This window comes from Lissotriton helveticus, chromosome 9 (assembly GCF_964261635.1).
Source record: "Lissotriton helveticus chromosome 9, aLisHel1.1, whole genome shotgun sequence".
In the NCBI taxonomy this organism is placed as follows: domain Eukaryota; kingdom Metazoa; phylum Chordata; class Amphibia; order Caudata; family Salamandridae; genus Lissotriton; species Lissotriton helveticus.
In genome coordinates this window covers 1,122,242,706-1,122,314,794 of record NC_136070.1, presented here as the reverse complement: position 1 = coordinate 1,122,314,794, position 72,089 = coordinate 1,122,242,706, and positions in this window count along the sequence as shown.

The window sequence follows — 72,089 nt, the reverse complement described above, 5'->3', positions numbered from 1 at the left end:
TCCATTTTTTGGGATCTGTTTGAGAGACCTTGATGGGTATTTGGTCCGGGCCTGGAGCTCCCGTGCTCCTAGCTTTTCGAATATGCGTGGCAATGGAGATTGCAGAGATGTTACTGATGTTAGTGGAGTTCTTGACCAAATTGGTTTCGGGATCCTTTTTTTCAGGTACGATGGAATTTGTTTTGTATAAGTCACTCAAATAAGTTTCCCAGTCCTGGGGTGAAACTGGGATAGCTTGGAGTTTCTTTTTTGATCCAGTCATTTTGGCAATTAAGGACCAATATTTGCGTTGATTATGTTGGTTAGCTGCTATTTGAATATCTACCCAGTTACGATCCTGTACCGTTTTTTTTGGTTATTTTTCTCTCTTCGTACTTGATTTTTTAGTCTATTAATTTCAACTTTAGTTGATATTGAGAAATCCAAGTGTTGGGCTCTGATGAGTTTATTCAGTTTTTTTGCGATATGCGAATTCCGGTTTTTGTTGGTTTTATTGTTTTTACTTTCTCCTGTTGTAGTCAGTTGTGAATGGTTAGAGAACACGTTCTTGATGTTTTTGACTGTATTTTCAAAATCCTTTATTGGGTCATCAGAATATTTGATAGTGAGGAGTTGTGTATATTCAACCAGTGCTGTTATTTTGTCCAATGTGGATGAGTTCCAATAGATCCGCCTCTGGTTGATATTAACTTCAGTTGTAGTGTTTTGGAATATTATCTTACTTGTAAGAGAAGGAATGGCCCTCCAGAGGGTTGAAAAGTGTAAAAGAGCGTGATCGCTCTCATCTGTAAAATTTATTTGTAGATTCGTGACTGTCTCCGTGAGGTCCATTCTACAAATTATATAATCAATAGTTGAGGAAGTACCGTTTCCCCGTCTGGTATAAGATGCCGGTATATCTCCTTGCATGCTACCGTTCAAAATTGTCCCATTTAAACTTGGCAGAAAAGATAGTAAAGACCTGCCTCTCTTATCTGATTTATTTCCCTTACGAAATATTGGGATGGACATTTCCACTGCTTCTTCTTGGTATAATTTTACCCATTTTCCAATTTCGGTGTTAGAGATTTTTCCGTTCAGATCTCCCATAATTACAAATGGCGTGTTATATCGATAATCTAATATTCGAATAATAGATTCCATTATATCCTCGAACAGGGCGTCTTGGGTATTACCTGGAGGGGCATATATGTTGAATAACAGCATTGCCTTTTGGGAAGCTGTATTATGTGTTTTCACTGCCACCATGATGCATTGAAGGTTTTTTAATTTGGTTTCAACGATTTCTTGGGACCATAAATATTCCTCTCTTAATAAGATTGCCAAGCCGCCCTTTGCGTGGCCCCGGTTGGATTCTTTTGCAGGGATGTCATAAACATAATATCCTTGCTGAATGAAAGATTTTGTTGCCCAAGTTTCCTGTAGGGCCAGGATGTCGGGTTGATTTTTGGTTGCTTCGATCATTTAATTATGAGTTATCCCAGCCATATTCCATGAGGTGATCTCCAAGCCATTACTAAACAGTGTATTGGTAAAAGTTAGTAGATTTTTTGCTGTTTAGCGTTTCCGCTATCCAGGCCCAAGATTTAGTTGTTTTTTTGGATTCGCTTTCTCCTGAGTCATGGCTCCATACTACTCGTTCACCATTGTTCACTTCGATTTTTTTTGTGTCATTTCCTATACCGTTAAATCCCGACTCTTCCAGATTGGTGGTGTTTTTGTGCTGATGTTTACTAAATGTATCTGTGAGTAAACTGAAAAGACCATTGTATCCTTTATTAGATTTATTTTTCCTTGGTTCTGGCTTTTCAATTACGTCATACCCGCTTTTGTGTAGTATTTCCTTGTCTCTGAGAATTATCCCGGGTAGTACTGTTGACCAGAAAGATATCACCGCTAGTTTGTTATTATCTTTTATGGGGAAGAGCACCAAGTCTATTTCATAACTTGTGATAGATTTTAGAGATGGTATTTGTTGGAGTATGTTAATTATTCTACCTCGATTTAGTGGCGTGTTGTCAGTGGGAAATAGTTCTTCAATCATTAAATGCTTTGACATTGGTCCCTCCTTGGAGCTACGTATCCTGTCATCATCTTCACTTGTTTCATTAACTTTCGACCCTGTTTTAATGTTTAATGTATGGGGATAATATTCCTCAGCTTTTGGGTTCAGAGATTTCTCATTCAATATAGTTTTAGTAACTCTGGTTCCCCCTAATGTGGGGGTATTGAGAATTGTTAAGGACTCTTCGCGCATTTCGCTTTTTAGAGGAGTAGTTGATTTTTGAAATGTAAGTTGGCGCACTTGTTTTTTGTGAATTCTTCTTTGAGGCTTTCTCCTCCTTTTTTTCGTCCCTACTTCATTAGTATCTTTAATTTTGGAGATCTTTACCACGTGATCTACTACTGCGGGTGCGTTTTTGAAGGTGATATCCGTGGAGTCTTTCTCGCACCCGGTTTTATGTGGAACTGTTTCTTTGATAGAATTCGAAAATATAGAATATAGTTTCGGAGTTTTCGGTGTTACTTCTTTGAAGAGTTTCTTCAGTGAATATATAGTAGAGGATTTATGTTTTTTTCTAGGAACCTTTATTTTTCTTTCTATTATTATTACTTCAGAGGTTTGAGTACTTGTATCACATTTACTCTGAATTTGTTTATTTTGATTGAAGTTAGTTAAGTGACCTTCCTGATATTGCACCATGTCTGATTCTTGTTGTTTTATTGGTACTTCCACTGATTCTTTTTTCCTTTTTTCTTCTAATAAAAATTTTAGAATACCAATTTGTACATCAAGGGTATCATCTGAGTTAGCTAGAATTTGACCTAAAAAGGTATGGACTGATTCTAAAATTTCCTGCAAAGTAAAAAGAGCTTTTGACAAAGGTGTAACCGTATTTGCAGAAATTGTATTGGGAAAAAAAGTGTCAGGGAAGGAATCAAGTAATGGATCGTGCTCTGATGATTTTTCCGGAGAACTAGTGGGTAATTTGTCGATACATAGGAGTAGATCTGATTTATTGTTTGGTGATTTCATGTCAATACCAACGGGATCCTCAGTACAAACTTGACTTCCTGAAGTATTAATCGGGGTTAAGGTTGTTAGATGCAATTCCTTTTGTTCTGGAATTAGTGCATCCTCTGATGATGGTATAGTTTTTATAATGTCTTCAAGATGTGCGTCACTTAAGTTTTGAGTGGAATGGTGGATTGGAGAGGAGAGATGTTTTTCCTCCTTAGTTTCGATATGGTCGAGGATATTACCTTCTTCCAAGGCGAGAGTAGATGATAGTTTTTTTGGTGATAGGGCAGAGAAGTACTTGCTTATTGCGGGAGTCTGGATTATCTGACCGTGTTTTATTAATTTCTCTGTGGATTTCCTAACTGCTTCCTCAGTACCCATACGTTTCATAAATATTGTACGTGATCGTAACTTTTTTAGTGCCATATACGTAACTAGAGTCCTCCTATTGAATATGAATTTGACTCCTTCTCAGATAAATTGATTGTGAGGTGTTCGTTTGGGAGCTATATTGAAGTTTTTTAGGAAACGAAGGTTTTAGATTTCACGGAGAAGAATAACAACTCCGAGCTCCTATTCCCGTTCCTTTACTTAGTGGTCCAATAGAATACCTCCACTACATACCTTATAGGATCAGTACCTGATACCCGGTTGCCGGAGGTCTGGAAGGAAGATGTAAGTGGGGTGGCCCGTCCCGTCCTTGTACGTCCCCGGACGGGCCACAGACGGCCCGCCCTTAGCCCAGGCTTCGCCCCGTGCTCCGACCCGCGCGCGTCCCGCGATGCGCGTTGCAGGTTTTAATTAAATAATGTGTCGGGTTGTAGGGGCGTGGCACTGGGAGGGGGCGCGGCTCACGCGGGAAGAGGACCAGCTGAAGGTGTTGTATGCTGGTCCTCGCAGTCCCGGGGCCGGCACCTCTCCCTCCTCTGCAGCCACAGGGGTGTTACAGCCAAGTCAGACAACAGCTTTCAATAATGAAGGGCTACTCCAGTAGCAGACGATAAACAAAGCAGGCAACAGCAGCGTCTATTCACGAGCGGCTCCCGCGAAGCGGGGGCCGCGAGAAGTTATCGGCTCTTGATTGGGGGCGTGGCACTGGGAGGGGGCGCGGCTCACGCGGGAAGAGGACCAGCTGAAGGTGTTGTATGCTGGTCCTCGCAGTCCCGGGGCCGGCGCCTCTCCCTCCTCTGCGGCCACAGGGGTGTTACAGCCAAGTCAGACAACAGCTTTCAATAATGAAGGGCTACTCCAGTAGCAGAAGATAAACAAAGCAGGCAACAGCAGCGTCTATTCACGAGCGGCTCCCGCGAAGCGGGGGCCGCGAGAAGTTATCGGCCCTTGATTGGGGGCGTGGCACTGGGAGGGGGCGCGGCTCACGCGGGAAGAGGACCAGCTGAAGGTGTTGTATGCTGGTCCTCGCAGTCCCGGGGCCGGCGCCTCTCCCTCCTCTGCGGCCACAGGGGTGTTACAGCCAAGTCAGACAACAGCTTTCAATAATGAAGGGCTACTCCAGTAGCAGACGATAAACAAAGCAGGCAACAGCAGCGTCTATTCACGAGCGGCTCCCGCGAAGGGGGGGCCGCGAGAAGTTATCGGCTCTTGATTGGGGGCGTGGCACTGGGAGGGGGCGCGGCTCACGCGGGAAGAGGACCAGCTGAAGGTGTTGTATGCTGGTCTTCGCAGTCCCGGGGCCGGCGCCTCTCCCTCCTCTGCGGCCACAGGGGTGTTACAGCCAAGTCAGACAACAGCTTTCAATAATGAAGGGCTACTCCAGTAGCAGACGATAAACAAAGCAGGCAACAGCAGCGTCTATTCACGAGCGGCTCCCGCGAAGCGGGGGCCGCGAGAAGTTATCGGCTCTTGATTGGGGGCGTGGCACTGGGAGGGGGCGCGGCTCACGAGGGAAGAGGACCAGCTGAAGGTGTTGTATGCTGGTCCTCGCAGTCCCGGGGCCGGCGCCTCTCCCTCCTCTGCGGCCACAGGGGTGTTACAGCCAAGTCAGACAACAGCTTTCAATAATGAAGGGCTACTCCAGTAGCAGACGATAAACAAAGCAGACAACAGCAGCGTCTATTCACGAGCGGCTCCCGCGAAGCGGGGGCCGCGAGAAGTTATCGGCTCTTGATTGGGGGCGTGGCACTGGGAGGGGGCACGGCTCACGCGGGAAGAGGACCAGCTGAAGGTGTTGTATGCTGGTCCTCGCAGTCCCGGGTCCGGCGCCTCTCCCTCCTCTGCGGCCACAGGGGTGTTACAGCCAAGTCAGACAACAGCTTTCAATAATGAAGGGCTACTCCAGTAGCAGACGATAAACAAAGCAGGCAACAGCAGCGTCTATTCACGAGCGGCACCCTCATACTCCTCGACCTCTCTGCTGTATTCAACACCGTCTCCCAACACCTATTCATTGCCAGACTACACAGATTGGGGATGGAAGGACCAGCTCTCAAACGGATAGCCTCCTTCCTCTGCTGAAGAACTCAATGGGTCAGGTTCACATTATTCACACCAGAACCCAAGGACTTCATCCGCGGAGTCCTGCAGGGATCACCACACAGCCCACACTTTTCAACATGTACATGACTCCTCTGGCTAACATCATCAGATCCCATGGAACCAATATCATCTCCCATGCTGATGATACCCAGCTCATATTTTTCCTGTCAGATGACACTGTCACCACCAAAACAAACTTTTAGCAATTCATGATCAGTGTGGCCAATTGGATGAAAGAAAACCGTCTCAGCTCAACACTGAGAATATTCTTCTGATCGCTGAGTGTAAGAGCTCACCTTAGGACTCCATCTGGTGCCATGCCAAACCTGGAACCACACCCACCCACCCCAACCAAATAAGCAAAGAGCCGAGGTCTCATCCTCTACACCTACCTCACCATAAATCCCCTTGTCAATGCCGTCACCTCCTCATGCTTCCACATTCTCCACATATTATGTAAAATCTTCAAGTGGCTCCCACTAGACACCAGACGTACCATCACACAGGCCTTATACAAGCAGATTGTACTACAGCAGCGCATTCTACACTGGCACCCCGACCAATCTTCTTCACAGACTTCAAATTTCCATCCAGAAGTGCTGCCAGTTCAAACTTCTCCCCCAAACATTCAAGAAACTACACAAAACGGATCTGCCAACCTTTAATCGCTGATATCACTTCAACATGACAATTTCGCTCAGCATCATTCTCACTTGGACAAACACCCCACATTCACATAAACAGAATAGGAGGTCGATCAATGTTGGAAGGTGGTTTATTAATAGATGCAGGTAGGAACCTGCAGCTAATAATAACACCACAAATAAGCTCCAGTCAAGTTCTCAATAATTGAATCCTTGCTCAACCCTTGGCAGTGTGGCTGTGTGCAGACAGGCTTAACTTAGGGGACAGGTATGTAAAGCATCTGGAAACACCAATACATTTAAGAAGTAAGACACAATACACAATAAACATTCCACACCAATTTCTAAAAATAAGTCATATATAGTTTTTTTGCAAAAAAGAACACCAAAACGAACGAAATCAAATGTAGGGAAGCAGAGATATTAATTTTAGAGATTAAAACTAAAACTAGGGCTTAAAAGTAATTAGCACTCAAAGGGTTAAAAAAGGTTGCATTGGACTGTGACAAAGTCAAGGGTCCAGGGTGACCAGGATGTAACACTTTTACAGTTACTTCCAGAAGTGTATCTTGATGCAGGAAAGTGGTCCACAATACCAGACAAGGGTTCAAAAGCTCTGGTTTGCCCCTTGGTGTCTGGGACTACAACTCCCAGAAGGCACCTGGTCAATCCAAGTAATATCCAGGTGAAACTTGTCAGCTGGAGTTGTCCTCGATGGTTTTGCAGGTAGCCATTCTAGCATTTTCTACCTATTGCTGATCAGGGAGTCCACTCTTTATCCTTTAAGACAGGCAAAGTCCTTTTGTTGTGAAGCCTTGTGAAAGCAGCAAGTGCAGTCCTTATGAGTGCAGTCCTCTCTTGTGAAGTCTGAGTGTTCAGCAGGGTAGTTTCTTTTGGGTCTTTGAGGGTCCACAACACCAATCCAAGGTTCCCGAATCTCTGAGTTGCTCCTTGGGAAGTTGGAACTACAAGATCCTAATTGCACCTGGCCAAATCCTTAAAAGTCCTTTGAATGCTGTTCAGCTTGGTTTTTCTTGGTGGAGATGCTGCAGGTGGTGCTCTTTTAACTTGTTGCTTTCAGGGAGTTGGCTCCCTCAACTATCAGCACAAATCAAAGTCGTTTTAGGGTTGAAGACCAAAGTTTGCATAAGGTGTAGTCCTTATGAGTGCAGTCCTCTCTTGTGTGGTTCAAGGTCCAGCAGGGCAGTCTTTCCTGTAGTTTCAAGGCAGGGATCTGGGATGCTTGGCAGCTGTCATGTGTTTATTAGGCCTTCTGTGGTGAAACGCAGGGGAGTACCCCTGACCAATGTGTAGCAGGCTGCCACCCTCATGTTTGACAATTTCCACCAAAGTATGGCATATTCCTGACCCAGAAAGCACTATTCCTTAAAGTCCAAACTGGAGAAACTCACTCCTGGAGGTTAGGATCTGAGTAAGCTTTCTCACGGGTGTTGCTAACTTTCCCTAACAATCCCCTTCCAGCACCTCTGCTAATTCAATTATTGGGGCTCCTGTCTGGCTGGGGGTGCAGGAAGTAGGGGTGAGCCTGTGTCATGTCCTGTCATTTCCTCTTTGAACACCAGTTTGGCTACTACACCCCAATTCCTGCCTTTTGTTCTGCATCTGCAGGTCTCCTCTCACCAGATGTCCGTGGTCTCTAAGCCTGCCAGTTCACACCTCATCAGAGCAGTTTGGCTCAGTCTGTCAAAGGCTTTCCAATCAGGAGTGGCTGCTGGAAGGCTGGATTTTGGTTAATTGGGAAAGCAAGTTCTATAACTTATTTTCTGTGGTAGTTATAATAGATCTAACCTTGGCGAGTTGTTGGTTTATTCTAACAATCATTGTAAGACTTTGTAGTGTTTTTTTAGCTCACTCCTATCAATAGTTATGTTTTATTAAAGCATTCCCATGTTAGCCTATGGAGCCAATGTGCTACAAAGGGAAATCTAAATTGGCAGTTCTTCCCTCTCCAGGACATATAAAACATCTCTTATAATGTCCCTACTTATAGTTACAAGGCATCATACCCCTGGTGCACCTAGGTGAACCCTTAGGGGTGACTCATATGAAGAAATTAGATACTTTAAGACTTTGGAAGGACCTTTAATTCCAAAGTCGAACTTGCATATAATTTACTTTTAAAAGCCTTTCTAATGATAGCAGGCAACACAGCAGCGCACACTTAAGTGCATTAAATCTGCTGGGCCTCTAAACCGACCTGCCCTACCATATACTAGGGGCTAACATGAAGGTTGTCATACCAAGTGTAATTACTCCTAATCACCATATACCTTTTTAACACAGAGCACTGATCCTGGGTCTCTGTTAGCAGAGACCAGGGCACAAAATCAAAGTCAGTTGCCACCAGTATCAGTCAAAATATTGGGGTGATCAGAGCAAAAAGCCTGACAATCTCACACAGCCCCCTCTCCAGACTAAAGGTGATGGGTAACTAACATACAACACCCTGGTAGTCTGCATCACCTAAGTGAAAAAACCTGGAAAGTCCATCTGCATTGGCATGGGCAGTCCCTCTTGTATAGTGCACTGTCTCGGTATACCGCTATGACTGGGAACAAGTATTCATTTTGAAGTCGCCGTATACCACAGGGTGACTATGAACAAGTGTCCATCGTATACAGTGTGATATTCCTGTGTAACAAGAGAGCCCTGATCTATTAAACATGTGGTACAGTATGGCAGGGTCAGTTCCTCCTAAAGGGCAGAGGAGTGTTTCCCCAACTGCTGTGACCGCAGCAAGTAAACACAAATAAATAAAATGGCATGACAATCCCATTTTTTGTGCCACCAGCTCATGCTGTGTACAGTGCGAGTGTGAGAGCAGGGGGCGAGACCTGAATCCTGCGATTGCAGGATGACTGCTGCCCATTCCAATGCGCATGTCGGATTGGCCGGCTGTCTGATGATGGCCAGCCGAAATGCTCACAGTCCCTGAATACTCTGCAGTGTCAGTAACGTGGCCAACGAGCTCAGGAAATAGCTGAAATTGGATCCTAAATTCAGAGCTGTCCTCATCAGGAGCCCCCACAATATGTTTGGTCCCACGGCCCCCAAAATCCTTAAGATGGCCCAGCGCTGCCATATTTTCATATTGCTAGTTCCCACTGTAGTATGGTGCCTCTGTATAGCACAGGGGCTGTATACAAGCACATTTTTTTTAAATATCCAGTAACTACTGAGGGGAGTTATTCATATTCTCCATTTAACTGAGGTTTTATATTATATTTTGTAAATGGACAGAAGCTTCAGTACCATTGTCATTCAGTTGAAAGATGGTGCTTGCTAATGCCGTTTTCTTTCTTTAGTTTATCACAGGAATCATGAGGATATCTGCATCCAATATTTCTGAAATGATTACTCGTACAACGTGGGCTTTGCATCTCCGTCAGTCTCTGTAGAACATAGGGCCTGTTAGAGAGTTCTACACACGTGTATGCCCCTACAACGCTTGCAAAGTGTTGGAGGCCGGTGCCCTGCGTCAAATCTCCTTAGCCACTTTAACAAAGCACAGCAGGCAAGTTTGGACATAAATCATACAATTATTAATTAACAGCAGCTGCAGCCAGGTGACGACGAGCTACGCACAGGTGCTGCCATTCATAAAGTAGGCGAGGTGAAGATCAAAAGAGCTACCGATAGAATAAAATGAATGGAAACAAAGACAATCGGGTTATACGATGACAGGCGACAACAAAGGCACCGCAGGATTCCTCGGGTAAAGAAAAACATATTTGAGATGGCACAGACCAGTTTACGTCATAAAGACAGATGCTCCTGTCCTCCCTTCCCTCGGTGCTGGTCAAATCACAAACTGAAAGGCGTGATCATTGGAAGAGGAGGAAAGATGCTTTATATCTCACAGGTAACGAACCACCCATTTAACACATTTGTAGACAGATTGAGTGCTTTTATATTGTGATGTGGCTAAACCCGATATGCCCCGCAGACCTAATGCAGGTCTCATCGGGGTAAACTGTCTTTCTTTATGTTGTAGAGCAGTGTTACAGCGTATTATACGGGGACATCGGTACGTTCCCTAAAAACCCACTGGGGGTAATAAAGTGACAAGGCTCATCAAATCCAGGCCAGCTACCATGCGAATAACCAACATGGGGGATTTACTGACACAAGCACAGCATCATAAGCATGAAATTACCAAAAAAGCACGTATCCACGTGCAAACAAATTCATCATCCACCTTAGGTGTGCACATTGAGCACAACAACGAGCTGCATAGATGGTATATGTTACATTTTTTGTGTAATTTAATTTAAACAGACGCTAGTTTCCTTTTTTCTTAGAGGGAAAATACATTGGAAAATCTCTCAACCTTGTGACATGAGACCACCCAGTTCCCTGCAAGCACACAACGCTGACTTCATGATTCATGTATTACATGCTCTGAGTGACGCACACACTTACATAACCAAGCACACATGCAACTCTTTTCATTGAGTTTAAAACCTATAGTAGCATCCTGGTGCACCTAAAAATGTAACAATCACAAAAATAGCCACTAAACCCTTTTGTGCAAATCAAAATGAAGTATTTTTATCATTTACACCTAATAATCCATGCCCATAAATAGCGCAGAAATCCACCTCCAATAATTGAAGTAAAGTTGTACTCTATTTGCTTCCACCAAAACCCCAGCTGTGCACTCATCATCCCCCTAACATACAGTAGTTTGGGTTGAAAAACAAGGGGTCGGGAGTGAAGGAAGCAGTCCAAGATAACAGGGTCAAATAGTTTTTTATTATAGTCTTTGGCTGACAGTAATAATAGAGCCTTGGCAGGTTTGTGACAATGCAGAGGGGGGATTCACAGGGACATAACAGGCTTCCAACCACCTGAACCAGGACACAGATCCAGCTGGAGCAAGCCTCCGACCCCCAAGTGATGCCCCGTCAGGTCCTGGGCCCTTGGTGTGGCCTCAAAGAGGCTGAGTGGAAGCTTTTTGCATCTTTGCGACTTTGATCGGGCTAGTTGATGCCGATGTCTTGTCACTCGCACAGTTTGCTAACACAAAGTTCCATCAGCCCATCCTTTCACGCTACAGCATCAACTGCTCACGGAGTGTGCAATCGTGCAGCACCAGCCCAATTGTTCGCAACAACCACAGAATCGTCACGCTACAGGGATGCCCATTGGAGATATAAAGATTGTTCTTCCCGTTGCAATGATGACTTTCTGTGTCGCTTTCTTGCTCCTAGCGGTTCCCTCTACTGCGAACGGGACTCTTTGTGCAGACTGAAGAGGTGACTTTTCAGTAGGAGTAATCTGGTCCCTGTATCCAACCTGCACTCCATCACAGTCTTCCAAAATCTGTGACTTCCTCTTGGTCTCGCAAGATCAGATTGCCTCGAGTGGCACTGTGGGCTTTTTGGCACTATTTTAGCTTAAATGTTTAAAACTACATATATTTATTCGATTCTACTGATTAAATGTTTGTTGCTTTAGCCTTTTATTATTTAATAAAATTCACTCTGTTTTTCTAAATTAGTGTGGGCTCCTTGTTGTGTAGTGTTTTCGTTTTATTACTGTTTGAAGTGTTACATAAATACTTTCCAGATTGCCTCTAAGATAAGTCTGACTGCTATGTGCCAGGGTACCAGAGGGGTAAGCATAGGTTATTTTGGGGTTTTCTTACAGGCTACATTATGCACCTCATTGCATTAATCAATTTTTAAATACTTAAGTCGAAAAATGATGGCAATGTAAACAGGCTGGAAGTGTATAATATGAGGTGTGTCCCTGAAAAGTTATTAGGACTTAGTAATGCAGAAAGATTAAAACTCGGGGGCTTTGTGGTTAATGCAGATGTATCTCTGCTCAACTTCCACGATAGGCAAAGACAAAACTGAAGGAAATACTGTGTTATCTGTGTTTTTATAGCACACTTATCACCCGTGGGGGCATCCAGGCACTCTCCAGAAGGTGTGTGATGCCAGCCCAGGGGAGTTACTCAAGTAGCCAGATCTTCAGCTTCTTGTGAAAGTCAAGAATACTGGAGGAGGCTCTGATTTTTGTGGGAGGTTGTTCCAGTCTTAATGGCGAAATACGAGAAGGGCGGCCCCCTGCTCTGCTTTTGTCTATGCATGGGAAATCGAAGGTTGGAAAGTGCAACTTTTTTTAATGTTTGGGGGCAGATTATTAGGGGATCAGACATGGTTCCCCCATGGGGACTCAAAGGGCCTGTAAAATCAATTGGGTAATGAAGTACAAAATTAACGATATCACTGATTAGACAAACCTGAGAAATTTAACAAATCGATGGAGGGAGGCTTTAAGGACTGGATGAGGATTTTGTAAAAATAAGAAACAGTTGATGATTCATAAAATAAAAGACATACATTTTTAATTTAAATGTAAGTAATATGTAGTAATGGAAGAACTATTCGCATTTGTGTGTTTCCAAAACTGGACACGGTTTATGAATTCAATAGACATTTAAACTCTTTTTGGTAACTTGAATGCAATATTTTTCGAAACTCATTCAGCCGATTACTTTAATATTGTAGTAGATTGCCGTAATGTTTGCTCCAACTACAAGCAAGACATAAAAGAAAAGTTAATACCAAGCTTCCTAAACCTATTGTTCGATATGTGCTAGGAAATGTATTCAGTATTTTCAGGTTGGAGTAAAATTACACACTCCTAACAAACAAATATTAGTGTGTCAGATATTGATTATATCTTTATCTATTTTTGACTAAGACCTATATTTTCATACACTCTGTAGGGTTTTTGGAAACAGTCCTGCAAACTTCTGTTGTCATAAACTTGCACACCAGAACTGACAGCCGGTTGTAAGGAAAAGGTAGCCAGTAGATTTAAGTACTTCCCTGATTTAGGATGAAAGCACCCACCTCCCGAATAGGTGGTATGCTTCATCCTTGGACCACTCCTGGCACCTCATTAGAAATGCTAAAGGTGCAAGCCACTATTCAGTAGGTTGTTGCTGATCTGGGTATCTTGTTTTGCTGCGGTATGAATTTATGTCACTCTCTAAACGGTTATTGTGAGAAAGTTATCCATTTTGCCCTGATTAACCCCATTGTTTCACTGATACTGGTAGTAGCTAACTCTGCACCTGGGCTCTGCTAGCCAGGCCCAGAAACAGATATAAATATATATGGTAAATAGGTGTAATTGCAATTGACACTGGCAACCTACTTGTAAGTCCCTAGTATATTGTAGGCCAAGTAGGTTTAGAGGCCCAGTAACTTTGAGGCACTTATATATGCACTTCTGTGTTACCTGCTGACATATTGAAAGTTACCCCTGCTTTGCAACCTTTTTTTAAATTGAAGTTACATGCAAACTCGATTTTCCATTTAAAGGTACTTTCAAAGCATTAAACTACCTTTTTTCATATTAGTCACCCCAAAGTTCTACCCTAGGGGCCCCCAGGGTACTGTACAATTTAAAAATAAGCAGGGACATTTTAAAATATGTGTTATATGCCCTGGTGAGGAAAGAACTACCATTTTCATTTTTCTTCCACTGTAGAACTGTAGTTCTGTAGGCTAACATGGGGATACTGTAATGCAGTTTAACTATTGATAGGAGTGAGCTAAAGTAATATGTCAAGGGCTTAAAAGATTGGTAATGATAAATCCAACAACTGTTGAATTTATCATAACTGATGCAGAGCAGAAGTTATAGAACTTTCTGTTCTATGAGCAGCCATAATCCAGCCTTCTAGCAGCCTCTCCTGATTGGCCAGCCTTAACATGCTTAGCCAAACTGCTTTGATGGGCTCATAAGTGGCCTGCACAGAGACAGAGGTTATCCGATGGGGGAAGTTTTGCAGCAGGCCAGGATGGGGGGTACATCAAACTGGGCTTTAAAGAGAGCAGGACAGTAAGGAATGCCAGCCAGGCCTACCCTATTCCCCTGTACCACCCCCCAGCCAGACGGCAGCCCCTAGAGTGGAATTTACAGGAGGTCTGGAAATAGAGGGTTAAGGGAAATGAGCCAAATAATGGGTTGGCTTAGTCAGGTCTTACTCCCAAGGAGAGGAATTTTCATTCTTGGATCTTAAAGTGCAGTGCTGTGTGGGACAAGAAAATGGCACACGTTGGAGGAAGCTGCCATGGTTCTGTACCTCAGTGGTCAGGGGTGCCCTCCTGCTTGCTGCTCCAGAACATTGAATAAATATGTGAGAGCAGCATAGCAACTCAGATCTGCTGCCTGATACTACATGAACAAGGACAGCCCTGATGGAACCCTGGTCTGCACCACACAGTACTGCACTCTGAGGCACTTCTCTTGCTGCACACTTGGAACTAAAGCCCTGTGTACTTTGCCTTGCCTCTTAAAAAGGATTAAGGAGTGGACTCCCTGAAAGCAGCAGGTTAACAGAGCTCACCTGCACCATCTCCACCAAGAAGTGCCCAGTCTGGAGAACATCCAGTGCACTTTTCAGGATTTAGCAAGGTGCATTGTAGGAAGTGTAGTTCCAACTTCCAAACAGCAATTCAGAGACTCTGGAACCTTGGATGTGTGTTTTGGACACTTTGAACCTACAAGAGGAACTTCAGGAAGAAGTTCCAGAAGCTTGGATACCTTTGAAGCAACTGTTTGAAAACGCTCCATAAGGTGACTGTCCCGAAGTTGATAGTTAAGCCGACTACCTCCCACAGTGACCCAGCCTGGATTTCAGGTTTGTCCCGCTGAAAGCTTCAGAGCTCAAGACTTCCAAGAGTTGAGCGGGGCTCCAGTTGAACCAAGCTGATGAAGCAGCTGCAAATCTGGACTGCTGGAGAGGCCCAATCAAGACAGAGAGAAAATCCTCCAGAAACGTTTCTATGTGCAAAGGTAAAATTTTGACCGAGGCATCGCGCTTAGTATATCGGACCGAGCTCTAGAGCGATCGGCCTCAAACTTTGCCTTTGTCCCGGTCAAGCGCGACCAGATGTCTCAATTTAGCGCTATATGTTTTTAGTCACTGGAATATGTTTATTCTTTACAAATTCATATCTCTGGTTCCCTAAATTAGATTTTTTCATTTTGGTGTCGTTTTAAACATACAACTATTTCAAAAATGTATAAATTGGCATTGGGTTTTTATTGTGTGTTGTGTCTATCTTATATTTTGTATTTGTGTTTTTAAATCCTTCACACACCTGTCTCCTAAGTTAAGCCTGCCTACTTGTTGCCAGCTACCAAGGGTTGAGCAAGGGAATAATGTATTTAGACCTCGTATGGACCATATAGCGCATTGGTTGCCTTATTGCCAGTTATAGGTGCATACTTACCCCTACTAATAATGAACCTTCCAACTGTTAGGTGTGAGGGTATAGTGCAGAGGTTAAATGCATGTATATTAAAACGGTCTCTTGGGTGGACAGGTGAAGTTTTATTTTGTTCCCCAGTGATGGAATTAAAAATGACTGGAATATTCAATCCACTACCAGAGGTCGACATGATTCTGCCATTAATAACCCTGCAATGAGGTGCCAGTTCATCAGGACATATCGCTATCTTTGCTGAACAGAATGACAAACAAAGATGTGTAATTACAACCTAGATCTGAGGAAAATGATAGATAATGGAAAGAGTAGTACTCAATAATCTCGAAGCTGGAGTAATGGATTGGCACTCACCCGATGTCCTTGTCCCAGTCATTGGCGTTTCCATGCAATGTTGCACAGTTCTTCCCTCAAGCACTGATCACAGCTAAAGCGGTACTGTTGGAAAGTGGAAATCTCTCCTTTTTGAGAAGTACCTATCCATAGTGGATCCCTGCTTGGGGATCAATATAGTAGGATGATCACCAATCTGTCTTCTCTTTCAAGGGTGGAGAGCCAGAAAGCACACAACACTATGGGGTAAATGAAAACAAAATAAAAATAAAGAATGGGGGGGTTGATGGCTTGTCTCTGCATTGGGCTACATTCACAACCCCTAAACCTACTGTCTTTCAGGCCTCCTGTGGTATGCAAATTGTGTGATTCAGGGTTTTACCCACACACAGACATCCCAATGGGCAGAAAGCGTAGCAGGTATTATATTTTTTTTAATGGGATAGGTCATCTCTTCCTGGCATCAGGATGTATCTTCCACCTGTAGAAACCAAAGAGTCTTACTACACCTGGGGTTGGGGGACTGGGGTATTTAAACCCAATATGCCTTCCTCCTGGGGAGACAGAAAGTGCACTAGACATTAGTGCCAAAGTCACAGATAGTACCCAAATGGACGCCCTCTGGGCATTTTGGGATAATAGAGGAAGCTGCAGATGCTTTTACAATAAGGATTATGCTGGTAACATATTATGCTAGCGCCAGTACACGGGGTTTCCTGTAATTTGCATGGGGATGTGACTCCCTGCAAATGAGGGAACACGTTACCTTTGCAACCATGGCCTATTACAGATGTGTGTGTGATGGCAATAAACCTGTTGAGAAGGCCACTGATTGTGTATCACATAGAGGTATGTGTGTATCATCAAGGGGGTAGGGAGGTAGAGAGAAGATCCTTTCAGTCTCCGTAGTTAACTCTTCTAATCACAAAGGGGAAAGGATCACTTGTCCTGCTTAAACCTTGGGTTTCACAAGTCGAGGAAATGGTATCTCCCAAATATAACTCTCATACACGTGTAGTTTGGATGGTTCTTTCTCAGCGGTATATAGTGGGTACCCGCTATTTTACACGTGCGTGCGTAATCATCGAGTTATTTTTAGTATTGTGCACCCTCCACCAGGAGGTTTTGCCTTTGGTTTAAGGCAGTAGTGATCGTGAATAGTAGGGGAGGGGTTGTGGTGATGATAAAACTTAAAAAATCCGGACAGCCAGACTAAGACAATTTTAATAGGTCTGGATTCGGACTAGGTTAAAAATTAATGGTGCACTTCTTGAATTGGTAAGGGGTTCAAGTGCATATCATGTCTAAAAAGAGGTCAACATGTTTCAGCCTTTGGTAGTCAGAGGATCTTAGGCTTTCGTCAGGACCAATGGGGGTGAATAAATAGTGAAAAAAGCAAACTTAGTGAGAAAGAAAAGGTAAATTGACCTGATCCTTCGGAATTCAAGGTTTCATTGTACCTGAATAATGAAAAAACACACACAAACAACAACAAAAGGGGAGACAGGGTGCGGGAAAACACGTATTATATACAGTAGTTCCTTGTAGTTTCTTAGGAACTCATAAATGGCAATGTTATACCTCATACTCATTTCAGGCGTCAACTCTTCCTTTTTCATACTCCGATAGGTAGGGCTAGTATTGTATTATAGTGCCCATAGTTTTAAAATAGTACTCTCTCAGTGCGTGGTTTACGGTGAAAACTAGAAGGTGTGGCCGGTCCGTAGTGGCTTGCATATCTCATACACACCATGCTCTCTATCGCATATCACACGTGTGGTTATAAATATAAATGAATATAAGCATGCTCGTTTCATTGTCAGAATACGTCTAGCAGTCGTTGTTGCGAAGTGCGTGGTGAATGGCTATCGTTGTGCCCAATACGTAGCGCGCGTTAATGCATACCTTGTTTAGGATGAAGAAATACTTCATCGGGGATGAAGGCTTGTCGAGAGAGGAGTACTAGGAGAGTATCAAAAAAGTAGTTACAAGCCGCGGTGTATACTTGCGGTTTGGTTCCCGTGTTGCTGACGGAATGCGCATCGCGTTACCTGTATTCCTTCTAACTCCGACTCTGCCGCATGTGCTGGCGCTGCCTCTCAATCACCCGGAACTACCAGGAGGTGCGGTTCCGGGTGGGATTTAACACACAAATATTGGAAAGGGAAGAGTTACTTCCCGCTTAGCCAGTAACTTGTTGTTCTGATCAGATATTGGGTAGAAGAAGTTAATTAAAAATAAATATAAATAATACCAATTGGTTCTGATCAGATATTGGATGCTTGAATAAATAATCGCAAATAATAAATAATAACAAGTTGTGGGATTTTAATTCATAAATGTGATGTTGCACGCTCAAAGATGGAACAGGTCGGATATTGACCTAATTTCGCCAGAATGGTTCTTGGAGGATTATGAACCTTCTGGATGATCATAGCGATCCTAATCAATGACGTATTGTGATTTTACCCAAATAGAAACTGGGGGCCTTGTAAGGCACTGCTAATGCTTATTTCGAAGTAAGGGCGTTTTTGAGCAGATCTCATACAGGGCATGGGTAGGCCAGTGTATTAAAAGGCACTCAGATGGTTACTCTTATGCCAATGTGACTTGAGTCAGTGGACGGCTGGGTTTGATGGAGCCACTGATGTTTCCACTATAGGTACTGTAATGCAATGGGGCTTAGGTTCATCTGTTAAGGGATAACCACGGGACAGAAGGGATAACCAATCCCACAACTTGTTATTATTTATTATTTGCGATTATTTATTCAAGCATCCAATATCTGATCAGAACCAATTGGTATTATTTATATTTATTTTTAATTAACTTCTTCTACCCAATATCTGATCAGAACAACAAGTTACTGGCTAAGCGGGAAGTAACTCTTCCCTTTCCAATATTTGTGTGTTAAATCCCACCCGGAACCGCACCTCCTGGTAGTTCCGGGTGATTGAGAGGCAGCGCCAGCACATGCGGCAGAGTCGGAGTTAGAAGGAATACAGGTAACGCGATGCGCATTCCGTCAGCAACACGGGAACCAAACCGCAAGTATACACAGCGGCTTGTAACTACTTTTTTGATACTCTCCTAGTACTCCTCTCTCGACAAGCCTTCATCCCCGATGAAGTATTTCTTCATCCTAAACAAGGTATGCATTAACGCGCGCTACGTATTGGGCACAACGATAGCCATTCACCACGCACTTCGCAACAACGACTGCTAGACGTATTCTGACAATGAAACGAGCATGCTTATATTCATTTATATTTATATCCACACGTGTGATATGCGATAGAGAGCATGGTGTGTATGAGGTATGCAAGCCACTACGGACCGGCCACACCTTCTAGTTTTCACCGTAAACCACGCACTGAGAGAGTACTATTTTAAAACTATGGGCACTATAATACAATACTAGCCCTACCTATCGGAGTATGAAAAAGGAAGAGTTGACGCCTGAAATGAGTATGAGGTATAACATTGCCATTTATGAGTTCCTAAGAAACTACAAGGAACTACTGTATATAATACGTGTTTTCCCGCACCCTGTCTCCCCTTTTGTTGTTGTTTGTGTGTGTTTTTTCATTATTCAGGTACAATGAAACCTTGAATTCCGAAGGATCAGGTCAATTTACCTTTTCTTTCTCACTAAGTTTGCTTTTTTCACTATTTATTCACCCCCATTGGTCCTGACGAAAGCCTAAGATCCTCTGACTACCAAAGGCTGAAACATGTTGACCTCTTTTTAGACATGATATGCACTTGAACCCCTTACCAATTCAAGAAGTGCACCATTAATTTTTAACCTAGTCCGAATCCAGACCTATTAAAATTGTCTTAGTCTGGCTGTCCGGATTTTTAAAGTTTTATCATCACCACAACCCCTCCCCTACTATTCACGATCACTACTGCCTTAAACCAAAGGCAAAACCTCCTGGTGGAGGGTGCACAATACTAAAAATAACTCGATGATTACGAACGCACGTGTAAAATAGCGGGTACCCACTATATACCGCTGAGAAAGAACCATCCAAACTACACGTGTATGAGAGTTATATTTGGGAGATACCATTTCCTCGACTTGTGAAACCCAAGGTTTAAGCAGGACAAGTGATCCTTTCCCCTTTGTGATTAGAAGAGTTAACTACGGAGACTGAAAGGATCTTCTCTCTACCTCCCTACCCCCTTGATGATACAGATTAAGCAGCGCACAGCTGTGGGAGACAAATCTCACAGGCATTAAAAACCTGTGACATCATACTGCCACAAAAAACTTGCGATAATGGCAGGAAGCTTCGGTCTCAGTTATACAACTGAGGACATCGATGAAATCTTGGCAAGACCGCCTCTACTCATGGAAGGTGACCTCAACCAAACTCTATCTTCGACAGCAGAATGGGACGAATTAACAGAGGTCAAGAAAGAACAGGTACGAACAGCAGTACATGGCATAATCATGACCGAGTATCTCCGGGTCAACGCAGCACCCAAAGGCCTTTGGGTGACAAATGCACCACGCATTTTTTTGAAAGATCTTGCGTTCAGAAAAGATTGGTCCTCCATATCTTGGAAGTGTACCAGAGACTATTTAGTGCTTATAATCAAAACCGCAACGAGACTCACGGATGAACTCGCAATCAAGATCGAAATTCTGGAGACAAAGATGAATAATACAATAAACATCACCATCTACAAAACTCGCCTTGACGAGATAAACAAAGAAATGAAAGACACCCAAGAATATCTAACCCAGACAAAACTGCAGAAACTTGCAAAAGAACTAAAGAGGTTCTCCCTAGAACGTATTCACCCTTACAGTAGCAAAGACTACAAATCAAATGACAACTCAGACACAAACAGTATGTCATCAGACAACAGCTCAAACCAGAGTGGGGATGATACTACACCACGAGGGCGTGGCAACTTTAGGAACAAAAGAGGACAACAAAGGGGTCGCAGCAACCAATGGCGCCCCCCGTTCTACCACAATAGTGGACAGGGTGTACCATTCCACCCATTCAACCCCCAGTTCCAAGGGTGGCCAAACCCATATTTTCCGATACCTATGAACCACCAAATGCCCCCACAAGGTGCCCAAAATTACCAACAAAGCCGTCCTTTTTTAGGGAATGGCCAGAACAACCGAAGGTCCAGGCAGAAAGGCATAACCTGGTCCGATCAGACACGACAGGTTCAAACGAGAAGTGTCACCAAAGCCAACACGAACCAAGGGCCGACAGTCTAATAGTCAACCTTTCAGGGCAAGAATTGACTGAGAATCAAACTAATGTACTGAATAAAGGACTGGGCTATGTGCCAACACCTAAAACAGACATTTTCAGAACAAAGTGCGAACTAGCAAATTTTTGTCGCACGCTTAAATTGAAGGCGTTTTTCAAAGGAGAACAACAACCTCAAGAAGGAGATACATCTTTAAGAAACAAGTCGACATTCTGCCCACTCAACTCACAGGTACCCATTGAGATCAGTACCTTCGAACAAGCCATCATGAAGGAAGTTGAAGACCTCAATCAACAAACCTCAAAACCTTTCCAGAACCTAACCAAAGCTGAAAATATCGCTTTAAACGAATTGAAGAACAATCATGAGATAGTCATTAAGCCTGCGGACAAAGGCGGTGGCATAGTCCTACTATCAGCTGAAGGGTATGACGACCAATGCTTGACCCTACTGGCAGACCAGAAATTCTACCAAATCATCACGACTGACCCAACACCACGTCTTCAAAGGACAATAGCCCTAATGGTTGAAGAAGCAGAATGCAACAACTGGATATCCAAAAAAGAAGCGGACTATCTGATAACAAAAGAACCAGTTACGCCATATTTTTACTCTCTACCCAAGACACACAAAAACAAAGTGCCCCCCCCGGGAAGACCTATTGTCTCGGGGATTAAGTCCATCTTAGAACCATTGTCTCAATTTGCAGACCAGTATCTAAGACCACTGGTCCAAACCACACCTACCTACTTGAAAGATACACGAGACCTCATTAACAAGTTAGAGAACTTTGAGTACTCAACGACCAACATGCTCTTAGTAGGTTTAGACGTGGAGAGCCTCTACACCAGCTTACCACAACAGAAGACCTTGGAGACTCTAGAAACAATTCTGTTCAATAGTGATTGGCACCATCGAACTCCAAGACATTTTGTACTGGAGTGCTGCAGAATGGCCCTGATGGAAAACTTTTTTCAATACAAGGACACCCTCTATCTCCAGCAACATGGGACATCTATGGGGAGTGTCTTTGCACCCAGTGTGGCAGGGCTCTACGTGAGTACTTTCGAACAGACTTACGTCCACAATGCACATAACCCTTACATTCGTCATATACTCTTTTGGAAAAGGTATATTGACGACATCCTGCTAATTTGGGAAGGAGACAATGAATCCCTTTTGGACTTTCACAGGTGGTTGAACGCTCAAGATGAATGTCTCAACTTCACCTACACATCCCATGCTCAGAGTCTTGATTTCCTAGACATAACTATATTTGCTGAAGAGAATACCCTCAAAACAAGAACCTACTTCAAACCTACCGCTAAAAACAGCCTACTTTCTTTCAAAAGCTTCCACCCTCGCCCCTTGAGAGAAAATCTCCCATACAGTCAATTTTTACGACTGAGGAGAAATTGCAGTTCAATAAAAGACTACAAAGTGCAAGCAGATGACCTCTGTGCCAAACTAACAGTTAGAGATTATCCCAAAAGAATCATCAACTCCTGTGCCAAACGAGCAAGAAACCAACCCAGAGAATCTCTCCTCGAAAGTCACCCAAAAAAGACTGACGATAGGACCACCTGTGTCACTACATACAGTCCGATTACTAACCAGGTGAAAAAGATTATCAATCGAAATTGGAGGATAATAACATCCAACACTCTGACCTGGTCAAAACCCAGATTCGCAAATAAGAGGAGCAGCAACATAAAGGACCTCCTGGTCCACACACGACCACCTCCTAAAAAGAAAAAACAACAACCTGGGCTCTGGAATAATCCCCCAATCACTGGACACTACCCGTGTGGGACCTGTGTCATGTGTGCAACCACAGAACCTACAAAAGAACTACAACTACTTCCAAACAGTTTGTGGAAATTAAGAAAACACACAAATTGCAATACCAGTCATATCATATACATGATCACATGTCCCTGTGACATGCGATACATCGGGATGACCTGCCGAAAAGCGAAACAGAGACTCTGTGAGCACAGGAGTAACGTGAACTGCAAAAGAACTACGACAAAGATGTCGTCCCATTACAAAGAGAAACAACATACAGCCAGTGACCTGCACTGGGTGATCCTAGAAAGCCTGGACACAGTAGATAGAAATGCTACACGAATACTATTTGAAAAGGAGCAGCGCTGGGTCCACAGGCTCAAAACGGATACCCAGGGCCTTAACGATTCTGTCCCGTGGTTATCCCTTAACAGATGAACCTAAGCCCCATTGCATTACAGTACCTATAGTGGAAACATCAGTGGCTCCATCAAACCCAGCCGTCCACTGACTCAAGTCACATTGGCATAAGAGTAACCATCTGAGTGCCTTTTAATACACTGGCCTACCCATGCCCTGTATGAGATCTGCTCAAAAACGCCCTTACTTCGAAATAAGCATTAGCAGTGCCTTACAAGGCCCCCAGTTTCTATTTGGGTAAAATCACAATACGTCATTGATTAGGATCGCTATGATCATCCAGAAGGTTCATAATCCTCCAAGAACCATTCTGGCGAAATTAGGTCAATATCCGACCTGTTCCATCTTTGAGCGTGCAACATCACATTTATGAATTAAAATCCCACAACTTGTTATTATTTATTATTTGCGATTATTTATTCAAGCATCCAATATCTGATCAGAACCAATTGGTATTATTTATATTTATTTTTAATTAACTTCTTCTACCCAATATCTGATCAGAACAACAAGTTACTGGCTAAGCGGGAAGTAACTCTTCCCTTTCCAATATTTGTGTGTTAAATCCCACCCGGAACCGCACCTCCTGGTAGTTCCGGGTGATTGAGAGGCAGCGCCAGCACATGCGGCAGAGTCGGAGTTAGAAGGAATACAGGTAACGCGATGCGCATTCCGTCAGCAACACGGGAACCAAACCGCAAGTATACACCGCGGCTTGTAACTACTTTTTTGATACTCTCCTAGTACTCCTCTCTCGACAAGCCTTCATCCCCGATGAAGTATTTCTTCATCCTAAACAAGGTATGCATTAACGCGCGCTACGTATTGGGCACAATGATAGCCATTCACCACGCACTTCGCAACAACGACTGCTAGACGTATTCTGACAATGAAACGAGCATGCTTATATTCATTTATATTTATAACCACACGTGTGATATGCGATAGAGAGCATGGTGTGTATGAGGTATGCAAGCCACTACGGACCGGCCACACCTTCTAGTTTTCACCGTAAACCACGCACTGAGAGAGTACTATTTTAAAACTATGGGCACTATAATACAATACTAGCCCTACCTATCGGAGTATGAAAAAGGAAGAGTTGACGCCTGAAATGAGTATGAGGTATAACATTGCCATTTATGAGTTCCTAAGAAACTACAAGGAACTACTGTATATAATACGTGTTTTCCCGCACCCTGTCTCCCCTTTTGTTGTTGTTTGTGTGTGTTTTTTCATTATTCAGGTACAATGAAACCTTGAATTCCGAAGGATCAGGTCAATTTACCTTTTCTTTCTCACTAAGTTTGCTTTTTTCACTATTTATTCACCCCCATTGGTCCTGACGAAAGCCTAAGATCCTCTGACTACCAAAGGCTGAAACATGTTGACCTCTTTTTAGACATGATATGCACTTGAACCCCTTACCAATTCAAGAAGTGCACCATTAATTTTTAACCTAGTCCGAATCCAGACCTATTAAAATTGTCTTAGTCTGGCTGTCCGGATTTTTTAAGTTTTATCATCACCACAACCCCTCCCCTACTATTCACGATCACTACTGCCTTAAACCAATGGCAAAACCTCCTGGTGGAGGGTGCACAATACTAAAAATAACTCGATGATTACGCACGCACGTGTAAAATAGCGGGTACCCACTATATACCGCTGAGAAAGAACCATCCAAACTACACGTGTATGAGAGTTATATTTGGGAGATACCATTTCCTCGACTTGTGAAACCCAAGGTTTAAGCAGGACAAGTGATCCTTTCCCCTTTGTGATTAGAAGAGTTCACATAGAGGTACTGCACATTTTGTGCGGCCTCTTGAGGGCTCCCCATTAGTTATGCCCTCTTCAAAGAAATGCCCTTCTGCCCCCAATGAACACAGACATAGTTTGAAACTGTGCCCCTGAGTTTTCCTAATGAACTCTCCTCAATGCAGAAGAAAATTGTCAGATTTCATGCCTCTCCTGAAAAAGTCAGTTGTTTTTGTAATTGTATGAACTGTCCTGGTCTATGCGGTGTTTACCTAATTAAGGAAGGGCTGTGGCAAACACAGTTGCAGAACATTCTATGTGCAATTCGGGCCAAACACTCATGGATTAATGAAGAATGGGGTGGGGCTGGTCCATCCTGACATAGTGCCACACCTCCAACTACTGGGGCCGAAGCAATCATTCTGAACCCCTCCACCCCGTGGCCTAGAGCCTGACTATTACAAACCTACCCATGGTGTGTGAGAGGGAATTTAGATTGCTGTGGGTGCAGTTTTGACATATGGGCTCACTTCCATTGATGGTAGAAAAACGACCTGGTGCCTGGGAGTAGGAACCGATGTCAAGACAGCTGACTCTCTAAACTTTTCCCTTTTTTGGAGAAAAGTGTAAACTTCCCAAACAGCCCACCCCAGGGGGCTTAAAGCTCACCAGATGACCAAGGAAAAAAATGAGAAAAGGAATTCAGTAGGGTGCTGGACCATCTTAGCTTTGGTCTCCACCACAGGGCACTAGACAATGGTACTATCTACTGGGGAAGGCAGAATTAGTGTTTATCCCTCTGGGCCACACCATTTGTCAAAACTACACCCAACAAAATCACAATGTCTTCTCTGTTGCAATGGGGAATGGCAGCAGTATTTGGGGTCTTGATCAGTTGGCACCCACTGAACACTACCAAACACAGCCATTTCTGAAACCTAAAGACATAGATACATCGAAGGAGGTGTTGTTTGTATGGATATGAACATATGTTACTACCTAGAAAGCCCTGCCAGCATCAGAAATATGCATAAAACACCCAATTATCTCTCACTTTCTACAGGAGATGGTTGCCCCATTTCACACCAGAGTGGGCTTGCATCCAATGGAGCCCCACCAAAGCTTCACATTTCTGAAACAGAGAGATCTAAGGGAAGCCAAGCAGTGTGGCTCGTATGAATCCCAGCATTTTTTTAGCCCATAATGCCCTGCAAATATTAAAAATGGGCCAAAAAACACTATTTTCTCATATTTATGTGAACTCTCTGTAATTATCTGCCAGCTGTCAAAATCTTACCATCCTGTATTCCCACATTTTTCCCAGTACAAACACTAACGCCCCATTTGTGGGAAGACCTCACAGGAACAGGCCAACATCCCCCTCCCCCACTACAGTACTAAGCTAAGCATGTTCTTTTCACAATTGGGGCCTTTCATAATTAAAGCCTTCATAACTTTGTTCCATGAAAGCTAGGTAGGCCAAATTTGCGTCCTGTTAATCCCCTAATGTCTAGGATTCTAAAAAGAATTCCGGGTTTGTAGATTCCCCTGCAGCAAACAAAGAAACTAAGCAAAGTGAATCTTTTTTATTAGAAGTGTGTGTTTTCTTCCTAAAAATGGCACCAACCAAAGGTGTGCTTTCTTTGCTGAGTACAGCGCCGTCCCAGAATTAAGAAACAGGCAGACTTGTAATTTTTTTTTTCAAAATTGTTTTATCATTTTGTGAATGACAGTCAATATTTCTTATTTTTGCTGCATCTACCTACTTTCACTTTCTAGAGAAAGAGGTTTGAAATCTATGTTGATTTAACCCGTTGGCTGCTTCCGCTTTTTTGCGGCAGTGCGGCCGTTATAAAAAACGGGCGCGGTCGCGTCGGCCATTGGCCGACGGCAGCACCAGCGAGGTAGTGCTGCCGTCAGCAAACGTCCGACGTCAGCAGCCAACGGGTTAAACCATTTGTAGATTTCTCAAAAGTAGACAAACTTGTGAATGTAGCAATGGGCGATTGGTGTTGATCACTCATGCTATTCAGTGTGTCAGATGCACCCACTCACAGAGATACATAGGGGCAGATTTATGAAGGCATTGCGCCGCCGGTGCGTCACTTTTTCCCATGTTAAAAATGACGCACCGGCGGCGCAAGGCCTTCATAAATCTGCCCCATAGTGTTTGCTGGTTGTCCAAAAAGAAATCATAGCCACAGCTGTCAATCTACCTGCAGTTCATAATGATTTTTCACTGTACCAACCATACATCAATTCATAAGGTAAAATATTAATGTGGAATTAGCCGTTATTCATACTGATTTGAATTTAAGGTCACCCAAATGTCATGTTATCCAGAGGATGCAGCAAAAGATATTCTTTCTTGCACATGCATGTACATTTGTGAGTGAAAACTAGAGAGAAATTCAAAATATTAAAAAGAAACTGTTCTACTATTCTTGATTCCCACTCTTCTTTCATTAAACACGATACCCTCCTTATGCGGATGGGCTTGTCATCTGCAACAGAAAATGTCCCAGCATTTAAACATCAAGATTTTTCACTTGAATTTGTATCATTCTGGCAATATGGGCAGATTCTGAATTTGGGCACGAGCTCAGATGGCACCCAGAAAAACCTACCTCACCCAGATTCTGAAAACTAGAGACCTAGGGAAGTCGAGGGTAGTATGGTATAAGTGAATCCTACTACCTTTCCTTGTCCTGAAATGTCCTGCAAACAGCAAACTATATTGACAACAAAATCCTTGCAAAAATAAATGCTAATCAGATTCAGCCCTTAATGCGGAGCTTAGTAGTGCCGAAGGAGGCCGGCTGTATCCTAGACCGATCCACCTCAAATAATTTGTGTACCTTTTTCGTCTTAGAACATCAAAAAGACCTTGAATTGTCACCTATGACTCTGTTACTAGATGCACAAAGGCATTTAATTTTCTTGAATGGCCTTACAGGTTTACTTTTCTTAGGAGGATGGGACTTGGAGCAGACATGCTTAGGGCCACGATTACGAGTTGCTCGTAATGCTTGTAATATTCCGACCCATGCTTTTACCCTTGTTTACTCTTGGATCGAAATGATGAGTTTGAAGGTAATTCTGATTTGATAATTATCTAATGTGTTAAATAACTAAACCTTCATTAAATTAATTTTGGCAGCGAAGTCCTGCCAAAATCTAAAAGGTGAAAACATACGGTATATACCGCTTCATGCAGATTTTGGTGCATTAAACAATAAAACCTGCATGTTATTTCCCATAAACTCGTAATAGGTGTTATTTATTACAGATGATAAATAATGTACCCCATGGTATCATTATTTATTGGCTGGGGAAAATATCACCTGAACTTGTACTCAGACCCTAAGTTGGAAAACTCTTCTGTATAATGAGCCGCTAGCATGGATCAAATTGAATAGAACAACCTGTTTCTCCTCTGGGTGCTCGTGGTATGAAGCAGGGAGCCCCCATTCACTTTTGCTTTTTGCCATAGTGCTAAAACACATGGGGCCAGATGTACGACCCTTGGTATTAGCAACTAGCAAATTGCCGAAAAATTGCAAGTCACAATTTGCGACTCGCTAATGCCAATGTACAACATCAGAGGCACTGTTTGCGATTCCCAATAGGGTCGCAAACTGCATGCCTCATCAATATTCACGAGGCACTTGCAATTTGTGATCCCATTGGGAATGGCTTACCCCTCAAAGTATGGTGGCCTGCTGGGTTCAGCAGACCTCCATGTCTGGGACTGCTTTTAAATGAAGCAGTTTTTTTTAATGCAGCCCGTTTTCCTTAAAGGAAAACAAGATGCATTAAAAAAATTAAAAATTTAAAATTTTCGCTTCATTTTTTAAAGGCATATAGTGGAGTGGTCCCGGGGAACTCTGCCTGGCCATAAAAAATATTTTCCCCTGCATTCACAAAGTGGAAGGGGTCCCCGTGGGACCCCTTCTCTTTTGCGAGTGCTTTAGAGATGGTTAGAGATTGCTTGATGATGTGGTGGAAAGTTATTTTCTTGGTAACCTTCATCACAAACATCTTCTTCAGTTTACATGTGGAAATTGAAGATGCTAATGGGAAAGTAATTGAAACATTCTTGTCTTGTAGGCAAAATTATGGGCCTAACGGATGTGCTAGTATTTCATTCTCTCGGCATCCAATAATTCCACTTTTGTGTTTAATTTTGTGAACTAATTTCCTCCAAATAAGTGATCAGATATAAACATGTACCCAGCTAGCCCTGTAGATATCAGCACAGACTTATTTTTGTTCTTGTACCAGATTGTGAAACTCTTTTCACAGGTGGTATGTTACCATATCTCCAACAACGACGTGGCCAACTACATCACATGCACAACATCATAGGTAACTACATTGCTTTTAAATGTTTACTATGTAATTAACCGCTAAATATCAAACCATTGTCTTTTTTTTTACATCGCTTGCCTTAAATCGTTAAATTAATTGAATTTAATTTGAATCGACTTAATTCAATAGTGTAACCATAACCTATAGGTACATTTAATTAATATGAAATTGGATTAATTAAAAAATCTAAATCTTGCACTAAAATATTTCGATTGCAAGAATTTACTACAATAATTAACTCTTTTTAATATATTAAAATAATGTATAATTTATCTAACACAATTGCTTAAAACCATTCTTTCTTAATATTTATTTTATTTAATTACAGTTTTTCAATAACCATGAGATTTGCTTTTGGATAAGGTAAACGAAGCGTAATTTCTCCGTCCTAATGAGGTTTTTAAGCAGCGGGTGAGTAAAGTATGGTGGCCTATATAGAATATATTTTAGATGCTGAATGTTAGGACCGTCAGGTAACACATCTGGGCATGCTTGATTCTGCTGCATGCCCGTAAGCAACATTTTTGTTCACTTTTGTTGAGAAGAAAGGAATATCAGAGATAGCGTGCCGGTTTTGTGACAATTTTGGACAACCTCTCCTAGAACAGGTGTTCACAGAGCACTTTTAATTACTCAACGGCATGTGAATCACCTTGGAAATTATGAATTGCTACTATAATATTCTATACACCCAAAAACCACCGTCCAATTTTAGAGCGGTTAAGTTTCTGGGAAAGGTAGTGTGCAGGGAAGTGTCTTTAGGATTTAATAAGACGCCCTTTCCCATCTTACATTTTGGAATATATTGTTTCTGTGTCAATCCGTGTACTTGAGATGATCGGAAATGGTTGGTTCGACCATGGATTTTAAAAGGTGATGACCTATCGAATATGAACACTTAGATATCTCAGTGCATGGATTACTAATGTGGTAAATTTGATTATATATGACTGCTGGATGTTTTAAAAAAACGATATGTATAATGATCCAGCCAGATTTGTTTATTGTTTAGTTGAGGTCTATAGCAGAAATTTGGTGACATGACTTTGCATTTGATTTTTTTGTATTATATTGCAGTATATTGCCACTCTGGAGAACCTCGCGACGTAGCAAGCACAGGTCCGCATCCCCTGAATGGATTGGAATCGATTATTGGAACGAGGCATGTTGTTCAAGCAGAGGCTTTGACAGGTGATGTGTCTTTATCATCATTAGTATCCGCTACATTCAATAGCGTTGTGATGTATTCCTCTGGTTGTTTAGCAGATAGCACTGATCCCGAGGAGACCCCTGTAATTGTATGTTTGGGTTGAAACGTTGAGAGTATCACAGGGCCTGTATTTACTGAAATAATTAAAATAAGGACCAAGCGTACAATGGACTTGATCCACTAGTGAGTGCGGGCGAACCCTTAAATGGATACGTTTCAAATTGTACATAAGATAAGATCATTTTTATTGCACAATTAATTCAAATCATTGCAATGAGGCCAAAAAACGGATATAAAATGCATAAGTTCCAATATTATAAAAGGGTATTTAAAAAAGTGGGTTTGGTCATTTTCTCTTATCTTATCATATTGTACGGTTTAAAGTACACTCACTTTTGAGCACTGTGACCACTGCTCTGTTGATGTTTGCATTGCCCAGGGGTGAATAAGAATACAATTGTTTAGCTCATATAAACGTCTCTGTCTACTGCTTTACTATTACAATTGAGTTTTTGAGAAGTTGAACACATCTACCACACCTGTTTGAAATGAGGCAGATGGAGCTTTTGTTCAGTATTTGATATGTTGGACCCCGGTTCTTTATTCGGGCATAAAGGGTTTGGCCTGTGTTTTATATTATACACAAGCCAATGGCGGAAAGGGATTCACACAAAAGAAACTCTCTGGGGCATAATTACTAGTAAATGATGCAGTGTAGTGCAGTGTTGCAAGCCATCTTCCTGTGCCAAACTGTATAATTAGGAAAGTGCTGGGATGCATTGTATTTATAACACTATGGTGCATCCCTGTGCGTTCCTCTGCGTAGGCGCACTATTGGCTGTCTAATGCTAACGCAGGCACCCTTGCACAATGCGTTGCAGGGATACATTTTTTGTGTGCAGGAAGGGACACCGTACCACACAAAAAGTATAATTGTTGGCATTTTCCTCCTATGTGTGCTGCTGATTGCGCCTCACATACAAAGAGCAAAACACAAGTAGAAATAAAGGTATTTCTCCTCTTGTGCCACTTCAACACCTGCCCTGGGGAGGTGTTAGACTCTAATGCATTGTCAGATTTACAAAACCTAGTAAATCTGGCAATGAGTCGGAATCCATGGGTGTTGCATGGGAACACCTACAGCAACACCAATGGGATGCCCCTTTCACGTCGAGTAATGAGTGAAAGGGGGCATTAGTTACAAGGCCATGAAAAGCCACGAAGGGTAAATCAATCAATCAATCATGCCATTTGTATAGCACACTACTCACCTGGGAGGGTCTCAAGGCGCTTGGGGGGAGGGGTATGCTACTGCTCGAACAGCCAGGTCTTGAGTTGTTTCCTGAAGGCGAGATGGTCCTGGGTCAGCCGAAGGTGGATGGGGAGGGAGTTCCAAGTCTTGGCAGCCAGGTAAGAGAAGGATCTTCCTCCGGAGGTGGCTCTTCGGATGCGTGGTACGGCTGCGAGGGCGAGGCTGGTGGACCGTAGCTGGCGGGTGGGCGTGTAGAAGGTCAGGCGGTCGTTGAGGTACTTGGGGCCCAGGTCGTGGAGAGACTTGTGTGCGTGGGTGAGGAGCCGGAACGTGATCCTCTTGTCGACGGGGAGCCAGTGCAGGTTCCTCAGGTGGCTGGAGATGTGGCTGCGTCGGGGGACATCCAGGATGAGTCGGGCAGAGGCGTTCTGGATGCGCTGGAGTCTTTTCTGTAGCTAGGCTGTGGTTCCGGCGTAGAGGGCGTTTCCGTAGTCCAGTTGGCTGGTGACGAGTGCCTGGGTGACAGTCTTCCTGGTCTCGGTCGGGATCCAGCGGAAGATCTTGCGAAGCATACGCAGGGTGTTGAAGCACGATGAGGAGACGGCGTTGACTTGTCTGGTCATCGAGAGGGAGGGGTCCAGGATGAAGCCCAGGTTGCGTGCGTGGTCGGTTGGCTTGGGTGCGGTGCCCAGGGCTGGGGGCCACCAGGAGTCGTCCCAGGCGGAGGGCGAAGATCCCAGGATGAGGACTTCCGTCTTGTCCGAGTTCAGTTTCAGGCGGCTGTCCTTCATCCACTCGGCGACGTCTTTCATCCCTTCGTGTAGGCAGGTTCTGGCGGTGTCGGGGTCTCTGGTGAGGGAGAGGATCAGCTGGGTGTCGTCGGCGTAAGAGATGATGTTGAGGTTGTGCTGGCGTGCAATGGCTGCGAGAGGTTTCATGTAGATGTTGAAGAGGGTGGGACTGAGTGAAGATCCTTGCGGGACGCCGCAGATGACTTTGGTGGCCTCGGAGCGAAACGTGGGGAGGCGGACTCTTTGTGTTCTTCCGGCGAGGAACGAGATGATCCACTCCAGTGCCTTCTCTTGGATACCGATGTTGCTGAGGCGCTGGACTAGGGTGCGGTGGCAGACCGTGTCGAACGCAGCGGAGAGGTCCAGGAGGATGAGGGCCACTGTTTCCCCCTTGTCGAGCAGGGTCCGGATGTCGTCGGTGGCTGCGATGAGGGCGGTCTCGGTGCTGTGGTTGGCTCTGAAGCTGGACTGTGAGGGGTCGAAGGATCCGTTCGTCTCGAGGAAGGCGGTCAGCTGTCTGTTGACGATCTTCTCGATGACTTTAGCAGGAAAAGGGAGGAGCGAGATGGGGTTTTTGAGATTGGTGGGGTCCGCTGTAGGTTTCTTCAGGAGGGCGCTGATCTCGGCGTGCTTCCAGCTCTCCGGGAAGGTGGCGGTGTTGAAGGAGGCGTTGATGATGTTCCGGAGTTGGGGTGCGATGGTGGAGTCGGCCTTGTTGAAGACATGGTGTGGGCAGGGGTCAGTCGGTGATCCGGAGTGGATGGTGTTCATCGTGCGGGCTGTGGCTTTGTGTGGCCTTGTAAATATGGCTCAGCATTGTGCACCACAGTGTGTTAAAAAAGTGATACTCTGATAGTGCCCATCTGTGTACTGTTCACAAAAGGAGTTGACTTTGTCTGGCCTAAATGGAGCCTTCTTCCCAATCCAAACTAGGCAGGCATCTTGGTTATTCCAATGGTTGAAGGAATTATTGAATTTTGCTCGCACAGAAATGGCATTCTTTATTAAACAAAAAATAAATATTAATATGAAACTGAAAATATTTGGTAGAAAGATTATGTTATGAGGAAAATTAATATCTTATTTGCAAATGACATTGCTCGGGCCTTTGGACAAGAATGAAATGGTGAAGGCTGGAGAGCAATTTAAGGTGAGCTTGATCAGGTTTGTCTGGCTCAACAGTGCCTGTCAACTGTTTTGTGTCTTATCCTAGCATCAGCAGGGTTTGAGACTCAGTAGCATTGTAGGCATGACCCTATAGGTGTCTCACACAATGGGTGGTATGAGAGTAGGTTTGGATGTGAACATGTGCTCAAAATTGGCTACTCTAAGCCAAGTGCAAGTATGCAAACATGGGAGCGCGGTAAGGTGACCGTGTGTGCAAGAACGGCAGGAGCGTCGGTGATACGGGCCGTGTGTGAGGCCTCCAGCGGTGCAGCCTATTGAAGGTGCATGCACGGCCTTCGTCTTGGCGTGCATGTGCAGTGTGGGAGAAATGGGGCCGGAGCGCTTGGTGACCACAGAGAAGCAACGGCTGGCGCGGCAGGCGCAGAGGTGAGCCAGGAGGAGTCAAGCTGCCACATTTGACAAGGCGGACTGCTGATTGGGGGTGAGAGTGTGGAACGCCCAATAGCAGCAGCGTGAAGGGCCACAGATCTACTGAGAGTGTCGCTGGGGGTACTCCTGTAGATCAGTGCTGAGGACAGAAAGGTGCCCTTTTTGAGGAGTTAACATCTGTTGGTGGTGCCAGTTGGCGAACGCCACAGGGGCAAGCAAGCCAGGCAACAGGGCAGCTGTGACATAGAGCCCACGATGACTACGCAGCAGGCGGCAGCAGCGCCACAGGACGCGGGAGTGGCTGGGGTAGGCTAGGACCTCGCATGGCAGGGAAGGCCCTCCCTGAGTTTAGACAGCTAGCGGACCCAGCCACAGCGGCACTGCGATGGCACAAATGGATAGGCCAGCTGGAGAACTACTTTGTGGCCATCAGGGAAACAGACAGCGCGGTGAAACGCTCCACCATGCTCTTGATGGGGGAAGATGAACTCTACTACCTCTTCCAGGACCTTCCAGACACGGAAGATGGCAACGACTATGAGAAGACTGTGAGAGCTCTCAATCGGCACTTTGATCCACAGGTCAATCCGGATTTTGAACATTTCAAGCTTCGCCAGGCCAAATAGAAGGAAAACGAACCCATTGATATGTTTTTTACACGTCTGAGGAAGCTGGCGAGCACCTGTGTAGGGATTGACCGGCAGTTCGAAACGAGGGTGCTACTCATAGTGGGGTGTGAATCGCTGGAATTGCGTAAGCTGATATTAAGACATCCTGGAATTTCGTTGGACGACATCTTGGTCCTCGGGAGGTCCCACGAGCTGGCAGATGTCAGGGCTGGTGAGATGGAGTCGGCATTGGCCAAGAAACCCATGAACACTCAACCACTATTTCCAACTCCCATCAAGGAAGAAAGGGAGGACGCCATAAGGAAGACGTACAACAGGGGCCCGGGTCCCACTACTGGCACCCAAGAGCGACAGACCAAGTAGGTGTGCAGGAAATATGGGCTGGCGAATCACCCCCAGAGGGGATGCCCTGCGCAGGGGCGACAATGTCTCAAGTGTAACAAATATGGACATTTTGCAAAAATGTACCTGAGCACGGCAAGGTCGGGAGCTAGTCGGCCCAAAGGCCCAAGGTTCCAATGCAGTGCTAAGGCTATACAGGAGGTGAAGGAACTGGACAGCAGGTGCCAGAAGTTAATGGTGGCCGATGACGATGACAGTGTATTTGTAGTCTCAAACATTCCAGGAGTCAACTCCACAAGAAGACCGCCTCCACTGTGTCTGGATAGGAGACAATTGCATTCAAATGCTCATCGACACTGGGGCCTCAGTAAATATCTGGGACGTGGCGCAGTATAATGTCCTATGACCCAAACCATGATTGGTGCCTACCACAGCAAAAATACACACCTATGGGTTTCACACACCAATTCCGTTCCAATGGGTAATTGATGTCGAGGTCAGCCATCGGGACACCCACAAGGTTCTATGTCACCTGTGAAAGGGCTGGATCATTGCTGAGATGCCACACCACCGAAGATCATGGGCTCGTAATGTTTGCGAGGCACATGCATCAGTTGCAAGCGGAGGTGGTGCTAGCGGAGTTCCCCGAACTGTTCCAAGTACTGGGATGTCTGAAGGGAGTGGAGGTCCATCTACACATTGATGAAACCATCAACCAGTTGCACCCCGACACTGCAGAGTGCCGTTTCATCTTCGTCCACTAATAGAGGCTGAGCTAGAGTGCCTAGAGAAGGATGGAGCAATTGAAAAAGTATCAGGACCAACGCCATGGGTGTCACCATTGGTTATAGCGCTGGAGCCCAAACAGCCGGGGGCAATCAGGCTATCTGTGGACATGAGACTTCCCAACAAGGCGATCCGTAGAGAGAGGCACATCATCCCCACTATAGATGAGATTGTGTCGGACATCAATGGGGCGCAATGGTTCTCCAAAGCGGACCTGAACTCGGGCTACCACCAGCTGGTGTTAGCGGAGAACAGTCGCTAACGACTTTCTCAACACATGTCGGTATGTATTCCACATTTATAGAGCACACTGCATCCCTTCCGGGCATCCTGGCGCTAAGACACAGTGAAGTTAGAATCATATGCAAATGCTGACTGCCGGTTACGCTCTGGGTAACAGCCAGGTCTTAACTTTCTTCCGAAACAACAGAAGCTCCTGTGTTTGCCTCAGATCCAAGGGGAGGCTATTCCACAGATGAGCAGCTGCCACTCCAAACGCTCTCCCTCCTATTGTGGTTTGCTTGAACCTCGGGATGGTTGCCAGACTAGCTTCTGAGGATCGCAAGTTTCGTTCAGGGGCATACCAGTCAAACCTACCCTGAAGTGGCTTGGGCCCGGTACTGTGAAGTGCCTTAAAGGCAAGACACAACTACTCGAACAATATACTTCGACTCACCGGAAGCCAGTGTCGATCGGCTAATGCCTGGGAAGTTGATGATCTGCGCGATCTCCTTAAGACTAGCTTTGCTGCTGCCGCCTGGATACTCTGGAGCTGCCATATCAGAAACCTTCGGGATTTCAGTAGCAAAGCATTACAGTAATCCAGGCGGCTAAGGATTACACTCCTGACCACTGTCCCTCTGGTCTGAGGAGGTAACAGTGGTAGTACCTTCCGGAGTCCTTTAATGAGCATATAACAGTTCCCTACTACATTATTGACATGTGGTTCCAGGTTAAGCTTATCATTAAAGCTGACCCCCAGATTACGCACCATGCTCACAGGTACCAGCCTGCCATCCGCGGGGAAAGGCCAGAACTCCGATGGCAGAACTTACGGAACTCTGCCCACCCCACAGTGCAGAATCTCTGTTTTGTCGCTGGTAAATTGCAGTGCATTGTCTCTTAACCACAGCACCATTTCCCTCATACACTTGTGAAAAATATCTTGGGGGTCCGCCTGATCGCCATCCAGGTAAACTATCAATTGAGTGTCATCGGCATACTTAACAACACTAATAATGTGGACTTTGATGACATCCATAAGCGGCCGCATACACACATTAAATAAAATCGTGCTGATTGATGACCCCTGCTGTACCACATGCCTGTTGTTAATAAAAACTGACTGAAAGGGGGGTAGGGCAACGGCCTGCCGTCTATCTGCCAAGTAAGACTGGAATCATCGCAGAGCCGTATTAGTCACCCCCACCTCCTCCAGTCTCGTCAACAGGGTGACGTGGTTTACCGTGTCGAACTCGGTGGACAGGTCTAAAAGGATCAAAGTCGCAGATTGTCCCCGGTCCGCCCGCATCCGAAGATTATCCAACACGGTAGCCAGTGCTGTCTCGGTCCCATGTCCTGGTCGGAAATGAAACTATTCATCCCCCAGATTATTATTGCCTTCCAGAAAGCCCGAGAGTACTTGGCTGACCAAGCGCTCCGCTATCTTCACTGGATATGGCAGTAGTGAGATTGGCCTATAGTTCTTAAGACAGTTGGGATCCAATGAAGGTTTTTTCAGGAGGGGTGAGGCCACCGCCACCTTCCAACAGGGAGGAACCACTCCACTGCTAAGTGATTGATTGCATAGCTGGCGAAGCAGTGAAAAAACCTCGGGACCCAGCTCTTTCCAGAGTTTTTGGGGGATTGGGTCCAGTGGTGAGCCAGTGGAGACCCCTCTTGCCACCTTAACAAACTCTTCTTTCAAAGGCGGTTCCCAGTGGTTAAGGGTTATTTTCTGCCTCTCTGACTCAGCCCCCATATCCCCGATTTCATTTAGGTTGAGTTTTCCTGATTCATCACATGTGGGGCTCCGACCGGTTAAAACGCCTGAGCTTAGGAGTATCGTTAGAAACAGCAGTGTTCCAGGATGTGGTGAGAGAAGCGTTGTCTGGACTAGTGGGCGTGATAAATGTCAGCGGCGACATTCTCATTTTCTCCAAGTCGCTAGAGGAGCACCACACCCATCTAAGAGCTACCCTCAAGAGACTTGTTGAGCAGGGCCTGACATTGCACAGAGCTAAGTGTGACTTCTATGCCAACAAGTTCGAGTTCTTTGGTACAGATTCTCTTCAAAAGGCCCACAGGTGGATCCAGCCAAGGTAGAAGCTATCAGGGCAGCGGCCATTCCTCAAACACAGTCAGAGGTCCGAAGCTTCTTGGGGATGGCTAATTATTGTGGCTACTTCATTCCCCACCTTGCAACGCTGTTAGAACCGCTCCAGAGGTTGATGAAGAAAGATGTGCCGTGGCAATGGACAGACGAAGAAGCACGAGCATTCAATGGCATTAAAAGTGCGCTACTACAGGGAGTTTCTGTGGCATATTTCCACCAGGGACAGCGACAGAGCTGGTAGTGGATGCCAGCCCAGTGGACTTGGGGGCAGTTCTGCTCCAAAAGGACACACAAAATGAGTGGGTGCCAATTGCCTACCCCAGTAGAGCACCCACGGCTGTCGAGACAAGATATGCTCAGATCGAGCGAGATGCACTGGCAATTCTCTGGGCAAGCCAGCACTTTGACATTTACCTGTGTGTGGACATGTTTACCATGGTTATGGATCACAAACCGTTGGTACCTCTGTTCACTAGCACTGCCCACAATGGTCTTCCCCGAATAGAATGCTGGGCGGTTCAGATCAAACATACCGGTTCTAGGTGGTGTATCACCCAGGAGCGAATAATCCGGCAGACTACTTGTCAAGGCACCCGCTAGCTCTCCACTCCGGGAACAAGGGAGAGGTGGACGAAGGAACAAAGTCATTTGTGCGGCAAATCGTGGATGTGGCGTGCCCCCAGGCGTTGTCCCTAGAAGAAATCCAAGAGGCTACCAGGCTAGATGGGTGTTTACAAGGCGCGAGGTGGACTCTCCACAACCATTAGTCGAATTGGTTCCTGCAGGGATCGGGCAGAATAACTGAGGAAGAAAGAGACAACCGTGAGAACCTGTGGAGATGACGAGAGGAATTAAGTGAAGCTGGCAATGGAGTAATCCTCAGGGGCACCCAACTGGTGATACTGGCGAAACTCTGGAAAAGGACAGTGGACCACCAAGGAGTTGAGAAGACAAAGGCCCGCCTTCGGTGTAAAGTATGGTTACCGGGGGTAGCCGCATGGTAGAAGAAAAGGTGCGAGGATGCCACGCATGCTTGATCGCAGGAGCCGATCCGCCCGTGGCTCCCATAATCACAGAGGGGCCCAGCCAAATGCCGTCATTCCAAGTTTTCAGTCGTGAAGGTGGTAGCATCCATTGCGTTTGACTGCATTCAGCCAGTGCTGCAGTATTCGCACTCCTGGGGATGCCAGAAGAAATACGCACAGATAATGAGCCACCTTTACAGGGACAAGACTTCAAAGACTATCTGGAGCAGCATGGCATTAAGCATCGCTGATTGACACCCCAATGGCCACAGGCTAACAGGGATGTAGAAAGATTTATGAGGACTCTAAATAAAGCATTGAGGATTGGAGTGGACCAGGCGGAAAATCCGGAGAGTTGCCTACATCAGTTCTTGAGAGCTTACAGGCACACACCTCACTGCACTACCCGATGTGCTCCCAGTGACTTACTCATGAAGCGAGCTGAGCGGGACAGGGATGCAGAGCGCACCCAAGATTGGCGACAATGCAACAATGACCATGCCAGTCAGAAAAGAGGAGCCTGCACGTCGGTTATACAAGAGGGGGATCTCGTGTTGGTGAATGGCCGGCATCCTGGGTTGAAGTTTTGAATGCCGTACGAGCTGTGAAGGTGATACAGATCAAAGGATCCATAGTCACTGCTCGGTGAGCTGGCCCAGTAAATAGCATGCAACGCACCATGGATCAAGAAAACCCAAGCTCCTGCGGAGCGGGTAACGGAGCCTGAGCCCGTGGGGTGGAATGAGGTTGACAGCTCATTTCAGGAAGAGAGCACTGGAGTCGAAGACATGCCAGTAGAGAAACGAGAGGAGAGTCCTGTTGAACCAGCAGGGGACAACCTGGTGCAAGCAGATCCAAGGGAGGAGGTATCTGACAGCTACCGAGGTAGCCAGCATTATGGACTGAGGGGCAACCCTAAACCCAGTGACTGAGAGACTTCCTGTGCTGAAGAGCAGGCTGACGTTTAGAATATGAGCAAGTCAAGAAAAGAACTGTATGCAAAATCTTATGTTATGTTAATGTTGTTGATATCTTCACATTTTCCGTGGCATAGATGGGATGTAGTGAGCCACCCGGCCACTGCTATACATTGTTGCACCAGCAACTCCCTGGGCCGGGCTCCGACCAGGGGGTATAAATAAACTGCGATGTCAGCGCATGTGTCTAATAGGTCGGACGGAGTAACTCAAAGCTTGTGTGTGTTCCTAGCGCCTCAGCATAGTTAGGCTTTCCACCATTGCACGCCCTTTGCCCCATCAGCAGGCCCCAATATCCCCGGTGTGTGCCCCACAACAGCCAGCTGCCTTTTAAAATTTGCATTTTTTTCTTTATGCTACCAAGGCACTCTGTTGTGAAAACTCTTCACTTGAACACATTGAAATACATGATCTAACACTGGATGATGAGGGGGGTGCTGAAAATGTTTTCCTATCTAGTAGAAGTCGAAGCTTGGGTGTACCTGACATTTTCACACGTTGTGGCATGAGGGCAGAGTGGTGCGGTAGACTCGGGGAGATATCATGCAGAGTGACTTATATGAAAATGCTTCAAGGACTGGCTGTCAAACAGGTCTGTTGAGTCACCTTAAAGTTTGTCTGAGTAAACGTTGACTCCTCCCAGTAGTAAAGGTGCTAGTTTGCACAGAGTAATAAAAGTGAAAACTGTCAATTGTCTCCTTTAGAGGGTCACAGTTAAGAGGGAAATCCTGCATAAGGGAAATTCCTCCCTGCCAATCTTTTAATTCATGATTGAAGATGAAGGTAGCATTCGAAAAGATAGCAGGACTCCAAACTCCTCGTAGTATTATTAGTAATGTTTATTTCGGAGGATTAGTCCATAAAACTTACAATCACATGACAATCCTTATGGCAATTACATACATATAAAACATTTTATCCACAAAATCAATCCTTTTAAAATTATAATAAAACATTTGTTTAAAATTCTTAGCCAAAAAGATATAAAAATGCATAACACAAGATACAGAGAAGTCTGAGCTAATATAACTAATCTATTTTCACAATCATGTTATAAATATACAACACATCTTAGTTTGTGAGCTGCCACCAGGCAGACGCTTTTATAATCAATCACAGTTTTCAACTAGATATTACTACATCTAATTAATTTTAAAATCTGCAGAGATACTGCCAGATCCCAACCCCTGGAGTCTACCAAGGTGAATCATTGCTCGAGACCATTCCACCTGATTACATCTCAGGCCATTCAGTGTGCGATGCTGCAGAGGCCAATTCCCTTAAGGGGCGTCCTGGAACAGGACGTGAAGACTTTTGAGGATTGGCTGCAGCAGCAAGCCTCTGAATTAGCCCCTGTCTGTACGAGGCCTGATAAACCCACTCGAGCCTCAGCCCCCTGGTTTTCCTAGGCCTTAAGGGAGAGTAAAAGAGCTTGTAAACGTCATGAAAGAGAGTGGCAGAGGAATTATAATTCCTCAGATAAATTGATCTATAAACAGGCACTGAAGAATTATCATAAGAGTATACGTGAGGGAAAAAATCTCTTTTTGTCTACACAAATTGATATGGCTGCTAATAAGAGTAAAACCCTCTTTAATGTGCAAAAGAGTTTTACCTCCCCTGCCTCTACAAGCCAACCGTTTGTTCCCACTAGTGAGTGGACGGAACGCATGGCCCTCTTTTTTTATGAAAAAATTAAATCAATTCAGGATTCTTTTGTAGCCCAATCACCAGAGCAAGAGGATACTGAGGGCTGTCTCACAGCAACCTGTACCAGCTCTAGGGCTTCTCTTAGGGAGTTCCCAGAGATTACTTTGGAGCACTCTCTGGGGCTTATGAAAACTTTGAAATCTGGCTCGCACACAGATCCCTGCCCAGCCAAAATGTTGTCCTTAATAGCGGATGTGATCAACCCCTGGGTGAATTCGATCTTGAACACCTCTCTACGGGAAGGGTTAATGCCTCAGGGGTGAAAACATGCTAAGATCCTTCCGCTACTGAAGAAACCTTCGGCGGACCTTGAGGCTGTATGTAACTACAGACCCATCTCACTTTTACCTTTCTTCTCGAAGGTTCTGGAAAAATTTGTTAATAAAGTCTTAACAAACTAGGTGGAGACCAATGATTTGTTACACCCGAGCCAGTCTGGCTTTAGAACCAATTTCAGTACTGAAACGGCCTTACTGGAAGTTGCAGAAACTGTTAAAGCTACATTGGATAGAGGAGGTAGAGCTGTTTTGGTGCTGTTGGATCTGTCCGCAGCTTTTGAGACCGTGCCTCATCCGAGATTACTGGAAAGACTCAGGGAAAGCGGTATTGGAGGCACGGTGTTGAGTTGTTTTTTATCTTTTCTTGCCAACCGCTCTCAAACCATCTGGTTGCCCTCTTTTATGGCGGAAATTCCCCTCCTGAATGTGGGGTGTCTTAGGGCTCTATTATGAGCCCTACACTATTTAATTTGTACATGGCCCCCTGGCCCCTCTCGCTGAGAAATTTGGTGCCAAAATAGTGTCATATGCTGATGACACTCAGCTGTTGTTCACCTGCAAGAAGGGAATCGAGTTTAATGGCAACTTGATCAACACCTGCCTCTCCAAAGTTTTTTCCTGGTTAAGCCATAATAATTTAAAATGCAATTCCGAGAAGTCTGAGATTATTTTCTTCGGGCCTCAACCTCCGGATATTTGCCATGAATGGTGGCCCCGGGATATGTCGCCCCCTGTGTCGGCCGTTTCCTCAGTGAAAAATGTGGGAGTTAAGCTGGATTCCACTCTTTCTCTGAAGATCCAAGTACACTCGGTAGTCGATCCCCTACAGGAAGACAGTGGTACAGGCATTGATAATGTCCAGATTAGACTATGTTGATTCCCTGTATCTTGGTCTTCCTGAATATCTTCTGAGCCGACTTCAAGAGATTCAGAACTCGGCAGCCAGTGACATTTTCTTGACAGGTTCTAGAACCCATATGACCCAGCTTTTGTCCTCTCTTCACTGGCTTCCAGTATGGAAAAGAATTCTGTTTAAAGCCTTGGTCCTGGTTTTTAAGGCTTTCCATAAGATCAGAGCCCCGTATCTTAGAGATAGATTCCAGCCTTATCTCCCTCAGCGCACTTTGAGATCTTCCTCCCAACTTTTGATCATCACTCCTAGAGTGTTACGTGCCCGAATAGGGGGCAGATCTTTTCATGCAACTGCCTCTCGGCTGTGGAATAGCCTTACGTTTGCGATCAGACAGAGTCCGGATCTACTTTCCTTTAGGAAAAGTCTTAAGACATGGGTCTTTCAGCTGTGAGTCTTTAGCAATGATCGGTAGTCTTTTATGTGACGTGACATCTGGATGTTTCAGCGCCGGGACACTCCTGGGAGTAGCCGCGCGCTCTATAAATAAAAGTTAACAGAACATAACATAAACCACTAATTTAGAGTTTAAGATCATTCACTTTCCTTATGAGGCCAACTGAGAATAGAAAATTGCTTACTGCATAGACTGTATAAGTTGACGTATTGCTACTCAGATATTCTTAGCATCTTCAAGTAGCTCCATACCCTGAGATATTTACATAGTGGCCGTATCCACTTCCCCCTTTGTTTTTTATATTCTTGTCAGAAGAACATCACATGGTGTACTGTTTCGATCTCTGTCAGGGAGCACAGAGTACATATAAACATGGAACCAACACTCCCGCTAGAATCCTGTAATGCCATCAAAGGCCCTAGTTCAAGTATGCCATAGTTACATTTTAGGTAAAGCAATTTTTCTAATTGCTTAAGAGGTAGATCAGGAAAAACTTCATAGGAGGCAGTCTCCTTAATGGACAGGAATTGCAGTGTCAACCTTCCAGTAGTAGAGGAACAGAAAAGGTTTGCCTTTATGGACTCCCAATAGAAGGCCTTCAATTGCAATTTAGACGCGGCTACCAACAAACTGGGGTCCATCCACAAATGGCCAAGATACAGCCTGCCAAACAAGTAACGAATATGTTTAAACCATGAAAATGTAGGACATGTTTCTAGGCAAACAATCTACTCCCCTCTGATCTGGGCGCAACTTCTCCGTAGTCCAAAGTCTTAACCAATATAATAAAGGTCTAAGTCTAGCACGGATCCCCACTTTTTTTAGAGCAACATCTAAAAGCATAGGAATTAAAGGATTACTAGTAAGGAGGTGGATGAACGAATGTACAAACTGATTTACGTGAATCGTAGGAAGATCTGATTTAACGTAACCTCATATTTCAGAGCCATATAGAGCAGCGTATTGGGCCTTTAGCTTGTACCCTTCTACAGCAGGGAGAGGTTGTCCCCTGATACATCCTGTAGATAACTGAGGTTTGATGCTGTATCACTGCCCTTCTCTTTTCAATATGAGGAAGCCATGATAGTTTACTATCTAGCATTATTCCCAACTTCTCAAATCTGTGCACTCATTCCAGGTTTTCGATTGCCAAAATCAGAGGCTGCTTAAATGCCTTATGGGGTCTAATTGCCATGAAATTTGTTTTGGAAATATTGATCTTGAGGCCCTTGGCTAAGCAATAAACATTAAAAATGACCAGGAGCCCAATATTACCCTTACATGTATGGAAATGGTAGAAAAGGGATCTTGTGAAAAAACCTACAGACACACAATGAAATAAAACACTAACCTAGCATCAAAATGTGATAAGTAACACAAAATTCAGGTTTTACCCAATTTAGGACACTGCAGAAAGCTTTCCTTATTCAATTACTGGGTAAAATATACCTTAATAGATTAAAAGATTGACTAAGGTGAGGCCACCGTGAAACTGGCATCCTCCACATACTGTGGATGTGGCCACTGTTGGAGGACTGTTGAAAAAAAGTGATAATTGTACTGCATGATACAGTGGGAGCCACAGTTACCCATTCCCTTAAACAGTGTAGATTGGGTCTGCTCCCTAGTTGAAATAGCGAGAAGTCTCCTTTAAATTGGTTGCCCTGTCCTTATTATTGGAAATGCGCATATCACAATTTACTGGTTACAGCCAATAGGTCCATTCCTGTGCACATGGAAACAAATGAAGTGAAATTGCTGATCGCAGAAGAGATCTATGGGTCTGTGGTGAGAAAAGATGGCAAATTATTAGATGGCCTCTGATATTAGCATAAGATGTCAACTATGATGAATAGAGATGTGGTGCCATATAGAGTCCTCGTAGGGATCCAATACCTCAGTGAGCTAGTCATACAGAAAGTGCCTGGGAGGGAAGGAAACTTGGAATTGTTTCTAGCACTAAATGGTGTTGTCAGATATCATATCTATAATAATTCCTCAGATTATTGCTCCATCCAAGTGTGATGTTGTCTGTTTTCAAAGCTCTATAATACAAGTTAAAAAAGGTTATGATTTACAATGAATGTTTCACCAACTGTGATTGCCTTGTCCTTAGTAATTGTACTTAAAACATGTAAATGGCAAGGGGAGGCAAGATGACAGTGAGCAGTCTGCTGTGTGAGCGTTCTAATCTGGTGAAACCCGCCTGCAATGTCTGAATAGTTGTTGGTGTTAGACGTCCTCTCCTACGGCAGTAAACAAAATAAACAATATGATTTGGGCGGTCTACAGCTCACATTTTCATAAGCGCCTGGACCCACTATCTCAGCTTACGTTGTGCCTCCACCGCAGTTTCCCGTTTTCGCGCAATATGTCCAGGCGCAGCTCAGCCTCCTCCAAAGTCCTAATGCAGCCGAAGACCATGAGAGGTGCCAAGGCTCGCGGTGCACTCAACACTTCCGGGCTGGCGAAGGTTAACAGTGGAATGCAGCATACCTGAGCGGTGGCCTCAGGCAATGCTGACCAAGCCTCTGAGAAAACGCGATAATCTGGACCCATAAAGAAACCCACCTCTGTGTTTTTTCTCCCTCAAAAAGTCAACGATGGACAGTGAGGTTGCTGGTGATGTTTCTGACAGTCACACTGTCAGTATATGTGTCCGTGAGGAACGGCGAGTGAAGGTGGGCGTGACTGGTCAAAATTATTGAGGTGAGCCTATCTAATGGGGAGAGTCCGAACAAAGTCTTTGAACACGCTGCAATGCTGGAGGGGGGTAGGGGTGCCTCTGGTAGTGTGGTCCTAGTGTCTACACTTGTACCCTCAATAATGTTGGACTGAGATATAACTGGGGAGTACTCAATAAAGGACATATCCTTAACAGCAACATCTACATAGAGGCTGAAGAAGCCTATGACTAGTAACCGTAAAGGCCAGAGCAGGCTGGAGCATGGTGTTAGTCTTGATGTCCTGAAGCAGATAGATTTAGGGGAGAAATGTTTCTCCCTATCAGACTCATCCAACTCTTCCAGGGATGAGATTTTTTATGTCGCACAGTAGTGCTCATTGGGAGATTCGCCAGGAAGTGGATGGAGTGAGTCAAGCAGCCTACAGCTGGAGGAAGAGGATGCTGGCAGTACAAATACTGAATCAGACACTGTACGGAAAAAGAGGGAATCATCCAAAGCAGTGGAACAAAGAGAAGCTGCAGGGGGACTATCATGGAATTATTCATTTCCTTCTGCACTCAGGATTGAGAAGGCTGCTGTGTTAAGACGGACTATCCCTGGGTGCTTGAGAGCTCAGAGGAAGTGTCACTCTCTGTTATCATGGCACAAAGGGAAGAGACCAGGACAGAGAGCCAATGAACTCAAGGGGCTCGCCGCAAGTTGCAGAACTTCGCTGAGTTGCCAAGGCATGCTCAGAATTTGCTGAGAGGAGCAGTGAAGCAGAGAATTGAATTTCCACACTAGAGGATAAGCTTGCGGCTCAGAAAACTTTAACCAACACGCTGAGGTCTCAGAAGGACGACACGCAATGGAAGCTGGCAAACTTGGAGAACCGTCTCAAGCAAAATAACCTTGGAGTCCTTGGTATACTGGAGGGTGTGGAAGGATCTGATGCTCGGAAATATATTTTTGAGCTCTTCATAGAAGCATTCCCTGAGCTTACGCAATCGTCCTGGGACCTGGAAGTCCAGAGAGCTCAACGATTCACATTCAAACAATATGATCGCTCAGGACAGACAACACCTAAGCCAAAGGCAATCCTTATTCATTTAAATAATTTTATGGCTTAGCAAGCTCTGAATGACTTAGCACAGCCAGAAAGGAAGAGGGCAGGTGAGGGGAGTGAATTCTTCATCAGGCCAGATTACTGTCATGTGACAGGTGCGACAGTTGAAAAACGCTGGCAACTCTGGCAATTGATACCATTGTTTCAGAAAAGGGGGACCACACTTTTCTCTTTAATCCTGCTAAACCTAAGGTTATACATAAAGATCAAACCCAGTTCTTTTCTTCTGAGGTGAAGGCCGAGGAGTTCCTGCAGTCAATAAAGGGTTAAAGCTGAGATTCTGGGGCAGGGGAATTTCTTTGAAAGTAGGTGTTAGGTAGGTCGGGAAGTATGTATAAGACTTTAAGATTGGTGTCATGAGGTCTTCAATCTACCTCCCTCCCTTCCCCTCTCTTTTCCTCTTTCTTTTTTTTCTTCATTGCCCTGTTTTTCTTCTTCTTTCTCTTCTGTTAAATAGTTTGGTGCGGCAGGACATATTAGAAGGAGGGGGGATAGCTGTGGTGGTTAAGGACCTTTCCATCACACTGGAACCTTGGTTCCTATTGCCTCGAAGGTTTGGTTGGAGGGGGACCCTGTAAAGGGGCGGCGGGATAGGATAGGTAATGGGGTACTGTGGGGGTAGTGTTGAGGTTGCAGGCGTAGGGGATAGGGGTTTCTTCACTGGGGGAAAGTAAGCCATGTTGTGGTAAAGTTGGAGCAAGACAGCTACATTCCGGTTTTTACATTAGTATGTCAAATTCATGAGTGGGGAGAGTCTAGGCTTTGTTAAATTGGAGATGGAGTGATGTCTGTTAGGCTCCGCATATGCTCCTTCAATGTTTGCGGTTTTAATGATAGGGCCAAAAGATAGAGAGTTGGTCAGGAGTTAAGAGTAATGCAACCTGATGTGGTGTGTGTTCAAGAGACTCATATCGCTTGGGGAAGCTTAGAATAATATCGCAATGAGGTTATATTTTATTAGCTTGCATGCTGCAGGGCACTACCACCCCAGGTGTGGCCATCATCACAAAGCAAACCCAACAAGTTGCCTTTGGAATTTTATAAAACCAAGAGTTAAAAACAGACATGTTGACAACTTTTCAGGAGGCATAGAAGGGGCAGGCTTCATTTTCTTGGGACTCCGCGAATATTGTCATTAAAAAAAATAAAGATAAACCATCTACATTGTCAGAGTCAGATAGACCTATCTGTTTATTGAATTGTGATGATAAAATCTAAGCAAAGATCCTGGCTATGCATTTAGCTATTGATATCACCCCTTTGGCCTCCTCCCAGCAACATGGTTTTATCCCAGGAAGTGGGTGGTTACCTTATTTGATCTTCCTAATCCACACCAAATCCCCTTTTAGATTGGAGCTACTCGTTTGACCATGTCTCCTGGGAGTTCTTGTGGGTAATTATGTGCCAGTAAGGTTTTGGCCCTAGTTTTATTAATGCAATAAGGGCCATGTATAGAAGACCTACTGCCCGAATTTACTTGAAAAGAGATGCACAAACAGCAAAACCCCTGAAACACGTACCGCCTACAGAACAGCCACCACTGCACACCACCAACTCATCAAATCCACAAAGAAGAACGTTTGCCGAGACAGAATTTTCACCAATGCCCACAACTCCAAGGAACTCTTCTCCATAATACAGGAATTTGTCAAACCCGGCAGCAAAATAAGACGTCCCACCCTCCCAAGACCTTTGTACCAGACTCAGCTCCTTCTTTTTCCCTCAAGATTAAGATGCTATATGACAATTTCGACAACAAAGATCTCTGCACTGCTTCAGCCCCCAGCAACGTCACATAACAGACCCTACTCATTTGGACCCTGCTCATGACAGAAGACACTTTAAAGAGCATGAAGAGCATTCATTCCGGAGCACCCTTAGACCCCTTTCCCCCCCCCACATCTTCCACAGGATCGCCACATCCATCACACCCGAACTATGCAGGACAATCAACTGCTCCCTCGAGACTGTCACATTTCCCGATGACTGGAAGCACGCTGAAGTAAACCCCCTCCTAAAAAAACCTCCGCAGACCCGACTAACCTCAAGAACTTCAGACCCATCTCACTGCTTCCATTTGCAGCCAAGGTCATCGAAAAGGCCATCTACACCCAGCTAGCAAACTTCATTGTAGCCAACAACATCCTGGACATCTCCCAATCCAGATTCCGCATCAACTACAGCACCAAAACCGCCCTTCTTGCCACCACCAATGACATCCACGCCCTCCTTGACCAGGGCCAAATGGTACCCTAGCAATCAGACTCCACGGCGCCAGCACACAAGAAAGGGCCTCGCCTCACACGCGCATTGCACATAGGCAGAACACAGCGAATCAGACTCCCACCCCACCTCTCAGAACTGACAGAGACCAGATGTGGAGTACCCTTGGGATCCTCCCTCAGCCTCACCCTCATCAACATCTACATGGCCCCCCTCGCAAACCTCATCAGAAACCAAGGGCTCTACATCTTCTCCTATGCCTACGACACCCAGCTCATCCTCTCCCTCACCAAGGAACCCAACATCACCAGGCACAATTTCCAAGAAGGAATGAAAGCTGTTGCAACCTGGATGAAGACAAGCTGCCTGAAACTCAACTCAGAGAAAACTGAATTCCTTATCTTTGGGTCCACCCCCGCAGCATGGGATGACACCTGGTGGCCTCCCGCTCTCGGAAACCCCTCCACCCTGGCAGAGCAAGCATGAAACCGTGGCATCTTACTAGACTCATTGCTCACTATGAGCTACCAAATCAACACTGTATCTTCTGCCTGCTTCAACACCCTCTGCATACTCCAAAAAATGTTCAAATGGATTCCCTCCAATTCCAGAAAAACTGTCACGCACCCCCTCATCTCCAGATCACTAGCAGACTTGACTATGGCAATGCCCTCTATCGCGGAATCAACAAAAAACTCCTCCACAAGATCTAGACTTTCCAGAACACCACAGCCAGACTGATCCTAGACGTCTCCCATCACAACCACATTAACCAACACCTTTGTGATCTCCACTGGCTCCCCATCAAAAGAAGAATAACCTTCAAGCTCCTCACATACGCATACAAGGTCCTCCACAACATCGGACCATCATACCTAAACAACCATCACTCCTTCCAAGAGAAATCTCCAATCAGCTGATCTCTTCTTGGCCACCATCCCACACATCTACGAGACCAGAATGGGTGGAAAGTCCTTCTCCTACATCGCAGTACATACCTGGAACGACCTCCCCCTCCTCCCTTGGAAAAGCCCTACACTACTCTGTTTCAGGAAGGACCTCAAGACCTGGCTCTTCAGATAATCCCAGCACCGAATGGAGCCGCTGTCACGGTTCGCGGCCGGCCATTCCCGCATACACACACGGGAGGCCGAAATACTCACTTCCGGACGGAAGTCGAGTACCCGGTCTAGTCCCGGGCAGCAGAGCACCAAAGCACTTCCGGGGGAAACGCTTAACCATCGCGTTGCCCGCCGGCTTGGTGCTTCGGATTCCAGATTCGCGCTTGCCGAGTCCTGCCTGTCGAGCCGCGCTGGAGCGCTGCTCAGCTGTCACGACAGCCGCCCGTAGGAAAACCTCTTGATCCTCGGCTGATACCAAGGAGGCAAGACGCGCTGGAGCGCTTTCCTTGCCTCCAAGACTGCGCCATTCAGGAGCGCTTGTTTGTTCCTTCACCCGGGGGTTCCAGGACTGTGCCCGTTTTTGTCGCAGGAGCGCCTTGAGGGTGTTTAGAGGACCTGGATTGTGTTTTTGGGGTGTTGTGTTTTCGGTTCCCCCCCCCCCGCGCAGGAGCGCTAAGGGAAACAACTAAGCCTATACACCTGGTTTCCTTACCGGGGATGCTACAGGTTGCATGACTGCGTCCAGCATTCAGCTACACGCGCAGGAGCGCTATATTTTGTTTTAGCTTGGGTGAAACGCGCAGGAGCGCTTTCTTTAGTTTGTACTTATCGGTAACGCGCAGGAGTTCTTTTGTTTTAGCTTGGGTGAAACGCGCAGGAGCACTTTCTTTAGTTTGTACTTATCGGTAACGCGCAGGAGCGCCTTATCTTCGCTATTCACTTCCGGAGCTGTTCTCATCCGGAGGCCCTTCTTCCCGGGAACATTGGTGAGTCCTCAAGGGGTGACAAGTCCTGTGTGTGTATGTAGGGGGTGGTTCCTGTTCGGGTCTGCTTAAGTCTCTGATCTCTCTTCCTTGGTGTCCAGCTGACACCGGGACGCCCCGCCAGCTCCACGCCATCCTTTAACCCTACACCCTGGCTCCCATCCCTGCGTCCATCTCATCCCTGCTGGGTATTGTCTTCCACGAGGGTCAGGTGGGTACAGGGACGGGTGCTCTTGTCGTCTCTGCGGAATCGCGTCACAAGCAAAGGTAAGACTTGTGGGGCGTCTGATAGAATCCGAAGCCCACGGTAACCATTCCGCCCAGACGACATGGGCGACCCGGAGGTCACTCTGCAAGATATCGCAGTCATGCTGGCTGCCATGCAAACAGAGAACCTCGCCTTACGCCAAGACATAACGGCCCCACAGGGTCAAATGGCAGCCGGGGTCACTAATCCGTGGGGTACCACTCCCAGCCCCAGAGTTAGACATGACGGCCTGTTAAGACAACCAACGTTCACCTTTGGGGGGTCCTCCACCGCCACCAACCAGGACACAGCCATCCAGGTTGTCACTCCCCATCCTGTGCAGTTGGCACCACCTGAACGCTTCTACGGTGATAGCACTAAGTACGGAATATTCATCCATCAATGTCAACTGCATTTCATGGCTAGGATCGCGGCTTTTCCCGATGATGCTTCCAAGGTCGCCTACATACTGTCATACATGGGCGGGGATGCTGCTCAGTGGTCCATTTCCTTGGTAGAGAACGACGATCCTATGCTTAACCACCTGCCAACGTTTAAGGAAACCATGCGGTGTATGTTTGCTCGCCATACCTTCGTGCAGGCCGCAGACAACGAGTTGCAAGGCCTCAAACAAGGTAACCAGGACTTGCTCCATTACATCACCATGTTTAACAGGCTTGTCATCGAGGCCCACTGGCCAGAGGATAAGAAGGTATTGGTGTTCTATCGGGGGTTACGGGATGACCTGAAGGACCTTATCTCACAGTATCCCGATCCGTCCGAAGCTATAGGCCCTTTCATCGACATGGTGGTGAAAATGAACTTCCGTCTACAAGAAAGAAAGACCGACAGGGGAAAAAGCAACGACAACCGTCTCTTGCCTATCCGGGACAAGGGCGTCGAAAAAGCCAAAGAGGACTCCACTCCCCTGGGAGAAGCTTCTGAGCCCATGCAGATCGGAGGCATAAGAGGACCCTTGACCAGTCAAGAACGGGAGAAAAGGAGGAAGCAGAACCAGTGCCTATATTGCGGAAAGAGCGGACACTTCGTGAGGGAATGCCCTGCTAAGCCCTCCAAACCACGAGGCAGAAGGCCGTATGCGTTGCTCATCAGCAAGGGTGACAAGACGGGAAACGAGACAACCCAGTAGACACAGGCGTCTGTCCTCTGGGTTCTTCGTCTTGTACATCTGCGATCCCTGTGGTATACGACGGTAGTCATCACATCGGCATGGACGTGTCCTTACGGAATCTGGCGGGCAGAACCTGGGTGGTGACCGCCATGTTGGATTCCGGGGCGACAGGCTGCTTCATCGATACAGCGTTTTCCCGCGCCTTGGGCATTGATACAGTGACGAAGGCCCAACCCGAACCCGTCAAGGCTGTTGATGGTACGGACCTTACTTCCGGCCCCATCCGACACCGAACAGAGACCTTGACGATGTCCTTCTCAAACAACCACACCGAGTCCGTTAGTTTTGATGTCATAGACGCCCCACAGTTTAAGGTGATCTTGGGTTTGCCGTGGTTGGTGAAGCACAATCCCCGCATCGAATGGGTGACCAGAACCATCCACCTAGAATCGGAGCACTGCAGCAGCACCTGTTACGCAAAGATCGACCTGTCAGGCCCTCGTTTCGTACAGGCACACTCGTTGCCTGTAGTAGGCATGGGAACGGTTACCCAAGGAACCATTCCGAAAGAATATCTGGACCTAGCAGTAGTGTTTGATAAGAAGGGAGCCAACACTCTGCCACCCCACCGATCATTCGACTGCCGCATAGACCTGATTCCCGGCTCCACGTTGCCATGCAGCAGGATCTACTCGCTCATGGAAAAAGAGAACATCCACCTCCGCTCCTATCTGGACGAATACCTGGACAACGGTTTTATACGTCACTCCAGATCTCCGGTTTCCTCTCCTCTTTTCTTCGTGTCGAAGAAGGAAGGGGATCTGAGGCCCTGTATAGACTTTCGTGCAATGAATGCCATCACTGTGAAAAACCGGTACCCGCTGCCATTAATAACCAATCTCCTGGACCAGGTCAAGAACGCCACCATATACAATAAACTGGCTCTACGGGGTGCTTACCACCTAGTCAGAGTCCGGAAGGGTGACGAATGGAAGACCGCCTTCCGGACAAAGTTCGGCCTGTTCGAATACCAGGTCATGCCTTTCGGACTCTGCAACGCCCCCGCCGCATTCCAGTTCTTCATTGATGAAGTGTTGAGAGACTTCATCGACGTCTTTTGTATCGTCTACATTGACGACATCTTGATTTACTCTCAGACCACCGGAGAGCACATACATCACGTGCGTTCCGTCCTGCAGCAATTGGAGAAACACCGTCTGTACGTGAAGTTGGAAAAGAGCATGTTTCACGTCACATCCGTGGAGATCCTGGGGCACATCATCACTCCGGCAGGCATCCAAATGGACAACAAAAAAGTGGAAGCCATCCTGTCTTGGCCTACACCGGAGTCCGTGAAAGGCGTCCAACGGTTCCTCGGGTTTTCCAACTATTACTGTCGTTTTATCACCGGATTCTCCGAGATGGTGGCTCCCATCACGCGCTTGCTGCGCAAGGGGGTTCATTTTGGTTGGGACCAAAAAGCAGACGACGCCTTCCAGGAACTAAAGAGACGGTTTACCGTGGCCCCGGTTCTGGTGCACCCCGACACCGAGCAACCCTTCATAGTAGAGGCAGATGCTTCTAGGGACGCCATAGGCGGTGTGCTCTCACAACGGAACATCGAGATGGGACAACTGCATCCTGTGGCCTTTTACTCCAAGAAACTCCAACCCGCTGAACGCAACTACACCGTGTCTGATCGGGAACTCTTAGCCATCAAGACCGCGTTTGAGGAATGGCGACACTTCCTGAAGGACTCAAAACACAAGGTGACCATCTATACAGACCACAGAAACTTGCAGTTTCTACGATCAGCACGTGCCCTCACCGCCCGACAGCTCCGATGGACCCTATTCTTCAACGAGTACGACTTCATGATCAAGTTCCGGCCAGGGAAGGACAACGCCAAAGCCGATGCACTGTCGCGGCTGGCTGAATCCGAAGAAGACGCCGAAGACCACAAGCCTGTCTCCATCGTACCGGAGAAACACTCCCAGGGCATAGTTGCTTCTATGGATTCCAGCGGCAAGGCAGATCCAGACAAGAAACGGTCCGATCCCGTTATCCCGACAGGAGACCAAAAACATCTTACAGGGGTACCCGAACAGAAGAAGGCCCTTTACTCATGTCACGATCATGTCCTCTCCGGCCATCCTGGATACCACAAAACGCTCGATCTCGTGCGACGGCTGTTTTGGTGGCCAACGATGGTGACCGATACTAAGAAACACGTGATGAACTGCGCTGTTTGCCTGCTCGGCAAGAACATATCCGAACCATCGGTTGGCCTTTTGCAGTCCATTCCAGTGCCCCCTTTTCCATGGCACACCATCTCCATGGATTTCGTGGTTGAGCTCCCGCTCACCAAGACAGGTCACACCACGGTTCTCACTATAGTGGACCACCTCACCAAGATGGCACATTTCGTTCCTTTGACGAAACTACCTACGGCGGCCAAACTGGCCTTGATCTTCGTGCAGGAGGTGGTTCGCCTCCATGGCATCCCATCTGTGGTCATAACGGATCGGGGATCGCAGTTTGTGTCCCGTTTCTGGAAGGAGGTATGCAGGATACTCGAGATGGACGTTCGTCTCTCCTCAGCGTACCACCCCCAGACCGATGGTCAAGCCGAAAGAACAAATCACACCATGGAACAGTACCTCCGCTGTTTGCTGCTTACGGTCGAGAAGGAATGGTCCGAAGTGTTGTGGATGGCAGAGTATGCGTATAACAACAGCAAGCATTCGGCCATCGGCATGTCCCCCTTCTTTTGCCTCCATGGACGTCACGCCCGCACTTCGGCATGGGAGAAGCCTCAGGATGGCCACCTGCCCACCGTGCGAACGTATCATGGGACACTACGCGAACTCTGGCAACAGGCTCGGTTCGAGCTGGCCTAGGCGAAGGACACCTACAAGGAGCATGCTGACGCTCATAGACAAAAAGAACCCGCCTATCGCACAGGCGATAGTGTGTGGCTTTCTATTCGGCACCTGAGTGTGCATGGGCCCAAGAAGCTGTTACCTCGTTTTGTGGGTCCCTTTGTGATGGAGAAGGTGGTCAACCCTGTGGCCATGAAACTGTTGCTTCCTCCACACATGAAGATCCATCCGGTCTTCCATGTCTCCCTCCTGCGAGCGGTCCAGTCTGGAGGCTCCCTTCCGTCTCCTCCATCTCCGGTAGTGGTGGAGGGCCACCTTGAGTATGAGGTCAGGGCTATCTTGGGTTCCCTTCGTACCAGGGGCAAGCTGTTCTACCTTGTGGACTGGAAGGGGTACGGTCCCGATGAACGGTCCTGGGAGCCCTTGTCCCACGTGCGCCATGCTCCTGTTCTGGTTCGTGCTTTCCATCTGAGTCACCCCCTGTGCCCTCGCCCTGTCTCTCTTTTCTGACTTCCGTGGGAGGCTTGGGAGGGGGTTCTGTTCTAGGGGGGGGTGCTGACACGGTTCGCGGCGTTGCCGCGGCCGGCCATTCCCGCATGCACACACGGGAGGCCGAAATACTCACTTCCGGCCGGAAGTCGAGTACCCGGTCTAGTCCCGGGCAGCAGAGCACCAAAGCACTTCCGGGAGAAACGCTTAACCATCGCGTTTCCCGCCGGCTTGGTGCTTCGGATTCCAGATTCCCGCTTGCCGAGTCCTGCCTGACGAGCCGCGCTGGAGCGCTGCTCAGCTGTCACGACAGCCGCCCGTAGGAAAACCTCTTGATCCTCGGCTGATACCAAGGAGGCAAGACGCGCTGGAGCGCTTTCCTTGCCTCCAAGACTGCGCCATTCAGGAGCGCTTGTTTGTTCCTTCACCTGGGGGTTCCAGGACTGTGCCCGTTTTTGTTGTCTTAACCCTTGATGCGCAGGAGCGCCTTGAGGGTGTTTAGAGGACCTGGATTGTGTTTTTGGGGTGTTGTGTTTTCGGTTTCACCCCCCGCGCAGGAGCGCTAAGGGAAACAACTAAGCCTATACACCTGGTTTCCTTACCGGGGATGCCACAGGTTGCATGACTGCGTCCAGCATTCAGCTACACGCGCAGGAGCGCTTTCTTTTGTTTTAGCTTGGGTGAAACGCGCAGGAGCGCTTTCTTTAGTTTGTACTTATCGGTAACGCGCAGGAGTTCTTTTGTTTTAGCTTGGGTGAAACGCGCAGGAGCGCTTTCTTTAGTTTGTACTTATCGGTAACGCGCAGGAGCGCCTTATCTTCGCTATTCACTTCCGGAGCTGTTCTCATCCGGAGGCCCTTCTTCCCGGGAACATTGGTGAGTCCTCAAGGGGTGACAAGTCCTGTGTGTGTATGTAGGGGGTGGTTCCTGTTCGGGTCTGCTTAAGTCTCTGATCTCTCTTCCTTGGTTTCCAGCTGACACCGGGACACCCCGCCAGCTCCACGCCATCCTTTAACCCTACACCCTGGCTCCCATCCCTGCGTCCATCTCATCCCTGCTGGGTATTGTCTTCCACGAGGGTCAGGTTGGTACAGGGACGGGTGCTCTTGTCGTCTCTGCGGTATCGCGTCACAAGCAAAGGTAAGACTTGTGGGGCGTCTGACAGCCGCCCCCCAGTGCCTTGAGACCTTCACGGGTGCTGAAGACCGAGGTGCTGATTTTCGGAAGGGACCAGGATGTGTGGTCAAACGAATGGTGGCCGCAATCCCTGGGAACCTACCCGGTTCCCTCTCATTCAGCTAGGAATTTAGGGGTCATCTTCGATACCTCGCTGGCAATGACCCTTCAGGTCAATAGAACTGTGGCTACTTGCTGGGGAATCATTAAAATTCTCCGACGAATAGTGCATTACCTTTCCCCGCAAGCTAGGAAACAGACAGTAGTTGAGTTGGTTGGTTCAAGATTGGACTACTGCAACTCACTGTATGCTGAGATTAACAAGGGTCTAATCCAGCGCCTCCAAATAGTACAGAACGCGGCAGCAAGATTTGTCCTAGATATTCCCCGCTCTTCCTCTGCAACACTAGCCAGAAAGAGCCTCCACTGGCTTCCTATAGAGCACCGTATCTCCTTCAAAATCATTTGCCTAGTGCATAGCGCTCTGAAAGCTAGAACATCTGTTGGGCTGGGATCACTTCTCTCTGGCTATGTCCCCAGCAGATGTTTACGCTCATCACAACAGAATCTTTTTGTGATCCCTCGGTCTAAGAAGACCAGATGGGGAGGAAGAGCCTTCTCAACAGTTGCCCCGCGCCTCTGGAATGCACTTCCAGTGGAACTTAAGTCCTTATCCTCACTGCCCCTCTTCAAAAAGGCCCTTAAAACATGGTGTTTCAAGAAAGCTTACCAGTAATCATCTTTCGGGACATGTAAATAATTTTGGGTTAGGCGCCTTGATGCCCATTGGGCTAAGTCTGCGCTTTATAAATTTGCTTTCATTTCATTCATTTCGTGAGTAGATACACTTTATAAACCCCTGATTGATTGAGTGATTGATTGAAGGAGAGAGCAGAAGTACACCATAACTTTAGTAATATGGCATGCTTCTGCTTGTTCCATTTCACGCAATGTAGTGCAGCAAGTTCCATTTCTGCGTTGCATTGCATGAAAGTTTACGAAATCTGGGCTACAGTGCATAAACATCACCACAGGTAGCACTACCAGTCTGTCTTTGATTATGGGATAAGGGCATATTCCCTACTGAGGATATGTTTTTGAGTTTTTTACTACTGCATATCAACACCAACAATATCGTTTTACAAGAATATCGAGGGCAAAATATTGAAAAGGAAGTGCACATAGTAAAGTATAGATTTACTGTTCCCAAATCCACATCTACATAAATTGAATATATAAGTACTTTGTAGGAGGAGTTTGGTATAGAAAATCTGGATTTACTTACCTGTTGATATTCTTTTTTTATATTTTATCCTAGGTATTCTGTTGCACCAATAGTATTGGTTCAATATTCAGGATGCACACCTATTTTCACTACTGGCAAATGCCCTACAGCAGATATCACAGAAGCTAATGTCACACACACACAGCTCATTGAACATAACACTACCACCCATTCAGAAATGAACTACAACATATAATCTATAGCATGTTTTTCCAGAATAATTCAGCTTGAAATCTGTGATGGCAATTTCAGAATCAAGGAAATACACGAGCGCGCAATTCATGATGGCTGCCTCGAGGTAAGTTTTGGCAAGCCTGGCTTTAACAGCTATCTTTTCACCAATTTGGGGTCATTTTACACAGATATTGTCTCTTCCTGCTTACCTGTCATGTTTCCAACATTTGGTGGTGCCTATTTGCAGGTGTTTTATGTTGCAGTAACGTCAAGGTATGCCTAAAGAATTCACCAATCCTTCCTACTGCCCAGATTCTTGTCCTAGGGGGCGAAGTTATTCCCGGAAAGGGCATGGCTTCAGCCTCTGGATATTCCCCCAGCTAGTTTTCGCCATTGCACCTGTGGTAATACTCCAATTGAACTCAATATTGTATTTACATCATATTCTACTGAACCTTCATAAATGTATTCGTTTGCCCATTCCTGGTTGCGGTTTTCTTCAAAATGGATGGAACCACATATAAGTGCAAAAAAACAGTATCTCCATCTCCTATGAAGTAAAAACTTGCTGATTCTTCTGAACCTTTCCTTACTACAATTTTGAAAGAATTACAAACTGTTCCATCCAATACTGACAATATTGACAATAAGATTAAAAATATTCACAAAGATATGGCTGGTCTGTCCATGAACCTCCCTGATAACGAAATTAAAATATGAGACAAGAAATCTATGATTGACCAATTACTCAACATTGCAGCAAAAAAACTTTCCTATGAACAAAGTTTTAATGGATTTAGAAAATTGAAACAAGCAGTACATTTTGAAAATGTGTAATTTACCTGAAAACATTGAAGGTACTGATTACAGAAGATATCTTGAGAACTTATTTACCTAACCTATTGCAGTAACAATTGATAAAGTGCATCCTATTCTAAGCCAGGTCAAAACAAACCCAGATAAGTGATATTTAAGGTTTGATGACATAACCATCTAGTCATGATAGGAAGGGCTGCTTGAGAAATTCCATCTCTATTGATATATGGTCAAAAGATTTTCATTCATCAGGATTTCACAAAGGAAACAGTTGCAATTCTCTAGAAATTTACTGCACTAAGATTCAGACAAAAAATGTTTGGCTTCAAATATGGTCTTTCTGAACCTTTAACTATGCAGATCTGGAAGGACGACATATCCAAATCCTTTCATCATCATGAAGATCTTTGAACATTCCTTGACCATCATTTTCCTCGCTCCATAGATACAACTGATGTAAAATAGCTGGTTTATCAACTCTTCTGTACCCTCTCTCACTGTACATTTATTGGTTGCAGGCTTTTTATTTTTGGCTCATCTTGTATATGTGTGTTTGTGTGTGTGACTCACATTTGTTATTAGTGTTTTTTTAATGACTTTTAGTGTGTTCATTTCCAAAACTACTTCAGTGTCTTCAACTAACGTAAATAACGTAATCCCAAAGGGCGGCCTTTCTGCCCTTTGAATTATGATAGTCGGTCTCCGGCAGGCTTTCCATGCCTGGATTTCCGACATGAAAAGCCTGTTGGAGTGCAAGTATGGGGGCCCCTAGCAGGGCCTCCTTTCCTTGGGGACCCCGAGTTGGAGGCCGAGGGTTAATCCTCAGTGTGCCTGGCACGGGGTGCAGGGATTAGCAACACCTCCCATTTCGCTATGGGAGCATGCACTTCGGCCGGTTTACAGCTGTAACATATGCTCCCTTAGGGAAATGTCAGAATGCGACCGAATAGTGCTCAGTCGCATCCTAATCAGGTGGCCGGGACTGACGACCGGAGGTTGGTCGCTCCCGTTTCCGAGACGTCATCCCCCCCGAACATCATAATAGGCCCCTTAGTTTCTCCATTTCCTGTTCCAGCATTAATATAGATGTCTAATTCAAATGTGCTTGTAAACTCCTCACCTATTATCAAATCTACTAAATTAATTCTAAATCACTTTGATTCACTATTTTAGTACCTATACCTGCATCTAAAAAACTTTCACTGTGGTATAACCCATTAATAAAGCTTGATCACAACATTAAATTCTAGACAATATGGAATGACCAGGGATGTTTTTATTTAAATTATATTTATAGTAAGCAGGCCTATTTAGCATTTCTCTTATTTAAAGTATACATTTTTATTACAATCAACAAATATCTCTAATTGGGTAATTTTACGTAATTGTATACTTTATACTTATTAAAACTAAGGGTGGGCGTAGTACGCGTAGTTGCGCTACGCGAAGCTATGCGAAGACGTTCTCGCACTTTGCGAGCTTCACGTAGCTTCGCGAGCGTGCGTAGTTGCTTGTTGGACCCGTTCGCAAGGTGTTTTTCTTGGATGTATGATGTTACAACGCACACCTTTACAATGCATTTTTTACAACGCAACATCCATTACAACGCATTCCATTACAACGCATGCCATTACAACGAAATTTTAAAAACTACATTTACAACGCATTCCATTACAACGCATAATACCTTTACAACGCATACGATTACAACGCATAACATTACATTGCATGTTTTGGTAAGTATTGGATAGTGTAGGGGTAAAATTACTATTCTAACTCCAGGGGGTGCAACAGTAGCGTAAGTGTTGGATAGTGTAGGGGTAAAAATTATTATTCTAACTCCGGGGGGTGCAACAGTAGGGTAAGTGTTGGATAGTGTAGGGGTAAAATTACTATTCTAACTCCAGGGGGTGCAACAGTAGGGTAAGTGTTGGATGGTAATGTTATGCATTTTAATGGTATGCGTTGTAATGACTGAGTTGTAATGACATGCGTTGTAGTGGTGTGCATTGTAGTGTCATGCGTTGTAATGGTTGCGTTGTAATGAATGTTGCGTTGTTAAAGTTTCGTTGTAATGGTAGTGCATTGTAAAAGTTGCATTGTAAAGGTTGTTTCCCGTTTTTCTTACTCGGGAGCACGTTGTGCGTGTTCGGGGCGCTGTCTGCGTGCTCGGGGGATCATAGCTCGTGAACTTACCCATGCGGTGGACTATGGGCGCGGCCATCTTGTTTATTCAATTGTCCCGCCCGCTCGCGTTGCGTTATGTCCTGTTCCGGGTCGCGTATAACGTGCTTGCGTTGTGCATGTCATGTTCAGGAACGCTATCTACTTGATCTCGACAAGTGCGTGTTTGCGAGAAATATCGCTCCAACTTACCCACATGGTCGCGACGGGCGCGTCCATCTTGTTTTTCACTCTATGCTATGGTTCTGGGCCTAGTTTTCCATCTACCTTTAATCTTTGCAATCCTTACTTATTTTCACTGTTTTTCTCACTTTTTTTATTTATCATCTCTGTCTCTCTGTCCCTAAGTTTAAATTTTGTGATTTATTTCTACTTTCACTGTGTTTTTGTTACTTTTCTACGTTTTTTTTACTTCTGTCTTCAAGCTCCTACTTCTTCCCCCTAACTTTATTTTTTCCTTCTTTTCTTTTCTGCCTCCACCCCAGAACCATGGCCAACGGCAGCAATACCGGCTCGAAGGGCAAGGTGCCTGCGCCCAAGAGCCGATTCATAAAGGGGGTGGTGATGGACAGAGTATCTGAAAAAGAGCCGGCAGAATGCGCCCTGCAGGGGTGCAGGCACGCCAACTTTTTTGAGAGGCGGAGGTGGTCGCCCTGGTTTTTCTTTATCCAGCGCCAGCTCCCCTTGACCTTGGTAGCAGGTGACAGGCCAGGCTCCGGTGACCTTACACAGGAGCGTCACCGCTGGTGGGCGAAGGTGCGGCGGGCAGTCTTTCGCTGCTCGGGTATCCGGCGCACCCACCAGCAGCTGGCCCACCGGTGGGCAGACATTCTGGACTGTGAGCAGGACCTGTTTGACCTGCTAGGTGTTCAGGTCATGGGGCTTGGTGAGTAGCTAGTAATATATACATATAGTAGTATAAGTATTGTGTATAATTCTTGGATGAATAAGTAACACGATTACTGGTACGCTTAGTTACATTGAAGATCAATTCCGTTTCAAAATCTTCTGTGATTGTATGACACAGGTGCTGCTCGGCACTTCTCTTACTTGTTTGTAACTTTGCGCTAGATTGGGCTGATTATTGATGTTAGAGTTTACTTTAGAGAACTGAAGTTAGTTAATGCTATTGCTCGAGTCTAGTCCCTCCATTGTCCTTCAGTGAAATAGTGGTGGATGGATATAGGTTTGCTTAGTATTAGTTCATACTTTTTTTACGGTCTACGTGACGCCTCCTCTGTCACTGAATGCTTAGTTCTTACCCCAGTCCCCAATAGAACCTTTTTGTAGTTTGTTTAGTGAGTGGTAGGCTTAGCAGCTATAGCATTGTCAGTCAGTAGCAGAACAACATATGACACAACAAACCAACAATTTGGTGTATGCACAAATTTATGCATGTGTCCTCTATCTCATCTATGCATTTTTGCTGGCAAAAATAAAATGGAAATGCCGACTTACTGAACAATTGGCCCGTCTGGAATAGGTGGTGTAGGTCAGGTGGTACTGGCTTCGTTAGTATTCTGCAATCAGAATGATTATGGAACATTTGATTAGTGTTCATATAAGTAGACGGTCCGTGAATCCTGCAAGCCTGTAGTCATTTAGATAGGTCAATTTTATTTCAATTATTATTTCCTAAAATGTTTGAGCATTTTGTTTGTTGTTTTGTTTTGTTTTAAAGCACTCAATGTTTCTCTCTTTCTTCATTTTTTCTTACATGATCAGCACCCAGGGGAAAGCAGACGGGGCCTGAGTCGGCGGGACAACAACCACCAGAGAAGCGCTCCTCTACCAAGGATCCTGCTGCTGGCCCCAGTAAGTCCTACAGTGCTTATATTATTAACAATTATATTTCCCTAACTTTTAACGCACCTTATTTTTTCCAAACTATTAATTAAGCTTCCTCCTAACTCTATTTTTAACAAAAGCTTCTTTGATCTTCATTATCTGGTTTCCAACATTTGGGTATCCCTGCCTTTCAGATCCTTCCAACTGCCTCTGCTCTGACTCTCTGTACTACTACTATTAGACTGTCTGTAGCTAAGCTTGCCCTGTTGGCCACTCTTTAGTTAAGGTATTCTTTTGAATAAAGCTGTGACAGAATAGCTGTAGCCACTGGGTCCACTCCTGTTCTTAGTGTTGTCCTCTTTAATCTCTAGGCTTTGACAATTCCCACCAACTAAATGCGCAACAAGATGTTTGTCTAGTATTTTATGTTAGGGTAGTAGTACATACTACTACTACTGTTGTGGTTATTCTACACAGCCACATACAGAACTATGCATAAGAAAGTAGGATGTTGGTGATGGGAGGTTGGACCTTACTTACACCTCAGTCACAGAACACAAAACCCACAATTCACTGACCGACTAGCTATAGTGTCCCAGTCATTAGTCATTTGTCCCGAACCCCACACGAAGATACCCAATGATTTTATTACACAACCCAGAACATAAAACCCTTTCGCTCACTCACTCGTGTAAGTCCACAACACCACAGGCACTCCAAATATACCACAGAGTCTATGTGCTAGTTCAAAAGCTTTATTTTTTTAAAACAATAACAAGCTTTGTAAGTTGTTCCATGAAATACATTCAGCTCCACCATGCAAAATAAAGAAGATTAAAACTAAACATTTACAACTAGTGCACGATAGAGAACTGTGCAAATTGTGGGAGACCCCTCACCGTTGAACGTATACTGGTTACACATGCATCTTTCCTAAGCTCTGCAAATCTCTGGTTTGTAGAGGGCAATCTTCTCATCTGCCGATTATGAGAAAAATGGGGCACATTAGACAGTATAAAATACAAATAATTCAAGCTTTTTGCAGTCATGCCAAAAAAATGTAACATTATGGCTAGGCAATATGGACTAACCAAACTCCATAAAAAAATTGCCTTGTTTTTCAACCTCTTCACTTGTATGCAACACTCATGTGGCCTCAAAGGCATCTTACTGCGCAACAAGCTGTGAGGTAACATGCGCAAAACAGTAGACGTGAATCTAAAATGGTTACATGGCTCAGGCTAACTTTCCAAAGACTAGAGTAGGAGTAGAGATGAGATGACCCTAGGGACCATATAATAAATTAATACTACTAATGTCTGTCTAATGACTCTACTGTAGTACGTAATTTGGACTAGTGATGATTTATGTTGTACTTTAACTGTTTTTTCAATCTTCCTTCCTGCTGAAAAAACAAGTAAAATAGGGGTAGGTGTGCAAGCATCTAAAAAGGCGTACTTTTTTTTATAGGTGCACAACCACTACCAACCACCAGTGCTGACGGGGCAAGCGGCGATGCTAATGCTGCCATCCAGGAGGGGGCAGGAGATGTGGCACCTGCAGGAGCACCAGTGGGGGAGGAAACAGCAGTGGTGGGTGGTGGTAAGTTATATTCATTACTTTTGGCATTACTAGCTGGAAGGGGAACATTTCCCTCACTGTACTGTGAGACTTATTAACCCTATCGCTGCTGCCGTCGGCCGTTGGACGTCGCGTGAGCTATCTCCCTGGTGCTGCGCACGTCCAACGGCCGACGCGGCCGCACCCGTTTCTTCGAACGTTCAACACTGGCGCTGAACGTTCGAAGCAGTAAATGGGTTAAGTAAGTATGAACTTAAAGTTGTACTGGACAATATACAACGGTTGAAGAAGACACCCTTTACTTAGCATTACCAATGCATTAGCAATAGCATTACCAGCGTGAGTTGAGTAAACAAAGGCCTTTTCTATCAGACTCCAACTCAGCTGTGAGTTATGGAGAAGACTCAAAATCAGATCAGATTACCTTGATGGATGTGTTGAACAAAAAGGGAAAGAAGTGAACTAGAGTGGAAGGAGGGAGGATGAAAGAGATGTAATACGACTAGCATAGAAGGATACTTTGGAAGCAGCATGCAGGTGGCTGATAGGAATCAGATGCATGGGTTGTTGAAGGATGGGTGGAAGGTGAAAGAAGATGCCTGCCTAGGTGGGCGACACAAAATGGGTGGATAGTGGATAGCAAGAATCATCAGCGGTGTTTGTGTCAAACACAAAGCCAAGGCAAGGAAGGAAGGAATGGACGCATGGGTGGTTGTTGGTGAAAGTGAAACAAGCTAAGGTTTGTTAACGATGCCTAATAAAGAATGATAGACATTTACTTTTAATGGATGGATGCCCCCTGGATGGATTGTATTCGTCATAGGTGGAGACTGTCACTGGATGCAGAGTCTTACTTTGAAGATAATATAAAAGAAACTGCACCAGAGTAGCAAAGCAGAGGTCATCATATATTATATAAAAGTAGAATTTCATTTCAGAATACAGGTGATGACTCAGTAGTTTGCAAGAACATCATATATATTATCAAGCGCCTTCCTCTGAATCCAAGGACCACTTCCTACCTATGTTATATTTTTTTGATTTATATTTATATGTTTACTTACCAGTAATTGTCCACAATCCACAGTTTGCTCACCCCCACCCTGCCTCTCTCCACATCACCACCCGCCTGCACTCCCACCTCTGACCGCTACTGGACTGATATGTCGTTCCATATAAGTAATGATCATTGGATCAATTCATAAATATATTAATTCTGCTTTTTTGTAGTCGCCAGACGCCAGGGCCCAGTGAAAGTGAAATTGAGCAATTGCCCTTCATGTAACAGAGAGAGTATGACCAGTGCTACCCGTAATCAAAAAATATAAGAGCTTCCCCACCTGCAGCTTAGTTAAAAAAGTAACAGGTGTCTGAGTATCCTTGTATGTTGCTGTTGGATGCAAGGTTAGCTGTCTTGCCAGCTACAGCCTACAACAAGGTTATCTAATATATGTAACCTAGAGATATGAAAAAGACTAGAGTTCTTCTGTGTACTGGAGTCCATCCAAGGTACTACTTAGGCAAGTATAATGCCCGAAAAAAACTCCAACAAATGGTAGAGGCTAGGGAAGCAGGAGGATAGATACTTAAAGTTACCACAAATGTTATGTACTGCGCTTGCTAGTGCTACTGTGCCACTATGTGTTGAATTAATTTTGTGTTACTGTTTTGCTAAGAGTTTCGGTTACAATTCTGTTTCTTTCTTTATCGATACTCCTTCCCAAAAACCATCATGGAAAGAGTTGGCAGCCAGGACCCGGCTACGGAAACTGTAGGCCATCGTGGAGGAATACCGCTGGCTGGTGGCTCAGGCCGAGCAGCTGCTGCCTCTTCCAATGCCCTGGGCCCCAGCCAGACGCCACCTGCAGGAGTACGGCGCCGTGGTCAGGCAGCCACCCACTGCCGGCATTTGTCAACATCTGCCGCCCCCCACATTGATGCAAATGTAGGTGCAGTGCATTTCGGCAACAACTTCTCCTCCGGATGGGAAAGCTGAGGGTCAATTAGAGGAGCGTGTGAAAATCCTGGTGGATAAACACCTTAAAGCCCGCCAATTATAAATGAACCCTGTTTATATTTGCCCCTTTTTTAATACTTTTGTTGGTGGGTGGGAATTGGGTTTTGGGGTTACTCTTGGACATTCATTGGACTTGGACATTGGTTGGGGTTAGGGAGAGGGGTGGGTGAGGTGAGGTGTGGGATAGGCTATTTTATTTATGGAAATAAAGGCTATTTATTTAAACTTACACATAAGATGTTAATGTTTTGTGGTGGGGTTACTGTTTCACAAATTAATGTACGTTACACAAGGTTTATTTGCAGATGCAGGGCAGCAGCCAGTGTTTGATTTAAATAATTGGCCAATTTTGTAAAATGCAAGCAGATAGATGCGGTACCCCTCACTGAGTTATATTTATCCTACTAGTACTACCAGTCGCTCTTCCTACTCCATTATACCTCCCAGCAAACTTATCTTACCTGTGATTGTTGATGATTACGTTCGGCTCAGCAATGGCTGCATGGTTTCCCAAGACAATGGAGAAGATGCCGTGGTTGCGGTGGTAATAGTAGACACTGGCACTGGCATTTGCAAACAAAAACAAAGAGACAGTCATTGGCCTGAGAGAGACTGTGGGAGTGGTAGAAAAGTACAGTACATAAGAAGACTGACAAACAAACAATATTGCAACTGCTAAATTAAAAGAAAACAATGGTGTCGGGGACAGCCTAGTACAAGAAGATAAGAAGTTAAACTGTAGTTGTGTTGAAGAAGTCAATTAAACACAATCCTAATTCGTAAACTTTAATGCTGTAAAATTACATCCAAACAATGCCGGCAATTGATAAGATGTATTCGGTGGGTCCCTTTGGAAAATTAATTGGCTTGTACATACACTGAGCATGTGTGGGTAAGCAGAAGAAGTTCCTTGCCCTGCCTCGTTGACATTTAATTAGTGTTGCTTTCACCACATCTGCCCTAGCAAGCGTGTAATCAATTGTTGGTGTAGATTTAATGTAGTCACATCACACCTCAATATAAAACCACACAGGGAAGTGGGTTAGGGTTTAATGAATGGATGGGAAGGGGGGTTTGGGGAAAGGTTTGACAAACAAAAACAGTACGCATGGAAACAACAAAAGAAAAACAATGAAGACGATGATTGATGATCCACTACCCAATAAATCTATAAACTAAAGGTAGAAAAAGGAAATGCATGCATGATGAAGATAACTTGATGGTTAATAATGAGTAGTACTTAACTACTACTACACAATTTGACAGTACAAGGAAGTATTTATTATATATGACATTTGCCTTGTCTGTATGCCCTCAGAGAAACCCTAATTACATGCTGTACCGGCCTGAAAGCTAGCAAAGAAAATGAAAAAATAGTTTTAAGGAGCAATTACCAAACAAAGTTACACAGTCGTAAAATGAATGAAGAAAAAAAGGAATCAAAATATTAAAAATACGAAAATGATACAAAAGTGACTGTATTATCCAGGTCCAAATGTGTAGTTGTATCTTCTCGTCATATACCTTGTTCCTCCCTTCCATGGATACTCTGAACATCATTCTTGGGTGCCCCTGGCTGGCTGATGAGGGTAAGGTAAGTGTGAGTTGTTGCTCCAAGTATAACAGCACTGGGTTAAGGCCGGCCTGTAAGTTATGATGGAAAAACAAAAGGGGTATTAAAAAATAAATGAACGAAAAAATAAAAATCAATTACGGTATAGTGCAAAAAGACAAGACTCATGAGCGAGAAGACTTTCAGAATGAGGCGGCTTGGATACATTGTGTCTACTCTACTAATTACACAGCATTAATCTAGAAGAACAACAAGATCGGAGCCAGCACAGAACAGGCCCACAGCACCGGGCCGCCGGTGAGTCCGTGACCCAAACTCCATTTACCTTAATTTTTGATAGAGCCAGACAAAAGGCATATACATACAGCAACCTAACATTTTCCAAATCAAGTGATTAAATTAATGCGCCACTGTCAGTCATCATACCACTATTAGACTCTACCACTGCACAGACATGTAGCCTAGGTCTGCTGTGGTTCTTGTTGATTGGTTGTGTTTACCTTTTATTCCACTTCCTGAAACGTATTCCATCAATCATCTCAGATCCTACTGACTAACCGTGTGCAAAGATAGTATGGTCATCATCATCATCATCAGGTGTACGTGTTGTCCAACAGACCAACAGCAACTCAGTCTGTGAGTGACTCCGATTAAGTAAGTCCAGACTGCACCTGCAGTAGTAGGAGTACAATTGGCTAATATTATTAAACAACATGGAAACATTAACTATCACTTGAGTCACAAGTACTTTGTTATTATTTAAACTACTAGTATAGTTCTACTTCATGCACATATGCTCAGAGTCAGCAAGCATCCAATGCAATGTATGGCATCATTAATTTCATATACCTGTCTTGCTCTTCTCTTTCGCTGTCAGATCAGAGATACCGAGCCTTCTGAAAGTGATGAGAAGTTTACTTTAGTTTTGGATGCCTGCTCAAGTTCTAACAGTGAAGAGTTGTGTATGCCTGCAGACAAAGGTGGTAGCCTTAAGACAGTGATGAGTTTCGGATTGGAAACAAAACAGAAGATGGCTATAGTTACGTACGTTGCACTTGTTATGGAGGGACTGTTAGAGGCTACATTATTGTACTATTCTCCATCTCCATCCAATGCCTGGCATGATGGAAATGTATTTAGGGTGAGTCAGGAAGATGGAGCAGGACTCTGAGGAGTGGAGTGGACAGTTAAATGCACAGACGTGCAATTCCAATAGATAAATAAAAATAAGAGATGGTGGTGATGGATTTGTTGTGGTTTGATTTGAACACGAAAGACATATATACACACAAATAAAGAAAGGAAGAAAGTAACAATTTGAAAGCCTAGTTGTCAGGGAAGAGGAGCTTGTCCTCAAACCCTGGTGGTTCGGACAGAAGTAGGTCATGTAACCCACAACTTATGTCTTTAGAGTCGCTCTCCTCTTCCTGCTGTGATTCACATATTTTATAGTCCGGTGGTATGAAGTGCTGATTCATTTTGATGATGGTTAACCTCTCCACGCTTTTGGATGAGAGACTGGTCCTTTTCACAGTTACAATGGCACCTGCAGCACTGAAAACATGCTCAGAAGAGACACTTGCGACAGGGCAAGCCAGATACTTTATCGCCAGCCTGCTGAGCACTGGCCATTGGCTTCTTTTCCCATACCAATACACTAATGGGGTTTGCTCCATGAGCAACTCTGTTTTGTCATCCACATAGGCATGGACCTTCCGCTCAATGTTCAGTGGTGCTCCGCTTTGCTTGGCCTCTTTTGACTTTGCACCAGCAACGAACTTACCTATCCCTTTCTGTAGGAACCAAACAGCTATTTTTTTTGCTGTGTCTGATGAATCAGATCCTGTTGGTGCTGTTGTTGATGTAATTGGTAGTCTTGGTGACTGCTGGGAAGAAAACACACTGCTCTCTTGCTCTGAAGAAGAACTTGACTCTGGAATATGCCCTGTAGTACTTGCATTGTCCTGGGATGGCACTGGCAGGCCTCTAATTGAGGGCCGTTCATTTTCTAAATCAGTGACTTCCTCAGCTATTAAAGTTTTGTACTTGGCAACATCCCCTTCGGAAAAAGGAAATACTGCATTACTGTTCAGAAATAATTTGTACCGTGGATCCAAAATTGTGGCAGTAATGTAATGTCGATGTGACACAATCTTATTTTGAATCCTTGCATTGTCAGCTAAGCGGGTGGCTAAGGCGTTCGCCAAATAACATGCGTCTACTTTTTCTTCCACACCTTCGTATGTTTCAGACACCTCCTTCAGCTCTTGCTCTAGCATGTACAACAATGGGATAGCTTGGCCCATAGTACAGTCCTCCCTGCTGACTGCACGTGTGAAGACCTCAAAAGGAAGTAGCATCTCTGTCAGGCATTTAATGAGGTTACATTGCCACATCTCAACGGTCATGGCTTTCACAGTAGGATCCCCTAATCTTCTTGTCATGACATGAGCATTAAGTGGTATGTACTGCTTAAACAGACGATCAAGCATGTAATAAGTTGAGTTCCAACGTGTTGGGACCTCCTGGACGAGTGCTTTGTCTGGCATTGTATGCTCACGTTGAATGATCCTTATCTGCTTCCGGGCTTTAAAAGAATGGGTGAAATGTGTGCATATTCTTCTGCAGGTGGTGAGTAAGTTGCTGACTTTGCTTTAATTTTTCAGAAAGTCTTGAACAACAATGTTAATGCAGTGTGCCAAACACGGGACCCTGAAATAGCCACCATCTTTCATGGCCTTAACTAAATTACTGCCATTGTCCGTGGCAACAAAACCAATGTTAAGCCCTCTTGGTTGCAGCCATTCAAAGACCTTCCTGTTAAATTCAGCCAAAATGTTTGCAGCAGTATGAGATTTCTCCATAGCAAACATGGCTACAGTTGCATGTCTGCGAGTCGTATTAAAAATCTCAACAGTGTCAGCGCCTGTATATAGCTTGTCTCTAACACCTGAAAAAGAGATCCAGTGTGCAGTGATGCACATGTAATCAGTGGCTTGGCAACTGGCCACTTGTCTGTTGTCAGGCGGATACTATGAACAGCACTCTGATGTAAGGCTTTTCCAAGCAATTCCAGCAACTCTGGCAAAATAGTAGCGGCTGGGAAAGTTCCATTTTGGGCAGATGATTGTCACAAATTCCAGAAAACCCACCCCTTCAACAAAAGAAAAAGGGAGAAGGTCCAGTGCTAACATTTTAGCAAGCTTAGCATTGTACAAATGTGCTATTGGGTGGTTGCGTTCGTACTTTCCCTCCTGCCCAAACATGCTAAGAATGGTACGTTGCTTGGTAT